Here is a 71,607-nt window from a genome sequence, read left to right on the forward strand (position 1 = left end):
ATATCTTTGAAAATAGGTTGTCACCAATTACTACAAAGGGGGAGATTGAAAACCCTAGTTTGAGTTTGGATAATTGATGAAACCTAGGACTAACCTTTAATCTATGTATGTGAATTAGAAAAAGGTGCTCCAATCCAAGTGATAGAGCAAGATGAGGTCCATGGTGATGGAGGTGGACTTGAAATGATAATGATCAAGCTCAACTTGGAAAAGAAGAAAGAGAAACAAAAACTAAGAAGATCAAGGCAAAGGTATTTGATAGGTTTTTGTTTTGCACTCAAAGACATCATAGAGGGTGTGAGTGACTTAGGATCGATAGCCGTACTATAAAGAGAAGAAATCTTTGGCTAAACAGTTTATCAAGTGTCACTAGGTGACATGATTCTTGCATATGCATTTAGGAACCTAGTGTGCTAACATTGACCCTAAAATGCTTTGAAAAATGGTAACACACGTGCACACAAGTTCTACACTTTGTGGTTAGCAAATTGGTAGCAAGGGAGAAGTAGTTGTGGACTTAGAAAAAGAAAAGGAGGAGAAGGTCCATGACCGGACGCTGGGCGCGGGGTGACCGGACTTACCCCGGGTGCATTCGGTCATTTATAAGCAGCACGGCACAACTGGCTGAGTGGGCTGAGGACGCTGCCACCTGCGCGTTAGGTCACTTGTTGGATGCTGGCGGTTGGCGGCGATCGAACGCGCTGGGCGCGCATTAGTTAGAAGCTGACGTATGCTGACGCCAGCGTCGTATCTGAGCCGTAGTGAGGACTGGACGCAAGGCGCGTCAGGTCATTGATGATTGGACACGTCCGGTCAATTGAAAACGGCTTAGGAACCTCTATAGAAACGACCGGGCGCTGAGGGCTCGTGCGTCAGGTGGCGCAAGCAGCGAGTCTGATCGGCACTTGACAAACCGCACTGACCATTTTCGACCGTTGGAGATCAACGAACGACATTCAAAGTAGGGACACGTGGACGCATCCCCACGACCAGACGTAGGGGGCCGAGTGTCCGGTTATCTTGATCGGTGCGTCCGGTCCCTGCGCAGTGAGCCCAATGCTGAGCCTAATGGCTCTATTCATTTGGGGATATCTATAAATAGTGTTTGGCCGGCTCCAAGACAATTCTCTTGGTACTTTGACATCCTTGTGAGCCTAAGCAATCACCTTCCACTCATCTCCATCATTGATTCATCATCATAGTAATATTGGGAGTGATTCCAAGTGCATTTGCTTGAGTGATTGCATCTAGTGGCACTTGGGGATCATTGTGGCTGCGGATTTCTTGTTTCTCTTGGTGGTTGCCGCCACCTAGACGGCTTAGTGTAGCGGAGGAGCTTCGGCACGTGTTGGTGATTGTTCGTGGCCAGCTCCGGTGATTGTGAGGGGTATTGCACCTTCTCCGACGAAGAGCCTCAAGGTAGCTCTAGTAAATTGCTCGTGTCATTGAGTTACCTCACTTGTGGGTAGGTTCTTGCGGTGCCTCTTATGGTGGGCTAGGTGTGTGATACCTATTAGCCACCAAACCATCAAGTGTTGGTCGACACAACGGGAACATGGCATGCCGGCAAGCACGTGAACCTTGGAAGAAAATTGGTTGTCTCTTGCCCTTTAGTATTCTCCTGGTGATTAAATTGGTATTCATCTTGTGATTGGTTCACTCCTCTATGCGGTGGTATAACCACCCTACTCACTCATTTATATTCCCGCAAATTAGTTGTATCTAGAATTGAGAGCTTGCTTTCTAGCTTAAGTTCATCTAGTGGAGCTCTTTAGTGTAGCAAGTTTGAGAGCTCTTAGTGAGTAGCAATATAGCCTCTTGTGTGCCTAGTAATTATAGCAACTAAAATTATTGGATATGTGGCTTGCTACCCTTATAGAGCTATAACAAGTTTGCATTTCGCTATTTGTCATACTAATCAAATTGCTCCAGTGATCTTATAGTTTTTAAATAGGCTATTCATCCCCTTCTAGCCATATTAGGACCTTTCATCCAGGCTTCGACCGTTGTTGGGTGCTGCGAATCCGCTAGTAGTTATTAGAGAGCAACAACTTCTCGCTTTACAGAACAAGCCAAAATATGAAAGAGGACAATTATTTTTATCGCTGAAATTGTCCAAAATAAACCATAGAACAATCAGCAATGCATTTTTAACAATCAAATATACCGTGCAATATAATATTTTTTTACCATTGGAAAACAATGACTTTCCACTACAATAATGATGCAAAATACTTCCTCCGTGTCAGAATGATAATGGCAAACGGAAAAAGGTCAACCTACACAAACTTTGACCAACTATTATTTAAATTATATGCAAGATTAGATCATGAAACTTGTATAAATGAATTTGCCGCCTGACCAAGTTGGTCAGTGCAGACTCAGTACCTCTCTCCTGGGATGGTTAGAGTTCGAGTCCTGGGGACTCACTCTCGTGGCTTCGGCCACAGCGACTAGGAGGGAAAAAAACTCTCTCGTCTATTCCATGTCCAAAGCACAGGTCTATGGTTAACTCATCTCACGGAGTTACGATGCCACTGTGCAATAGTGAGGCAGGGGTTCCGAGGTTTTCTCGATCTACGTGAGATCTTAAGCCGAAATACTAGGGGCTGTCTAGCCATCGCGGATCGAGTTTTTTATTTATTTAAAGTGCCTCGAGATTATATTGGATTTGTATTTAAAGTGCCTCTGAGATTATATTATTAGAAAATCTGTGTTCTTTGCAATCCAATTATGATTTTGTCTTTTTTATAACTTTGTAATTTTACCCTTGTTGTTTTAAAATAAACCTTCCATTGGTCGTACTTTGGATGTCTGTTAGATGAGGATGAAACAAATGAATTAAAAAATACAAAATCTATAAACACGAAAGGAGAAAGACTAAACTGCCCCTTATCAACCTCTCCCTCATCCGAGCAGAAGGAAAACGCACACGTGGGCTTTCTCGCGGGCGACAGCTACATCGGGACTCGGGAGCGCATCCGAGGCATCCACACCCCAATTGGCTCCTGGTGTAGACATTATGGTTCAGTTTATTTGAGGATGAAGTACTTTGAAATAATTGCAAATGGTGACAAACATATTTGATAAAATCTAACCATTTTCGTTAAAATACAATATAAATGTCTTATTTCAAATTAGGGGTAAAATTATAGATAACAATAAAAACTAGGAGGGCAAAATCACATGGACATATTTGTCCTTTTGTATAAAAGTTAATACCGTTAGGGGAGGATGACATAATAGAGACAAAGTGGTGCTTCTTTTGAAAATTCAGGGGTCACAAAGTTAAAAAAAAAAGGACAAAACCACAATTTCGACATAAAACAAGGGTATATATGCAAGAGCCCCTATTTTTTCTAGCAAATGATGATATATAGTAAGAGCTTTTAACAAGCATTTTTTCTAAATTTCTAAATTCAAAGTGCTCAATCCTTTTATGTTCCATCTAGCAATTCTGTATTTCTTTTTATGTTCATATCTTTGCCAAAAAAATGCTAGATGTATAATAATCTAGATTTTTAAGGATTGCTTTAGGAATTTTCAAAAACGAGATCAGGAACATTATTGGGAGGCTCAATAAAACCGAAGTTTGTGGCTTCAAAAACTTGTTCATTTATCCTCTCTGCACAACCATATCCCGTAGTTTGTGGCGTCAGAAAGATCAGAACAGATTTGATCGCATCAGTGATGAGCCTCTAAGTTCTTCATCTCTTTATTCACTCATGGGCATCACTTGATCTTTGCTGTAGGCTGGTCAAGGAATTCCAATCCCCCAAGTGCATCACAGCTGCAATAATATGCAAGTACTATATCATTTAAATCATTATAGACAGAGAAAAACCAATGAATCAGGGATCATCCTAGGGAGATATATGCATGTGCTGCAAATTGGACATTTGCCATGCCGTTAGTGCGTCATTTTATTTCTGACAAAAAGAAACAAGAGAATTACCTTGATTTTTTTTTCCTGGTAACCAGTTCAAGGTAGCTGTTGATATGCAGGCGTAACAAGCAACAACAATGGCGTTGGTACTTGGCAACATGTAGTTAGCATGTCCCTTACGAATGTATAACACCTCAATTCAAAATTCTCAGCAGTAATCAGTCCAATTGGAAATTGGATACCTGAACATTAACACACATCGTCACTTGACCTGGGAACCGTTTGCTGAGAATAAAAAATTATCATGAAATAGTTTATCCGGTGAATCTAAACGAGGAAAAAGAGTCTCTCTAGAGGTTAAAATAGTATAAGAAACTCACCTAATCACGCGCTAGCATGCTGAACAATTCTAGCAGGTGGCCCATACAAGGCAAGTAGGGGCTACATTACTTTCACCCTGTTCTCAACAACAAGCTCTAGCGAGTGTCTGTGAATGTAAGCCCCCTGCAGTCTTAGTTTGCGAGGGTAGCCTTGCCCCCGCCTGCTGCTGCGCCTGCTGCCTCGTAACTCATGACAAATTATCTCATATCTGAGTTGCCATCATATTTTGGTAAATTTTGAGGATAGTACCCTGGCAGCAGAAATGAGTAGAGTACAAGACTGGGGTAAGTTTAATTAGTTCATAAATAAACTAAATTACACTTAATATGGGCAACAAATCTATCCTCTTCTGAGAAGCGAAACTTACACAGATGCCCAGCTTCCTTGAAGGTTGCAGTGAATCAGCTGCCAGACGGTTGTGTGCTGTTGAACACCACCACATTCCTATGCTTCCAAAGCTGCCAGCATACAAAAGGTGCAGGAAGGCGTCAGAGTGTAGGTCATGTAGCTTCGCCGGGTTGTTCAAGGACCAGAGCATTCTGACCTGCACATTTGTCACATCGATGCCAATGTGAGTATTTTTTTTTCTTTGATTTGAAACAATAATCAAGAGCGTTGAATCATTTTTGTTTGAGAAGCAAGGCTTGTGAGTACATTTGACATGATGTAACCAATCCTTCTTGGCTACAAACTTCGTCAAACTTAGGGTTATTGGACTTTGGGCAGCTGAAAATCCCTATATTTTAGGGTGGATGGAGTACTAGCTAGTGCGTTTTCTTTCCTCCTATTCGAATACCACTTTTTGATATTTTCCTCTTTTTTAATTATTTCTATGTTTTCTCACCGCATGCTTTAATTTTGTTCAATAAATTGAGGTGCTATGAAATTCGGGCTGTCAAGGGATCTACTATCTTTCACTGTCACAAAATGTAAGGCTAAAGTTGGCTGCAGCAAGGTTGTCATCTCTATGACTATTATATATGGGAGATTTGATATGTCATGTCAGCTATAGACTTGAAGTTATATGAATGTCTAACAAATGGCAGCACAGATTGTTCAGAACTTTAAATATCAGTGGTTGGATCAGGCACATCATCGCTGTGATTTCGTTCGCACAGAGACCATGAGGGTTTGTTCGACAATTCTGGACCAATGAAATTAATGTGCCTTTAGTATGTATATATACTTTGATGCAGAGTTGAGCTGGTAGCGTGACATCTTCTCTTGTAGCATAATCTGTTCATATCACTCTGTGTTGTCACTCTGCGTTCAAATGCACATGCCTCAGCAAACTGTAAAAGCATAGCTGCAAGTGCGCATGGACCTGGAAGCACATGGTGAGCAGCTGTTGCAGTTGCAGAGATTGAAGTTCCCCTGCCCAGTCGTGCAGCATGAGTGTTGGGACACAGTTGTGAGTCACGAAGGTCAGGGACCGGAGCAGTGACGAGAGCTAACGGTTAACGAATTTTGTGGATGATGTACAGGGAAAGAGGACGCCGGCCTCCGCCTAATCGGCCAATCAGGGCGGAGGACCGGAGGCCACGGCAAAGGAGCCCGGAGGAGGTCCGAAGCGGAGGCTCTGGCGGCCAGAGCGAAGGCGCCCGGAGGCCGTCAACGGCTTTGGCGGCACTTGCGAAGGCTACGGAGAGCCGACGCGCAAGTACGAGCGAAGGCCGCCCCAGACGAAGGCTCAAAGGGTCGAGGAACTTCCTGAAGGGCGGCGGTGCTGGGCCGTGGGCCGCAGACGGACTCACGGGTGCGGCCCATCAAGAAAAGGCGGTCGAAGAAGAAGGCACCCAAATTACCCTTAACGGTTTGTGTTAGTGCAAGAATATTCCGAGGATGTAATGTAACCGTTAAGGTACAGAATTATAAAGAGTAACCTTAGCAAGCAATGCCCTATAAAAGAAGAGCACAAACTCTGTACAGGGGTAGCTGAATGCATTTATGAAATCCTAAGTTGGTCTAGACCCACCTTCCACCTGATACGCCTTCGCCTGAGGCACCTGTCCAGGCGAAGACTTCGGCACTCTCCTTCTAGTCCCACCTGCTCCGTTTTCCAACAATGAGAATAGCAGAGCAAGCGAACACAGTCAGAAGACCGGAGGCATGTGACATGTGAGGCTCCTCAAGCTCTCTGGCAGCACGGGTGGACTTCATCTCCAATGGCTCGGAGTGTTGTCATGTGTCTGCAGCAGCTCCCACCCACGTCCAAATCCTAACCCTGTCATCTCATCCCCCGTAGCCCAAGCTTGTTCATTCCGGTGACTGAAATTGGAGTAGGAAGAGGACGCCAGCAGGCTCGGCACAGGCATTGGCCTGGCAATTGCAGCAGTTGCTCGCTGCTCTCGGACGACTGCAGGTTCTCCAGTGACAAAGGCATGTGTGGCTTGACCTTCAACTTAGCACAGTCAAGTTGACAATGCTTCCTTAAGCCTTCGACGCTGAAGGAATACGCTGCTCTTTTGGATGACAAAACGGTGGCACATTTCGTCGAACGGGGTGGAGCGCACTGCTCCATCCACCGTTTGCCGCGATCGCCAGCAACGCCCAACTGTCGTCGCCGTTGCTTGCACGCTCCCGGTCCTACCCGCCACCCGCGCCACCTCCGGTGCCGCGTGGTTGCCAAGGACGCGCAGTCAGGCAAGCGCTTGGGCCGTGTCATGGCCTCATGACCAGGGAGGCAGCACTAAAATTAATCGATATGTTCATCACAACATTGTCTTATTGCGCTCTAAAGTGAACAAAACGAGACACTGAAAATATTAGTAATTTTAGTTAGTTGTAGATACTAAATACAAACTTCTAATACCTATATATGTCCTAAGATTTTAGGTTGTGCAGAAACATGGATTGATGAACTAGTTATAATAAATATTACAGTGTAGTATGGGATTTAGAATCTATATTTTAAAATACGAAAATACAGAAAAGATGTACATAAGCAATAGAGTTTCAACTTAATGCACTGAGAAAAAATGCACTAACTAATAGGATAAAATTAAGATTTCACAACACATGGGCTGTAACAAGTGTCAATAACCAAAATTAAAATTTCAACTAAACACCATACTAAAGATACATGGTGGTGTGGTGTAATGGAGTACTATGCATATATTTGGAAAAAGGCAAATAGAATAACTGCTAATCAAAGTTTATCATGACTCAGTAGAGATTACATGGTGTCTACATGGGTATTATGTTATAAAGTGATGAACATAGTTGATCAAAGTTTTGCATGGTGAATGCCAAGCACTTCCTCCTCACTTGCCAACGAAGCATCAATACCCATTAATATATATATACACGAGGGATGTGGGCAATGACGTGCCAGTCGACCTTATTTCTGTCGTATCGCCTCTTCAGATCAGGGCAGTTATAGATGCCCAATTGTTGTAATGCGGTGAGGCCTTGTATCTGCTCTGGCAAGGATGTGAGGAGCCGGCAGTATGAGATGGATAGCTCTTCCAGGGAGGAGAGGCGGCCCATGGATTGAGGAAGGCAGGTCAGGGCGTCCAAACCGGTAATCTCCAGTCTGCATAGAGACAGGAGCTCTCCCAGACATTCAGGCAACAGGCGTAGTTTAGTGCACCATGCTATTACCAGGCTCTTGAGGGAGATGATGTGGCCCAATGATTGGGGAAGGCTTTCCATGCTTCTGTAGCCACCGATGGTCAATTTTTGCAGAGAACAAAGTCGGTCAAACGATCGGGGAAGGCTGTTAACAGTAGGGCAGCGTTCGATGATCATCTCTTGCAGAGAACAGAGTTGATCAACTGATTGAGGAATGCTGCTCAGACTATCGCAGCTATCGATGATCATTTGTTGCAGAGAGAGGAGTTGGCCCATTGACTGTGGGAGGCTGGTCAAGCTATGGCAGTAGGTAATGCTTAATTTCTGCAAAGACTGGAGTTCTTGAAGCCATTCAGGCAGCATGCCGAGAGCAGAGCATGAGTAGATATTCAGAGACTGGAGGGACGTGAGGCTCCGCATGCTCTCTGGTAGCTCGGTTAGGCCATTGCACTTCGAAATCTCCAAAGACTCAAGTGCTGTCATTTGTTGCAGCAGTACCCACCCACACCCAGATTGCAATCCAAGGGGTGGTGGTGATCCTGATGATGATATCACCATCTTCCGTAGTGTAAGCTCCTTGAGGTGGCTAAAACTGAATGAAGACGGAAAACTAGAGGATGAAGAGGAGCCTTGGCCTTGGCCTGGCGATTGCAACAGTTGCTCGTTACTCCCTTCCAATAACAGGCGCTGCAGTGATGATGGGAAGTATGGCTTCACCAACAATTTAGTACATCCTATAATATGGATATCTGATAGGCAAGTACCAATTTGCATTTTGCCCTTCTCATTACCCAAGTTCATCTCTGTTACCATCCAAACTTCTTCCAATCTGGGCAGTCCGTCGGTAACTAACTTCATCAGAGAAGGAAATGGACCTCCATTTATGCTTTCAAGAGAAGTCAGTCGTGACAGTTCAAGATGTTCTAAACAAGGCAACTCCACAAGTCCCTCTAGATGCTTCATGTTTGGGAAATCTGATAGCTTCAACACGGTCAAAAATGGGAATTGATGCACACCTTCTCCCGCACCAACTTGCTTCAGCATCCATTGTGCGTATTTCCCATCTGCATATCCAGCAATATGTAGGTTTCTAATACCTGAGGGTGGTTCTAGACCATTTAGTACAGCGTGCTCCGTTTGAGCATTCACCTTATCCTCATCATTTGTCCTCCAATCAAGCTCTAGGGTCTGTAAGTTTGCCTTTTGTTTCAAGCATGTCCTGCACACCTCATCTGGGTCCATCACATTTGCAATACCTCTGATAATTAGGTTTTCACTCATCCTAACTATGTTTGTGAGCTCATAAATTTCTGAAGAGTTTTTCCCCTTTCCCACAACAAATGTGTTTAGATTTTGTAGTCGACTGAGCTGTCCAATACCTACCGGCATAGCTCTCAAATTATCACATCCTCTCGTGTTTAATACTTGAAGATTCTTCAAATTTCCGATGCCTTCAGGCAACTCTAGAATCTTACAACACCACCGAAGGTCCAAAAGCTCTAGATTTCCTAGAAAAACACGTGCTGTATATATGCCTAATATGTACGAAGATTACATATATGGCATGGAATTGAAGCATTCAAAGCACTTGTGCAGTGTCACAGTGGGATATCTCACTGCAGAAGGAGCCAACACCATATCTCAGGTTAAGTGTCTGAAATATCTTACTGTTTCAGAACTAAGTTGTAAAACACTTCCTGAGACTATCTCAAATGTTTGGAGCCTACAAGCACTTCGTGTAAATCACAGCTATTCACTTCGGGAGCTACCACAATCCATTGGTAAGCTGAAAAAGTTGAGAACACTAAGACTGTCACACTGTACAAACCTAAAGAGTTTACCAGAATCTATTGGTGATTGACAAATGATTTCAAGCATTGATCTTTGCAGTTGCAATGAGATTACAATGTTGCCAAACTCAATTGGCAAGCTACAGAGGTTAAGAACACTGAACCTATCCAGGTGCGAAGAGCTGAAAAGTTTACCGGATTCTATTGGTGATTGCCAAATGATCTCAAGCATTGATCTTTGCAATTGTGAGAAGCTTACAGTGTTGCCAGACTCTATTGGTAGAAATGAGAAGCTAAGAGTTTTGAGACTAATTTTTACCAAAATTGAGAGGCTTCCATCAATTATCACAACACTGAGAAATCTGGAGTGTTTAGACCTTCAGGGCTCTAGTGAGCTGGTAGATCTGCCTGAAGGCATCGGCAACTTGGAGAAGCTTCAAGTTCTGAACCTAAAAGATTGTAAAAAATTGGGAGGAATGCCTATTGGCATTGGACAGCTCAGTCGACTACAAAAGTTGGGCTTATTTGTTGTGGGTAAGGGAGAAAAGTTTGCAGGAATCTCAGAGCTTGCAAATGTATCTAGAATTGGTGAGGAACTAAGAATCAAAGGTATTTCACATGTGTTGGACCCGAATGATGCACACATGGCTTGCTTGAAAGTTGAAATAGAAAACAAACTTACAGAGGTTGGACCTAAGGTGGATGACTGATTTGGACCTAAGGTCGATGACTGATTTGGAAGATGTAAACACTGAGTTGGAGCAGGGTGTCCTTGATGGTCTGGAACTGCCACCTGGGATTAAAGAGCTGGAAATTCGTTGGTATTCAGGTAGGCAATATGCACGGTGGATGCAGAATCAAGTTGGTGGTGGAGTACGGGGCCCTGCTCCGTTCCCATTTTTTAGGGTGATGAGGCTATATAATTTCCCAAACTTGAAGAATGTACATGGGCTTGTAGAGTTGCCTTGTTTGGAGGAGCTTGAGCTATATCAGATGCCTTCTCTTGAGAGCATAAGTGGAGGCCCATTTCCTTCTCTGGTGAAGTTGGAGATGGATGACCTGCCTTGTTTGGGAGAGGTATGGATGGTATCAGAGGGGACCATGCCCGATGGAGAAGAGGGGGAAGGCTGCTGCAATTTCACACCTCAGTTGGGACAACTCCGAGTTGGTAATTGCCTAACAGAATTAGAGATTAGTGATTGTCCTATGTTGGAGGTCAAGCCGCACCTTCCTCTGTCGCTGCAGGACTTGCGGTTGTATAGGGTCGATGAGCAGCCGTTGCAGTCACTAGGCCAATGCAAGGGGTCCTCTTCGTCCCTCGGTTTTAGCCACCTGAAGAAGCTACAGGGCAAGGAAAACAATTTCGGCGAAATTTCGCCGAAAAACCCGAAATTTCGTATGTTTCGGTGGGTCCCGAAAAAATCCCATGCCGGTCAAAATTTTCAGCTGGATTCGGCCTCCCCGCCTAAATCGCGCGCAAAAAGGCCCAGAACGCCGATTCCCGCCGTCCAGCCCACCATATAGTCCCCCGAAACCCTAAATCCACTCATTTTACTCCCCAAATCGACATTTGCTCCCGAGTCCCGACCGACACAGACACCCGCGGCACCAGCGCGTTGCCGGCGCCCGCCCTCACGCCTGCGCCGCACGCCCGCCCTCACGCCTGTGCCGCGCGGGTGGCCTCTCCCCGGCTCCCCGCCCGTGCCGACGGTGGTGACGGGGCTGCCGACGGTGGTGACGGGGGCACGGGGTTGCCGACGGTGGAGGACCTAAATCACAAGCGGGGAAGGCGGAGGAGCTGCCGACGGCGCGTCACTCCGGTCGCTGCCACAAGCGCAGGTGCAGGCCACCGCCACTGCCACTGCCACCTCCAGCAGCAGATAGTGAGTACCACTCTCGTGCGCTTCAGTTCCTGCAGGTTACAAATTCCGTTTTCAGTCTGATTTAGTGCTACATTGACCTGATGTGTGACTGCAACTCTGCAAGTGGAAGGATTATTTAGAAGCTTCTGATTTTGTGATGTTCGATTGCTAGATCTGAGCTGTTGTTCTGTGGTTGCTAAGCAGAGGCTCCTCCTGGAAATGAGTGTTTTGTGATGCTGGGCTAAAATTTGGCTCATGATTTAGTTCTCATCATTTATCTGTGTTGTTGTGCACCATGATTTGTCTATGTAGCCAGTAATTGGCATCTACCCAGTGATTTGCTTCCTTCACAGGCTAGTTGCTGTGACATGTTAAAGTGAGCTTGAGAGTACCTTTTTGAGCTGAACAGTAGGTTAATGCTTTGAATGCATAGATTAGAACATCAGGAATTTTTCTGAGGTTACAGTTCTTTCTAATTTCTGCTTCTATATATAACAAGGTTGAATAAATTGGTTGGTTTATAAGTGCCATATGAATCTGTTGAAAACAATATAAATGCGGTTATAAGTGCCATATAAATTGGTTACAATTCTAATTTTGATTACCTCTTCCCTTTTCTCTCTTGCTGAAATGTTGCGTAAATTCATCAAAACCACATTACAGTTGCCTGTGTGATGAGCACCAAGTGCTAGCAACTAGTTAGTAGTACAGAAATCATGTCCGTATGTATACCAACATCAGTGTGCTTGGGAATCCAGGTTTATTTTCTTCCTCTTTCTCTGATGCAATGACACACAGCTCAATTTAGTTCCGTTTATGCAGCTTAGTTCCTGACGAAGCGCGACACCTGGGCCGGCAAGTCGCTCTCGCCACGCCAAGCACGGACTGCCCAGGTACGGGCTCAATATGCATATGCAATTATGGTTTATGCATGGGGTGGCCTGCAATAAGTGTTTAGTTTTTGTATTTGCTCAATAAGCTGTGCACTTAATAGATGAAATTTGTTGTTTCATTTATCTGGACTAAACTGTCCACCTAAAAGTCACGGAATATTTGTTATAATCTAGTATAAATAAGTGTTTATTGTCACCGAGTTTCAGTACAATCTAGGAAGAAGATAAGTCATGATGGAGTTAACTCTATGTTTCAGTTTGAGGTGCATGAAAAATAGATAAAAGCTTCAAATCATTTAATCTATATGTTTATTGTGTTCTATGGTTCAGGTGCTATCTAGTAGAAGTATCAATGGATTCCTGTTACTTGAATAATAAACTAATACAAAAATGATAAGTTCTCACATGGTATGATTAATTAGAAAACTTTCTTTTGATGTCAGTCTTTAGGTCCAAAACATCATCACAACGCCATGCTGAGGATAGAAGAACCAGATGCCAATGCCATTGGTGGGCAAGACAGAACGGCTGTGACGGAGCGGCAACGTTGCAGCAAGGTACTTGGTGGCTGGCGCGACAGCTACTCCGGTGGAGCCGGCGATATTGTGAGGAGTAAAACAGGTGAGCTTGCATATGATTTTGCAATGGAGGTGCACTGCAATGGTTTTGCACGACATTTGATCATTTTCTAGTGGTTTTACATTATCCAACACATAATTTTGTATTGTAATGAGCTTTGTCTATTTGTCTTGTGCATCATTGTATATATATTGCCATCCTTGCTACATGTGTTTTACACCATATCCTGATTTACTTTGTGCACAGCCCACACTTGTTTAGTGAGGTTCTAAATATTTTGTATGGTAATATGAGCTTTGTCTACGATTTCAGTTTGCTTAGATTTCTGTTAATACTCAGTTTGCTCATATTTCAGTTCAATATAAGTTAAATCACATTTTGGTACCAAGTTAATGTATTTTCTTTCTTTTGAACTGTAGGGACTGAGGTGCGTCTACGAGGACCAATTATGGAGGCTTGGAGCCATGGAGATAAGTGGAAAAGCAATGGTTTCAATTGTGCTTATTGTTCGATTAAAAGGGATAGTGGAGGTGTGACCCGTCTGAGGAATCATCTAGCTGGAATGGCGGGGGATGTGGTGTCATGCAAAAATGTACCAAAGTTTGTGAGGAATATAATGTTGGCAGAGAGTGCAAGAGGGAGAAAGAATAGGGCTGATGCTAAGGAACATCGTCTCTATGTGGAAAAGGCAATTATGGAGGAAGCTTATGGAGATGCTAGAAGGTCTAACATTCCTCGTGATGAAGATGGGCAGCTTGAATGGGCATTAAGGGAATCAATGAGGGATACAGGGAGGTCAGGTGTTAGCTATTCACCATTGTTTGGGGCAAGTAGGAGGAACCAGCCTGTACATGGTGAAAGATGCAATAGTAACACTCCACCTTTAGAGAGAGCAAGTGGCTCGGGGAATCAGACTACAATCAGTAGGTTCTACCGGAGTCCTAGTGTTTCTCAAGCTCCATTTGATTTAGATTTGGCACGCAGCAAGGCACCATCGCAGCCTAGGGTGGACATTATGCTGTAGGGGGATTCCAAAATTAGACTTGGAAAAATTTGGTCAAAGTGGTTCCAAGCTAATGATATTGCTGGAACGAAAGCTAACTGCCCATATTTTGCATCAGCCATTAAATTAACCCAACAGCTTGGAGAAAGAGTGGCTATTTCATCGGGAAGAGAGATAGATGGCCCTTTGCTAGATTTGAACTATGAAGACTTGCTAGCTCAAATGGAAGATCATAAGGAAAATTGGGCTCGATATCGAGTCACTGTGATGTGTGATTCATGGACAGGACCATACAAGATGTGCATCGTCAATTTCATGATATTTTGCAATGGCCGCATGTTTTTCCATAGTTCTGTGGATGCAACTGGTCATTCCCAAAAAGCTGCATTTATTTATGGGCATATTAGAAAGGTAGTTGAAGATGATGTTGGGGCAAAGAATATTGTTCAGATTGTGACTGATAATGGTTCCAACTACAAGACAGCTTGCAAGCAAGTTGTAGCTGAACATCCACATATCACTTGGCAGCCATGTGCAGCACATACTATCAACTTGATGTTGAAAGAAATATCATCTTTTGCTGAGGTTGATGAAGTAGTGCGAAGTGCACAACGGATATGCAAATTCTTCCACAGCCATAATAGGTAACTCTCCTATCTTTGACTTGTTTATGTTTAGATTAGAAGAAACAATCAATCATAGATTATTCTAGTTTAGCTTCTATCTATTGCACATGTAAAGTAAGGGCTGGTTATAGCTCCTAGCTGCTGAACATAGCTTCAACCTATTGCACATGCAAAGTAAGGGCTGATTATAGCTCGTAGCTGCTGAACATAGCTTCTACCTATTACATATGCAAAGTAAGGGCTGATTATAGCTCCCAGCTGCTGAACATGCATTTTCTCCATGTAGAAGTGCAGCTCACATGTCCTTATTTTTCCAGGCTTCATGCTACGATGAGAGAAAAGATAGGCGGAGAATTGACTCGATGGAATGCCACCAGATTTGGCACAGTTTTCTTATTCTTGCAGAGTTTTTGGGATAGAAAAAATAAATTTCAAGCATGGATGGTGTCCAATGATTGGGCAAATAGTGAATGGAAAGATGATCCAGACTATGAATTCACATATGATTGCTTGACAAGTAGGGTGTGGTGGGAAGATGTAGAGTTGGTGTTGAAAGCTGTCACACCACTGTATTGTGTGCTTCGATTTGCTGATCAACAGAAGAATGGGACAATATCTGGATTCATTCCAAGGATGTTAAAAGCTCAGAGAGAAATATTTGCTAAATTGAAGCATGATAAAAAAGCTACAAAGGATCTCCTAGATAGGATCAATGAAGTAATAAATCGAAGAACTCGATATCTTCTCAATGAAACTCTCATGCTTGCAGGTACAGAATTAAGAGCTGCACTGAAAATTCTATAACTTATGCCTTTTTCATGTATTTTTTTGTTGAACTTGCTCATAGAACTCGTAGACTTGTTGTAGACTGATCTATAGCGTTTTTCATGCATTTGTTGTGTTGTTCGTATCAATATTGGCAGCCATAAACATTACTTCAGTTGTATATGTCAACCATGCTTACTGCTGATTATTTTACATGAAAATATGTCAACATCTTACAATATTATTAGCTGCTGCATTCTATTTCAGTTGTTGGAGTTTTCTAACTAATACTTCTTTACCTATTCCCATTCCTAGCTGCTGCATTTGACCCTGAATCGCTGTATCACTAAAAAATTGCACAAAATCATTCTGCTATACTAGCTGTAGTTGTTGCACTCAAAAAGTTAGCAAGCTCACTAGAGGAGGCATCCAAAGCTATCGACCAGTTTACAAACATATTCAGTCAAAAGAAAATGTTATTTGGATCATTAGAGGCTCGGAGCTCAGCACTTCGTGGTCAAACCAGTCCAGGTATTATATTTTCTTGGCCAAATCAGTTTGCATATTTGTTTTTGTAAACTAAATGCTAAATTCAATCAATTCACTGTAGCTGATTGGTGGAATTCATATGGAGGTCAGTGCAAAGATTTATAGAAACTTGCGATACGCATTGTTTCACAATGCAATTCATCAAGTGGATGTGAGCGAAACTGGAGTACTTTTGCTTTGGTTCATACTAAATTGAGAAATAAGCTGAGTTATGTCAAGCTTATGAAGTTGGTCTATGTTCATTATAATCTGAAGCTGTACATCCAACAATTTGAAGCTGATTTCTAAAGCCTTAAAGAGAAGGAGACAGATCCATATAGCTTGATGATGGATGCTGCTTTTTTTTATGAAGACAACCCCATCATGGACTGGCTATGCCACTCTAGGTCTGAGTCTACACCGATATTGGATGAATATGACCTTGAGGCTGATGATTGGACCATGCCTGGAGGCTTTCTTATTGATGAGCTACAGATGGACATATCGGAAGTGGGTGCATTCAAGAGGAAACTTTGTTTCGGTCAAAAGGGTGGTAAGAAGAAAAGGAAGGTGCAATTGGAGGAAGATGAACCTGAAGATTTATTTGAAGATGACTCTGATTCAGATTCTCCACATGGTAGCCCAATATATGCTGAGTTACAGGACAGCAGCTCTGCTAGTTCTGACAATGAAGGTGATTGTGAGCTTTTTGTTCAAATAAACTATAGCAGTTGTGATTTCTAATTTACTGTGAATAACATGTGATTTTGTTGAAAATCTGTTTTGCTTCCTAGGTGATGATGATGTGGAGGGAGACAAAGCTGATGGTGGTACGTCCGGTGTAACCAAAGGAGATGGTGAGTTTCAGTTTGCTTTAGCTGTTTTGGTTATTTTCAACATTCAACTTCCTTTATGAAAATTATGATTGTGTAGGTGAAGGTGCTAGTGGTAGTAGAGTTCGTGGTAGTTCAAGTATTAGGATTGAGAAACCAGTTCATTTCCGTCCAAGGTCAACTAGGATGAAGAAACCAACTCTCAAGAGTGTCAAAGATCTCTAAAAGGTTAGATGAAGAATCTCCCCACTGACTTGGTTATGTATTTATTAGCTTTCAACTTAGTTCCTATAGTAACTTAGCTACATAGACCTTACATATGAAATTGTTGACTTACACTTTTGTAGCATATGGATGCTTTAATGGTCAATGGTGATGCAAACCGAAGCCCCAAAGGAGAAGATATGGAGCTGCAATATGGTGCAAGTTCCAGCATTTTGCATATATTTGGGATGTATTTAAACATGTAATATTGGGCACTTCATTAATTTGCAATGCCATGGACATGTAATATTGAGACTTTCCAAGTCTCCATTTAGGTGTAATATTTGGGACTGTTAAGACTACTATTTGGAACTGTTAGACTACTAATATTTAGGACTTTGCATTATCATGATGCACCATGCTATGGATATATCAATTGTGTGTTATAACTTGTGATATATTGCTATTTATTATATGCAAATGTGATGTGCAAGGATTAGAGATAGTTTTAGTTGAAGTTCTGTCATTTTTTTGAAAAAAATTAAATTTGTTTAAATTTGGTCCGAAATTTCCGAAATATCGCATTTATCGGAAAGTGACGAAATTTTTTTTCTACCGGTAAAAAAAAACCTTGCTACAGGCTACAGCTATGCAAAGTGACAAGATTAGGACCCAACCAGCGGGAGCTAGCTGCTACAACACATGACGGCACTCGAGTCATCGGAGATTAATCGCTTATCTGGAGTGCAAACCGAGCTGCCCGAGAGCTCGTGGTTTCTGGAAGCAGACGAAGAGATCCACGAGCTACCTGAGTCGCTGGGGGAACTCCGGTCTCTACAAGTGTTGACCATCGAATCCTGTCCTAGCCTGAGCAGCCTCCCCCAATCAATGGGTCAACTCACATCCCTCCAGAAGCTCGTAATAAGATCATGCAAAGCACTAAACCAGTTGCCCGATTGCCTCGGAGAACTCTGCTCTCTACGCGAACTCGCGATTACAGACTTGCCAGAGCTGAGTTGCCTTCCCCAATCCATCTGCCGCTTCACCACCTCTCTTCGATCAAGAGCTCCTGAGCTCGAAATCTCTGCATGTCCGGCCATCAAATCCTTGCCAGAGTGGATAAAGGGCCTCACCGATCTGGTGAGACGCTGTGAGGAAGGAACGGGGGAGGACTGGCATGGCACCTCATCTCCCACATCCCTGATGTCGTCATTGTTTAGACGGATGAACGGGGTGTGGCCGTGTGGGGGATTTAGCCAGCGACTGCATGCTACTGCTTAATCGGGTGAGTTTTCCTTGTGTAGTAGATTCATTCACTAGAGAGCCAATTTCCTAATTATTATTTTTTTATTAAAATGTGGTTTGATTTCTTGAATACTTTGGACGAGGATGTAGTTTTGACATTTATTTATGGATTTGCTTATTATTGCATGGCAGGCCCACTGCGCCTGGGAGCTGGGAGTCCTTGGCTTCAAATGATATGAATTCTCTACGTGCCTGTATAGTGTAAAGCTTTGATCTTCATCGCATAGGAGTATGGAATTACAGAATCAAGAAGAACAAACCTTTGTGCTCTGTTGTTCAGTTAACACGATGGGCCTGCTGGTCGTCTCGTCAGTCACAGTTCTTGGCAGCCAAAAGTTCAGGTACCGCGCAGCTAGTGAGGTGTAACTTATATACATTGTGACTTGCGAGTGAGGCTCGATGATGAGTTTTTCTGCTGTGGCACTATCAGTGCGAATGTGATGGAAATATGCTGATGCAACCTACAAATGTTTGTTGCAACTTAGAACTTACTGTAGGAGCTAGCACACCAGATGTGTATGCGCGAGTAAGTATTGGGTGGGCTAATTTGAACCCTGATTTCAGTCTGGTTTGTCCGTGTCGGAACCGGAGCAAACTACTACGCCCAGGGACGTACTTGCGCCCGATGCCGTCCATTGATGATCCAGCGGCAGGAATCCGTTTCTGATCCAGCACAAGGAAACAAGCAGGAAGCCACACACGCCTTGGCCCATGTACACGATGTGGCCCAAGTAGCAGCGTGAAGCACTTCTGTTCGAGGAAAGGGGAAAAACAGAGGCGCTCCAGATTCATTCGCCGGCTCGCCGCCGACGCGCTTGAAGAAGATGGCCGCCGGCCGAGTGTTTCCGCTCGCCGTCTCCCTCGGCCAGGTGAGTAGGCCCCTGAGACAGCATCCTCCGCCGACATCGCTGGCTCTCTCGTCATCATTCCTATTCCTCGGCCCCGCGAAGGGGACGTGCTTCAAGATGGCCGTCGGCCGATTGCTGCTGGTCATCGTCTCCCTCGTCGTAGCTGTGCTGGCGCAGGTGAGCAGCCCCTGAGAAAGCGAGGGGCAACGGAGGAAGAGTGGCCGCTACTGCCAAGCCTGCAGCACCATGGAACGAGGGGCACCACACACCACTCGGGAGGAGAGCAACAACGGCAGGTTGAGAAGCCAAAAGTTTAGAGTAGCAGTAGACAGATAGTTGAGTCAATTGAAAATGTAAAATGATGTGAATTGAGATTATAGCTCTGTATTGGTTGTGATGATGGAATGTTTGTCTATTTGAGTGCTTGGACCTTGTCATTTTGAAACTTCAGTGCTGTTTTGATAATTGTGTCGATTGAGAACTCTGAATGCAAAAGAGTTTCAGATTTTATACCCAAATACTGTCAATGATGCTTGCAGAATGGCAACAGAAAGCTGAACATATATGGCAGGTCACTTCTATGTGGCAAATATATGACTGTCAATTCAGCTAGTGCAAATATATACATAACTAGAGTTTTTTCAGAGTAGCACATAACTAATATGTGCCAAAAGGAAGTTGTATATACATCTTCATGCCCCCAAATGACTAATATATGGCAGGTCACTTATATGCTGCAAACAAAAGCTGAACATATATATACATCTTCATGCCCCCAACTAACTGATATATGGCATACAGTCCTCCGTGCCCTCAAATATTACTCCCTCTTCATAACAGGAATATTTCACCAAAATCTAGTTAGAAGATCATCCGTCATTGGTCCCTGCATTAAATAAATTAGTGTTTTTAAAAAAGATTATCATCTCTAGATTTGTAAATTAATTTATATGAGCATATTACCGTCAACATTTGAGTGAAGCTAACTTGTGCTCGTGTTCCACCTTGTGCTTGGGCTTGTGCACCACCTGAATTAGAGGGTTCAGGAAACAATGAGACCAAAACAACTTGTCCTTCTGCTTGTGCACCACCTGAAGTTGAGGCTTGAGGAAATAATGGACAGATTGCACCACCACTACTTGCCTCTTGTGCATGTGCAACATCATTCTTAGTCTCTTCTCCAAACTGTGATGTAGCTTTGTTTTGTCTCTTTTTTCTAGCCTTGTGCTTCTTGTCAAGCCAAGTTCTCTTTCGTTTTGAACTTTTTGTTTGGACATCTTTTTTCTTTAGACTAGCATTGATCAACAAATCATTTGGTGGACTAGCATTTGTGGAATCTACACACAGATCCTCAAAAGTGCTTGTACTTGCATTGATTTTTTCTCCAATTTGCTTACCAAGGATATCAAGTGTGCTGTCCACTAGCGCGGTACATTCAGGAAAGTTGGCTGCTTGATGTGCCAAATTAAGAAATTTACGGGACATATATCTGAAGCGAAGTACAGCATCTATATTTAGATTTTCTATTATGTTTCTCCCTTGGTTGTCCTGTACATTTCCAGCCCGCGCTTCCCGTGTCCAACGCTTTAACACATATTGTGGTGGTAGTGACTTGATATTCATCAAATCAAGAACCTTAAGTGCATGACCACGTAATATTCCGATTCTATCAAATTGCTTGCAGCTGCATAAAACCGTTTGCTTCAAAGGATCACCGACAACTTTATACTCCTCCTCGTATATACAATGTCCTACTAGATATGCATTATTTTCATCCAATGCCTTGGTGCAAGCTGCCAAGGATCTTTCATATTCACCTTGAAAAGCTTCAAATATAATAGGTGTATACAACTTGCTAGCTTGCAACAATATAGGCGGTGGTCTCCTCATACCTAGTTTAGGCAACTTTTTCCTTGAATCAAATTCTGAATTTAGTTCATTGTTCCTTTTTCCTTGCACCACCCTTTCAAAATGCTTAAAGAACCGGATGATATCAAAATCAGATTTGAAATGGATTTTCAAGTCATTGTTCAAACTCTCACTCAATTGTGTACTTCTCATTCCTAACGTGAAGACATCCTTCATGTAACATTCAGCCCATTTTTCTTTCAACTTGTATATACTATCCAACCAAGTTTGCTTGCTCACCTTTTGCCTCATGAGGTCAAATTTTTGTTCAAATTCTGTCATGTCTTCATACTCAAACATGCAGGCACTAAAATATGATAGAATACTTATGCTTTCATTTTTCTCCATTTCCTTCTCTGTTTTCTTCTTTTGTTTTTTCTTCCCCTTTTTCTTCTCTTCATCCTTATCTTCATGTAGATGTTTGATAGCATTTTGCATGATGTGGAAGGTGCATAATCCATGCCATGCTTCAGCGAACACTTCTGCAACTACCCTTCTCATTGTTGCATCCTGATCTGTGTAGCAAGTTTTTGGTTGTTGTCCATTATGAGCTTTTAGAAAGGTCTCAAAAAGCCACTTGAAGGATTCAAATGTCTCATCATACATGAGAGCAGCACCAAAAACTACAGTTTCTCTAAAGTGATTGAATCCAACAAATACACCAAAAGGTCTATTCTCCTTATTTGTTCCAAAAGTAGTGTCAAAACTAACAACATCACCAAAATGTGCATAATCCATTATCATTTTAGCATCAGCCCAGAATATGTTGGCTATTTGTTCTTCACAGTCCATTTGCAATGCATACTGGAACGATGGATTCTCAGCAATTTTATCTCGAAAATACTTAAGTATACTACATGCTTGTCCATATGCCATCTCTCTTTGGCGCTTGGTCCGCAATTAATTCTTGTGATCACGAAGGGTGTAGCTAAGATTAAGTGGACCACCAACTTGGCGAGTAGCCAACTCATGGGCAGCTTTTGGCCCAATGCCTGCAACATCTGCTGTTTCGATTTCAAAAGCTTGTAAATCTGAAATTTTCCTTTGTGACACCATTAAGTGTAAGGTTTCTGGCAGGTGTAGTGCATGATTATGTTCCAAAACAAGCTCAGACACTTTTAGATTTCCATTCTCTCAATCCATTTTCAGATTCACGTGGACTTGGCAATCGGTCCTAGTTTCGGCTCGAGGGCATTTTGTTAGATGATCTCTTTTGTCCGGCAATCGACGACCCTCATTTGCACAAACAAATTTGCATGATGTAACCTTGCCATTGGATGGTCTTTTGTTTGTATACCTTTTCCTGACATCAAAACCTTGCTGTCCACCATAGCTAAGCCAAAATGCCCAAGCTTCATTAGAACTTCCAAATTCCATGCCAAAGTGAGGTACCAAACCAGGTGGCATGTCTCTAGCAAAAAAAAAACATAACATGAGTAGGGGACTTGTGCAATTGCAAAGAAAAATCTTTTACTAATTTCAGATCTCATGCCAAATAGAGTAAGCAAAGAGTAGCTGTACATGGGATTGAAATAACAAAATCCATTTCATGTTAAATAACAAGTAATATAGAATACAGAGAGGTGTGTTACTCACTTGTTTGGATCACGGTTCACTTGATTAGCTTCTTTTCTGGTGCCCTCTTCCTCCATCTCCATGGAACATAATACAAGAGCAGAGCAACTCGTCCCTCTAGCGTTTCAGAATTGGTCTCTCCGTCGATGCAATAATCTGGCAATCACTCCGGCACCTCCATCTGTAAAGTCCTCTTGCAGATCGATCGCACTCCTTTTTTTCTCGGCCGTGCGGCCGTCTGCACAGTCCACCCGCGCTTTTTTTGCTCGGCTCGCACCCTTTTTCTCGTCGCTCTACTCGACTCGCGCCCTTTTCCTCGTCGTTCGTGCTGCTGGACTGGGCCACAGCAGGCTTATGGCCCAACATCTGTGCTTGTAGAACAGTTTGCTTCCTGCCGCTAGATCAGAAATGAAGGGCATCGGGCGCTAGTATGTCCCAGGACATAGTTCTTCATAAGTTAGAGGAGCTGGTTCCGTCTGTGTCTGTCTATGCAATTTCGTTGTGTAATAGTAGTTGTAGAGCAAGATGGCAATTCGTATGATATATACTGTGGACTGTGGTTTGCGAGTTGCACGCATTTTTTTCCTTGGATACGCATGAGTCATTGTATTAAGTAGGGAAAAAGTCTAAATCACCCTCTGAGGTATCATGTGTGGCTTACTTATGTTAGGGTCTTTAGATCATCTAGGTGTAGATCAGAGGGTGATATCTTTACCAATTGAATCAAATATACCTAGAGCTTGCTTTGGGAGAAGGAGATAGGGAGAGAGGGAGATGTAGGAGCATCTGACGGTCAGAGGGGTTGGAGGAGCTCCCTGCCATCGCTGGTTCGTCGGTGAAGCTCTACGCACGCGCAGTGACGGTCGGTATAGGTGACGAAAGGGTGTCGGTGAAGAGGTTGGTGGTGGCAAAGGCAGTGGCGCTTCCCGCCGCTGGTAGTGCCTCCCTCTCGATCGGACTAGGGTTAGACGGTGGGGTTGTGGCGGCGGCAGTGAACCTCGTATCGCGAGCCATTTGCCCCACCTCCTCTATATAGGCACTGTGCGATGGGGCCCCACCAGCCACTAGATGGCTGGGCGTCCCCGATCAGGACGCGGTCAAGGGGTCCGTCTCGACCGTTGAGTCAAGACGGATGAGATCAATTCTAACATTCTCCCCCTTGATCTCAACTCATACTTTAACTTTAAACTTTGACTTTAATCCCTTTCACTTTTATTTGTTCCATCACAGATTAGTGCATAGAGCATGCTTCATCGTCACGGTCAATCGTCGATAGACTTAATAGCTATAATACACGTCTCTGTTCTGAAACAGATTCTTTAACTTTGGTCCCTTTATTGTCCGAAAATCATAGGCTATACCATAAACCCATGTCGACTGTGTGTTCTCTAAACACACTAGGTGGTAAGCCTTTTGTACGCAGATCCGCAAGCACTTGCTTGTTACTTTTGTGTTCAATACTTTTAGTATGATTCCGGACTTTCTCCTTCACAACGTATAACTTTAACGTCAATGTGTTTGGCAGCACACTTGACCCGTTGTTATAGGAGCGAACTACTTAAATGGTTATTGCTGTTGTATACCATTATCAATTCCGGATGTAAGTTCTTTTAACCATTTCGCCTGTCCTTTAAGCCTCATGACAAGCTATACTATAGGTATGATCATTGATGACACCACAACTGTTTCTTTGGAGCTTTTCCACAATAAAACTCTAACTACGAGTGTTAGCTATTATGTGGGTTTCACTAAACATCTCGCCAAAATTTAACATTTGTACCCACAACTATTTGAGAGTACTTATTCTTTCTTACTCATCATGAGACCTATAAATCTTTGCACAATTGCAAAACATTCTCAATTCTATTCTAGTGATCTATATCTGGACTGGACTTCTGCCAAAACATCTCGGATGCATGAACTATGTCAAGGTAAGTTCTTACTTATAAGCATTCATTAAGCTTCCAACAGCTGAAGCATATAGGACGTCCTTTTGATCGATCTCATATTGGTTCTTGGAATACTAGAAGTTCCCAAAACTATTACCCTTTACTATAGGAATAGGCGCAAGTTTACTCACATGTATACTTTATTTCTTTAGAATCTTCTCTAAGTATATACTTGAGATAGTTCTAATACCCCTTTTCCTTTTGTCTCGGTAAGTTCCAATTTCTGGAACGAATGACACTTTACCAAGATCATTCTCATTGAAACTTGAGGACAAGAACTGTTTCTTCTCCAACAGTAGATTAACACAACTACTAGTGAGTAAGGTGCTACCCACATGCAGGATTAGGAAAATAAATTTCCCATGTTTAAACTTCGCATAAATGCAATTGTCCTCTACATTCTCTTTAAAACCTAAACTTTCTTATTGTACTGTCAAACTTCAAGTAACAATGTCTTGAAGCTTGCTTTAATCCATAAATGGATTTCTTCAGGCAACATCCCTTATATTCTTTTCCTTCCACGACAAAACCTTTTGAGTTATGCCATGTAAACTTTTCCACACAAATCCCCGTTGAGGAATGTGTCTTTACATCCTTCTAATATAACTCTAAATCGTAATATGCCACTAATGCCATTATGATTCTAAAAGAATCCTTATATTCTCATTATAATCTATTTCTTCTCTTTGTGTAAATCATTTTGCCACAAGTGGCGCTTTATAGCTTCACATATTTCCTTTGGAGTCATATTTGTCTTGCAGACCCATTACAGCCTACTGTTTTGGCTCCATTAGCAATTTCTTCTAAGTCCCAAACATCGTTGGTATTTATCGATTTCATTTCATCTTCCTTTGCTTCTTGCCATTTAGACGAGTGAACTCCTCTCATGGCTTTTTCCAATGAGGTGGAATCACTCTCTATTTGAATTTCTTTCTTAACTTTTACTTCTTAGTCACCAGAAATATCTGATTTTCTTATTCTTTAAGACCTATTGGGGCCTCGTGGCACTTCTTTCATATGGGGCTATTGTTGCTCTTCATTGCCAAAGGACAATTGTTCTATAGCCACCTGTATCACTAGATCCTTGTTTACTTATTCATCTTCTTTAAGAGCTAACATCAAGTGTTGTATATGTCATACAACATCAACATGCATTAAGCAATTTGTTGCTCTAAAACACTGTAGTGGATATGTAATCCCACTTCTATTCAAGCTTTAGGTATCTACATACCATGCTCCCCCAGATTACTCCATCTTCTGTAAAGATGGTGTATCTTCAAATTTCTTATTTTCGGTTTAATCTGCTAAAAACTCATATGGCGCGTTTAGCACCGCCTTGATAACTCTGAACTCGTCCAGTATAAATACTAGCTGACTATGCTATCTTCCTATCGGAACTGTAAAAGGTCCAGGAATTTAGCTATTTCTTTACTTTAGGGGTATCGTTATTATGACCGTCTTACTCCCTCAATGATCACATTCATCTTTTATAGATCACTTTTACCTTCAATGCATAGTATGCATTGCATTATCTGAAGTATGGGGAAGTATCTTTCTTAATTGTCTTTCTTAATTAATCTTACATTTCTCCCCCTCGAAATGTGGTATGAACTTTTCTACCACAATTTTGAAACATTCTGAACTCTTGTGAGTGAGGAAACTTTTATTACTTACTTCATCCACATGATTACATCATGCAAACAAAATTCGTATGGGAGTACATTTTCCTCATTTCACTTTAAAACTCAACATAGTCTATTATTTTCAATACTTTTGCAAGTCACGCTTGCATATCATTCTTATCTTTTGGTTCACATGTAACTTTCTTTTGTTCTTAAACCCATTGAGTACTTAATGACCATGACATAATCAGAGTGTATGGTCAATTCTAGGATAGCATAAGAGCTACCCCAAACTTCTCTCCATGTGCGGAATACACTTAGAGCACATGAGTCATCATATCCTTCTCCCGCCATGCGGAATAAGTACTATGCCAAACTCTCCCACCATGCAGGATTGATTAACATATGTACTATGCCAACTTTACCCCGCCATGTGGGTATTTTCTCAAACTTTTCCCGCCATGTGGGTACTATCACAAACTTTTCCCGTCATGCGAGATAATTCTCTTGAACGGACATAATTGCCAGGATTGGCTCATGTTCAATCATCAAATTCAGAAATAAATTTGAATATTCTTTTAACACACATGTTTAATCCAATGTTAGTCAAATTAAACATGTATATGACTTTTACAACTCTCATAAGTGAAACTAAAAATAAATTCTTCTTCACAGAGAGTACATAAAAGACATTTCTCAATGAAGACTCTCATTGATCTATCTCTTTTCTTGGATCAATATCCTAGAATTCTTTTCTTTTGAAGCCATTCTTTAAAGAGAACACAGTCCCTTAAGCAATGACATTCTTTCATACATAATTTGCTCTTAGGCATTTCATCATCTGAGTCACAAGTACCCAGCTCATTTCTCTTACTGCCTTCAAGAATGAAAGCATGGAAGTCTTTTGTCTGAAAAAATATTCAACAATAATGCTCATTAAACTTTGAAATCTTTATGTTCTATTCTATATCACCGTTGGGCAGAAATAGAATAAAACATCATTCTTCTACATTAATTCCACATCACTGTTGGGCAGAAATGGAATTAACGTATAGAAATTCAATAATCTTGAAAACATAGAACTGCTCCTTAAAATTAAATTCTCCCGTTGGTTCGAATTTAATTAGAAGACAATCAACTTCATTGCAGCGGAAACATGAAAATACATTTCTCTAGTTTAAGTGCATTCCTTGATCTTTATCTATTCTCTAAAAATTGGTCACTTTGATGCAAAATTCATCAGAGATTTAAACTTTAATCATAAAACTCATAAAATTATAATATTGTTATCACCAACCGTTGGTCAGAAAATAACAATACCATAATTTAACTTTAACTATCAACCGACTATTCCTCCAATTAATTTTTTTAGTTGGTTCCAATTTTAACTGGAGGATCAACTTTTCATCATTTACTGAATAACTATAACTGCTCTTCAAATTAAATTCTTCCGTTGGTTCGAATTTAATAAGAAGACAATCATCATTAACTTTGCAGCGGAAACGTAACAAAATTTCTTTATCTACTTTTCAGACGCATTTTACTGTACTTTTCTACTCTGTCAAAATTATTCCGTTGGTTCAAATTTTGATAGAGATGAAACATAAAAACATAGCAAAACATAAAAAAACTGCTTCTGAAAAATAAACTTTAAACTGTGAACAACTATGCATTTTGGCCCGGTCCAGCATTGTGTAGCCCGGAGCCCAGCAGTAGCAGTGCGCGCGGTGCGAGTGGCCCACAAGCAGCAGCAACGCACGGCCCACAAGCAACAGCAGCGTGCGGCCAACCACTATGCGCGCTCGCGGCCCAGCAAGTCCCCGCGCGCTCAGCAGCCCATGCTCAAGCCGCGCGGCCCAGCAGCACAGCGTGTAGCGCTCGCGGTGCCTCCCCCGCGCCCAGGCCGCAACCTGGGCCTGGGCCGGGATTCCTCTTGCCCGCCTGGGCTCTATTCGGCCCGGAGCAACGCTCGCCGTCAATCTGAATCCGACGGTCGAGCACCATTTTCGGGAGGCTAAAACCCCCACCTCAACCGCACCCCTCCAAACCCTAGGTCACGATTCTATTCTTTTCCTTCTCTCTCTCAGCGGCGCCGCGAGCAGTGATGGCCACCCACGGCGGCTGGAGAAAAAACGGTGGCGGTGCCGCCGCAGAGCTCCTCGCCGGCGCGCACGCTCGCCCGAGGCTGAGCACGCCGCCGTCGAGGGGCCTTGCGACGGTGCCCATGACCCCGAGCCCTAGGCGCAGCCCCACACGATGGCGTGGACTCGCCAGCCGGCGGCCCGGGTGGTTCTTCCCGCGCGACGGCGCGGTGGTGTTACTGACGGCGGTGACAGGTGAGCCCCCCTTGTCCGTCTTGTTCCTCTTCTTCCCCTTCTAGGGTTAGGGTTTGGTGAAATTTCGAATCGATTTGAATCACCTTCTTCTCTCTTTTTCTTTCTATTTCTTTCCCCGAGATCTGGTCGCGGGTTTAGGGTTCGGATCAAGCGGTCTTGAAGCCGAGCCCCTTCCGTCTTCACCCAGTTAGGGTTAGAGACTGTTCTTCTTGCCCACGCGCTTCTTCGTAGGGTTAGGGTTCGGCTGACCCCTTCTCTGTCTAAATCCGAACGGATCTAGTCTATCTTTTCTTTTCTAATCGATTTCTTGCCCCTGACAAGATCCACGCCTAGGGAAACCTCGCTCCGATACCATTGTTATGGTCTTTAGATCATCTAGTTGTAGATCAGAGGGTGATATCTTTACCAATTGAATCAAATATACCTCGAGCTTGCTTCGGGAGAAGGAGACAGAGAGAGAGGGAGATGTAGGAGCATCTGATCGTCGGAGGGGTTGGAGGAGCTCCCTGCCATCGCTGGTTCGTCGGTGAAGCTCTGCGCATGCGCAGCGACGGTCGGTGTAGGTGACGAAAGGGTGTCGGTGAAGAGGTTGGTGGTGGCAAAGGCAGTGGCGCTTCCCGCCGCTGGCAGTGCCTCCCTCTCGATCGGACTAGGGTTAGACGGTGGGGTTGTGGCGGCGGTAGTGATCCTCGTATCGCGAGCCGTTTGCCCCACCTCCTCTATATAGGCACTGTGCGACGGAGGCCCACCAGCCACTAGATGGCTAGGCGTCCCCGATCAGGACGCGGTCAAGGGGTCCGTCTCGACCGTTGGGTCAAGACGGATGAGATCAATTATAACAACTTAACCCCCTAAACTACAAAACTATGTATTCAACACATTAAACTTTGACAAACCGGTCATTTTACCCCGTAGCTGGTTTTGCTACCCGGTTTTGTGCACATGGACAACCACGGTGGCATTCTTGGCCACGCTCGCCTTGGGCCGCCGCTGGTAGCGTTCGCACGGCCCTGACCACCTCGCGTGTCTCCGTGGAGGCCATCCGCCTCGAGGGCGTCCACCACCTCGTGACCGACGACGATGCCGTGCTCGTGCTAGCTAAGATGGCCACCGCGTTCTGCAACCTCTCCCTCGCAGTCGCCCCACTGTTCTGCTTCGGCCTCTCCACTGCTCCGCCGCCGGGTGCATGCGCGCGCTCTGCTCCCCGTGCCTCCCATACGGCGGCCCGTGCAGGACGCCGCAGGCGCCGATGGCCTAGACGAGCGCGGCCTGGCGTACCGCGTCGAGCCGGGGTTCATCCGGTCCTCCCCGTGTGCTGCTGCAGCTCGTCTTCCACGCGCATGGGTAAGATTAATGAATATTTAGACATTTGTCGTTGTGCGTTGACTGACAGCATAGCAAAATACGCATGATTCAGCGCATCTTCCAACTTCACAACACAATCAAAGAATACCTTTCTTGATTACTCGAACTCGACGGATCCACAAACACAGCAAAGATGATGTGGGCCGCGTATTCTCACCATGGAAACTGAAACAGCCTGTGCTGCTGCTCGCGTGCGTGCCGGTGAACTCTCAGTGATGCAAGGGGGTGCGGGCCTCAAGCGAGCAGCATCTTCTTCTGGAGTCCGGACGCATGGCGGCTTGCACCCTGCTGGCCGCCTGGGCACCACACAGCTGCCGGCTCGCAGCCAGGGCGCTGGCCCGCCGCGGTGCACGCGCGTCCAGGATGCGGCCGGAAGACCACCGCCTCATCTCGGAGTAGCAGCGGCGGCGGGGCGGCGGCGGCATCCGCGGCTCGCACGCGCAGGACTTGAATCAGAGGAACCCCAACAAGAGGCACCGTCGTCCGGCGAGCTCCTCCAACTCCCCTGACCTTGAGCACAAGGACGGCGAGCATGAAGTAGTGGATCCAAGGACAGCGCTCGCTTTTGGGCAGCTCCTTCCTACGGCGACCCAGGCATCGGCGAGGGCGGCGTAGGCGAGGCAGCAGAGGAAGAGGAGGACGGGCGACCTGGACGCCGGCAGCCATGCGGCGTCCATGTGCTTGAGCTTGGTCAGCTCCTTCCTCCGCTTCCTTGCATCCGCCGCCATGGCCGCCTTATCCCTGTCGCTCTACGCTCCCCAGCCGCGGGCCCCGCGAGAAGATGCTGACGGGAGCGCTGCCCGCTGCTGCGCGTACGCGGACGCGGTCGACGGCAACCCGCGCGGGTCCACCATGACCGGGCAGTACCACGCGCAGGGCTGCAGGAAGAACGGCAGCAGGGCCCGGCGGGTTGCCGTGGTGCTCGTACACAAGGTTTTCATTATCGGAAATAAAAATTTATCGGAGGTCATGGATAAACAGGATAAGCAAGATATATCGGAAATATCGGACCAAATTTAAAAAAAATTCAAATTGTTTTAAAAAAATTTCGTAGAATTTGACTTGAAACTATTCCTAAGCTATTAAACATCACTTGTTCACCGATAAAAACAAGAATAAAACATTATAGTGTGGGACCGTCGCACGGCTGAATTTGGGTTGTCTGTGTGAGAGTAGGAAAGAAGGGAAAAATTTGGCCTATGTCAAATTTTATCGGACCCTGTGGATAGAAAGGAAATTTCGGAAATTTCGGTGAATATCGGCCGATAAAAAAAACCTTGCTCGTACATACCCGACGGCCAGGAGCCCTAAACGGCTAGACATAGGGCACTGTGTGCCAGGTTGGAGCGCCATGTAGGCGAAACCGGGTAGCAAGTGCCAAGTTGGAGCTCCACGTAGGCAAAACCGGGTAGCAAAACCAGCTAGGGGGTAAAATGACTGGTTTGGCAAAGTTTAATGCGTTGAATACATGGTTTTATAGTTTAGGGGGTTAAGTAAGGCACCTATGATACTTCAGGGGGTTATTTAGACCTTTTCTTTCAAATTTAGGGCTTGTTTGGAATGGAGGATTTTCAAAGGAAAAACAAAGGATTGAATTCCATAGGAAAATTTCCTCCACTTGGTGTTTGGAACAAAGGAATGTTACATTCCTTTTCAAAGGAAAGGCTAATCTTGCTTCACAAAACATAGGAAAAAAAGCATCCAAGAAAACACAAGGGGAAAATTCCTACAATTTTTTCTCATGCTTTTAACCATGAAAGCTTTGTTTCTTGGGCACATGTGACATTTTTGTTTTCCTGTGATCCAAACACCCCAAAGTTTTTATTCATGTGTTTTCAAATCCTATAGTTTTCGACTTTTTTCTCTACTCTATTCCTGCGTTTTTTTCTATTCCTTCGTTTTGTATTCATGCATTCCAAACAGGCCCTTACTGTTATGAACAACGTATAGTAATATGAAGTAAAGAATCAAGCCACAGAGGAGACACACGATTTAACGTGGAAAACCCCTCCGATGTGAAGGGGAAAAACCACGGGCACCAGCCAGCAACAATCTCACTATCTCAAGAGTTTTGGGTTACACGCCTATGGCGGCTTACAAGAGAATCAAGTCTCCACGAAACCCTAGCAAGGGTGTATATACCGTACCGTACCGCGGGGGGCTCCGCCCCCCGCACCCCCCGAGCACAGGGCGAGACCTACGCTCCGGCCTAAGCCTCCGGCGACGGGCCTCCGCTTCGCTCCGTCAGAAGCCTGGCCTATATCTTGGAGTGAATTTGAAACAACTCCAACACTTACAGAGTTTGCGGCCTGCGAGAATTAGACGCTACATTGCTGGGAAACAACTCGAAGCAATCATCACTGCCCCTAGGCTTGTGCTATGGCTGCCAAACCTTTCGCCCCGGCCTCGATCCACTGGTCGGCTTCGTCCTTGATGACCTGGAGCAGCTCGTTCATGGAAGATGGTGCTTGTGTCTGAAGCAACGGGCGTTGCGCTCTTTCCAGACCTGGCAGGAGACAGGTACGGTGCGAACAGGCTGTCCAGGCCATCCCGTCGGTCATCGTTCTAGAGCGCGCGTAGGCGTCGCCACCAGCGCCGGACTGTGGGCTGAGGTTGTGGCGTTTGTCGCCCGAGCGCTTGGACGATGCGATGCCAGAGTTCCTTGGTGAACGTACGGGCATGTGGCTATGATGTGGTCGATTGATTGGTCGCATAGGTAGCAGGAGTCCCTTGCGTCCTCTTCTTCGGTCGGCCGTCCAGTGTCTCCGGCGGAAAGCAAGCCACAGGAAGATCTTGACCCTTAGCGGAGCCCATGTTTTCCAGATGAGTCTGTGTCCCTGGAATTTGGTGGCTCCGGCGTGTAGTATGGCGTAGGCAGATTTGGCTGTGTACTTCCCATCCGGTGTCCATCGCCAAACTGTGCGATCAGCTTGATCATTCAGTTGAACGTGCTGCATCCGGTCCCAGAGCTCCAGGTATATATTCTGCGATGGCCGAGGCTGAGAGAGCTCCTGTGAGTCAAGGAGCTTCTGCTGGCACATGCTGTATCAGGTAGGGCGCATGGTGTGCTATGGCGTCCCCCTCTAGCCATCTGTCTTCCCAGAACAATGATTGTCTTCCGTCGCCGAGCGCCGTGAACATGGAGGCTTTGAAGAATGCTTGCACCTCCGGCGCCGTGCTGATTGGTAGCTGGCTCCGTGCCACCTGTCCTAATCAGAATACAGGTGTGTGTGTGTGTGACTCACCAGTCCCCACAAGGTAGAGACTAGAGAGATGCAGTGGTTTGCGAGTTTCATCGCCATGGCCGTTTGTACTGGGCGTAAGAAGGCAGATGCAGTGCACAGATGTGATGATTTCGAAATGTGCTTTTGTGACAGTTTGAAACCATAAAATTTCTTGTGCTGGAGGAAGCTTCTCAATTCTCATGATGATGTTGTGCAGTGCATCTTGCTTGCTGCTATGGTGGAGAATGCATGCATATATACTTTAATGCCAGCTTGTATTACAGATTTACAGGTTTGACACAGGCTACAGAAATCACATGAGTTGCGCCTGGGCCGGCCGGTACTTTCCTCTCCCCTGGTGCTTGAAGCTGGAATAGGAATTCCTGATTCCTTTTTTCTTCTTTAATTTTTTTTAGGAATTGAGTTGTCGGCAGCCTCATGATTCCTCACGTTTAACCTCCCTCTGATGTCCATCCACAGGGGCTGCCACCGCTTCTCTTCTTCTCGTCCCGTCCCCGTCGCAGGCACTCAAGCGAGGCAGGGTGCTTGTCCTCAGTGCAGAGAGCGCGGGGCTATGGTTGATCAACCCGTGCGATCTATGATGATAAGGCGTGCAAGAAGCGTTGTCCACTGGCTGCTTCTATCCCGGTTTCACTGAACCACCAGTTTAGTTCCTTCAACCAGTCTAAGTGTTTCACATTCAAACGTGTCATTATCTGATCAACACATTCTTTAGTTGCTGCCAAGATATCAGATAAATATTTACCCTTTTTTTAGATAATATTATTTTAATAAATAATTATAGATCTAGATGTTATATATTTATAAAATTACAAAACTAGCATCTTATCGGCTATCCAGAGGCCGATAGGTTCCCATCGGCTACTGGATGGCCGACAACCTACGGTCTAGTCGGCAATCAGTTAGCCGACTGAAGACTTGTCGGTAATCTAGCAGCTGAAAGGTGCCTGTGCTCCACCCTCGCCCTGCCGTTTGTGCGCGTGGATTGGGATTGGAAATTATTGGAGATGAGTATTTTTTAAATCCTGTTAAAAATCATAGATTGGGAGACCGTTTTGGTACTCTTGGAGATGCTCTAAGATCAAATGAATGAAATCCTAGGTGGGGGAACCTCTCCCCTCCCGTTGACATTCATAAAAAAAAGCGCATTGGTCATCACTTTCTAAGAGTACTTGTCCTAGGGGAACGACAACGTTATTACTAAATACTATTTTTCTAGTGTTAAATGAATATATGTCATTATAACTGTCAAGCTTGTAAGATATATCTTTATTATTCGTCATATTGTAACAACCATGCCATTATAATTTATGTACCTGAGATATGTCACTTTGCATATATACTTCCAACGACTGAGTTCATGAGCAGTCCACTATACACGCATAATACATCCTGTTTCACCCTTTGCTAAGCTTCCTCGTGTCTTTATGATGCTTCTTGTGCCTCCAATTTAGCTGAGCATGCAGGGTCGTATTGGGCCTTCGACGGTGTCCATGCGCTAAGTTGATATGAACGCTAGCGACTATCGGCTAGAACGATAAGTCAGCAGGTGTGGCCATAGAGCCGTGCACAAGGCAGGTTCGATAGATGGGAGGTGGAGCTTATATGTGGCTAGTCAACCTCCACGAGAGTGGGGTAGGGACGGGGGATAGCTGCCCGGCCTTGGAGGCCGCATCAGCCTGTGGATGGGCCTGTAGCTTGCGAGAGAGAGGGGGTTGTGGACCGGGGAGTCAATGAGATGATAAGCTAGAGTGATGAATGGTGTCACATAGGACCTACGTGTCAGTGAGCTAGTGGAGAGAGATGGGACTAGCAAGGGCATTTTCATCCATACAAAAATATAGTAGCCCAATAGTGAGTCAAACCGCATCCAAAACGTATAGCATGGCGGATCTTTGGTAGACAAAGAATTATAGTTGCATGGTTTTAAATAGACGAATAATAATGAAGTTTCTCTAAATCATGACATTTACAATCGCATATTCAATTAACTTTTTTTTATTACAAATGTGCCTCAAGAACTTTAACCTAGATAAATATAGATTTCACCAGAAGGAATATGACCAATTGAATTGCTCAGCTTGACTGACAATGTTAATGTATGATCTTATTATGTACTCAAGTTACCATTGTTATTTGATTATGCTCCTCTTTTTTTGCTGGAAAAAAATTGTCATGTGTACTCTACTCCATCCGTTCCCTTTCGTTCTCACCCCCGAAAAGTCAAACATACTCAACTTCGGTCAAATATGTACAAAAAACATTAATATTTATAGTATATAATTTGTATCATTATATATATCGCTGAGGGAATCTATTTTTATAGTAAACTTATTTGGGGATACAAATATTACTACTATTTTTACAAATCTAATTAAATTTAGCTTCTAACTTAAAAAGGGGTAGAGGAAGTTCCTAATGCGTGCACGCCTGTCTTTCCAAAATACGCTACATGACAGATGAAATGGTGATGATTGACAAGCTCCTAACTGGCAGCGCAGTTTAAATCTGGCACGGTAACTATACGTGTGATATACCCGCCTTTAATTGTCTTGTTTACTTGACCACTCAAATTTAAAAGCAATTTCACTTGGGTAAGCAATAGAAATAAAGGTGCAGCCCTGCTTTTATTTGCTGCTTTAATTCACACATCACAGACCAAAACCATGCATATACTTCCTCGGATCATAAATATCAGTCTATCTAGATTTATGATAAGTCATGATTTTTGACTGATAAGCGATGTTTATAGAAACAAAAGTTACTCCCTCCGTTCTCTTTTATACATCACATTAGGTTTCTCCCATGTCAAACATTATTATATTTTACCATCCATTTTGAAAAAAAAAATCCTTACATTTTTAGAACCTGCATGAATTATATATTATGAAAGTGGTTTTTATAGTGAATCTAACAAAAGATCTTATGTCATGAACCATTTTTTCAATTGATGGTCAAAGATACAAATGTTTGACATAGTACAAACCTAATATGACATGTAAATAAAAGCAAAGGCAGTATATATTATGAAGTCATTCTCATAATAAATCTAGTGAGGTCAGTCATGTTTTCAAAACCTATTGATGGGCAAATTTAACAAAGTTTTGACTTGGAAGAGCCAATGGGCTTCTAAAATTTATTTATTTATTATACAAAAGAAAAGATAATAAGGAAGAGCCAATGGGCATGTAAGTTGCAGCCAACTTTGCCTCCACAGTCCACACCACACATGCTGAATTCCAACTCCTCATTACTCTGTTGCAATATGATGTGTGCATGCCGGCATGCCTGCCCCCTTATGATGCAACCCCAAATAATAAAAGGGAGGAAATTGCTGATGAGACACAGGGCGCGAGTTGGTGCACATTCAGCTCAGCTATATAAAGCCCTGGTCCACAAGCATTGCCTTGCTCCGGCACCAGCGGCCATCTCCTTGTCAGGCTCCAGCTTGCATTATAATAGAGGGGCAAGGAGGAGGAGGAGAAGATGAGTGCCCCAGCGGGCGCCGGTGAGCGGCCGATGAGCATCTGCGGCATGTTCCGGTTCACGGACCGGGTGGACGTCCTGCTCATGGCCCTGGGCACGCTGGGGGCCATCGGCGACGGGTCCTCCACCAACCTACCACTCATCTCACTAGTGCAGGACCGGGCTACAATCCAGGTTGGGAAACCCCTTTAGTCCCGATTTTTCAACCGGGATTACGAATCCGGGACTAAAGGCCCCCTTTAGTCCTGGCCTGCCAACCGGGATTGATTGGGGGACTTTAGTCCCGGTTCCTTATACCAACCGGGACTAGGGGGGGGGGGGGGGGGGGGGGGGGGGGGGGGGGGGGGGGGCAGGCCGAGCTCGCGGGCAACCACCTTCAGTCCCGGTTGGTATAACCAACCAGGACTAAATATCCCGTGTTCTGTTTTTTTCTTTTTCTTTTCTTTTATAGTTTCGTACCATTCAATTTGTTTTCGTTTCAAATAGTTTTCGTACATGTATTATATTAGATATGCTATACTATTGTACGTCATCCATAAATAAGAACAGAACTAATGAAGAGCTTAGATATATATTACAATGATCATCCTCGTTCACCAAGTTCATACAATTAAACCATCACAATTTAAAACAAGTCATTACAAACTAGATGCATGTCCAAGGCTCCAAATACACCCTAAAGTTCAACTACACGCCAAGTTCATGCAAGCACAAGTTGACTACATTGAATTATGAAGTTGACTACGTCGTATCATGAACTCGGTGAAGTGTAGATCGCCGATTTTGTATCCACAAATTTCATTGATGAAATCCAAGGTATTTAACAAGACACTCTCCCTTGCTTCAAAGGTACGAACATAAGGTCTACTCACGACGATTAGCGGCAGTGGGTCAGATGATGATCCCCTCTTAGTCACATACAGCTTCGCCTGAAATCCTTTCGTAGTGAGTGTTGGCCAATCATTGGCATATTTCCATTCATAACCCAATGCATACATTGTTTGGTTAAGAATGGCTGCAAAGTTGCAACCTGCATAGGTTGAGTCATACTCCTGAACCTGTAATTAAGTGTTGGCAGAAAAAAGGATATGAGAACCAAGCTTTCCAATAATAACAAATCTGGATACTACCAATGTTGGACTTCGACTTACCACATCATTCCGGTTATGTTGAGCCAACCTTGCACAAAAGCCCTTAAGATCATGATAAATAGATTGTATCGTCAAGGAGGAATAAGTAGGCAGGTTGTACGCAATAGTCGCAAGCTTATTTACACATGCTAGGACACCATATTTTTCTGCAATAGCCTTATCAGGTGCCTTAGTTTCCACTTCTGAGATTTGTACAACGCGGCCTCTACCCCTCCTATCGGTGATGAAAAAGCTAACTTGACATTGCTTCAATCGACCATTGTCTACCTCAAAGCATTCAACATTCACTGGCTGAACCCCGAAATGTATGAGTGTCTCTTCAAGCCAAATGATTAGGTCAATTACCTATGGTACATTTAAGAAACACATATATATACATAATAAATCAGAAAATATATTTATACAAGCATATTAGACACATTAATTTATAGAAGAGTTGCTTACTATGCTTGGATGAGTAGACCGTACATTCGGCGGCACCACTGGATCAAATCCCTGCCACTTTACATAGACGCTGAAACCTAGCACTTCCGGCGAAGGGAGACGACGTCCAACCATCTCTTCTCACAAAAGTCAATATATCAAAAATTGTATCAACACATGACTATTCAGAAATGTATATCTGAAGTTATAGACATCCAATAATAATGATTCTTAACTTTCTAGAAATCTTATTAAGTTATCTATAACTTTATTATTACCATCTCAAGATGATTCCACAGTTAACTAGGCCCAACATTACAAAGAAGCATTAATGTCCAGATTTGGGTAGATTCTGGCATCCAACTTTTAACATCTATAACTCCTAAACCAGCAGGCCTAAAATCATGAAATTTTAAGACAACCAAGGTATAGAAGTTATCTACAACTTTTGTATTCATCGCGTTTACAGAAAACATAATTTGCATCAAGAAATTATCACTACAATATAAACTACACATGCAGCCATTTCAGCACACATGTGTAACCAAGTTCTTCACTTGGTTCATTACCAAACATCTCATTTTAAGCCGAGATTTTTATGGATGATAGGTGATGACAAAACATGACTGCTGTAGAAAGATTATATGCTCTGGTTTTATAATTTAATTATCACAAAGAAAACAAATTTTAAATACAAATAAGCATGTGAGAGCATAATAAATTTAGAGATCCACATTTTTTGTAAATACATGATCATATTAAGTGTTCTTATGGTACAACAACATCATGCAAAGACAGTGGAACAACATTTCCTATTTTTACACACTTATATTATTTATAAACCATTTAACAAGCACTAGACAAGTTAAATCAATAACTTAGTCATATATGCACCAATAAATCTACAATTTTTATCACAGCACAAGCATCACATGATGAGCATACCATAAAAAATTCACATCAAAAGAAGCAATAAAACTACAGATATGAATTTAACCCTAAAAAGCATGGATGTACATCTATAGCAAAAATTTTGCACTAACATATGCCATATTATGCTTCTACTACATAGATCTACTCACAACGATTCCAAAACATTTTCATTTGCTATTTTATGATTTTTCTACAATTTACTTTGTATTTTCAAATATTCTACCGGTTATATGCTTGAAGAAAAGATTAAACAGAAAACAGAGAACAAATTTGCATCAGGAAACCTGGGCCTGGCCGCGCTGTTCCGTTGGGAGGGTCGGTGGCCTCGCCGCGCCGCCACGTGGAGGGGGTCGGTGGCCTCGCCGCGCCGCCGCATGGGGAGCAGAGGAGCCTTGCCACCGCGGTGGAGGCGATGTCGAGGCATAATTCTAATCAATGAGGCATTGAGCTTGATTTGGCCCAAAATATTAGTAAAATTAATTACTTGCTAGCTAAGATATGAAATAATTTAGATACTTGGCCTCCGATTGGATCTCTTGAGGAACCTGCATTATAAAATCAATAACTTCTCTTAGAGGCATTAAATCAATGTCTAAGTAAAGTACATGGAAAAAACAAATAAGTATATCACGCATGGCTCAAATAGGCACATAATGCATTCGAAACGTGCAATATTGCTCCTGCTCTCACATTGGTTTCAATTAAAGAACAATAATTGACATACTTCGGAAAGCAAAACATATTTGGCGCCCTCCTTATTTGCACAGAGAGAGTAAATCAGAAGAGAGAGCCCTCGTTGATGATAATGTGATGAAAACTTGTGAACTAATAGCAGTGGATAATAAAATTAACTACATATATAAGTAGAGAAACATAGAATATATCTAAGCAACACATACATGGTCATTCCTTAGTTTGCAGAATTCTTTGTCATGCCAGGGACATCGAATCATTTGATCTTGCAATGGGCGAGCTGGAGAAGCTGTTAGCAAGTTTAAAGAGGCTAGGATGGTGAGGTGACACAACATGGAGGAATGGAGAGCAATTCTGTTGCAAAAGAAGTTGGACAACCAAGAGAATTACAAAATGGATGGCTGAGGTAGAAGCAAACAGCTCTTGGAGTTTCAACATCAGTTAGTGAAGATTGCTTTCTTGTCTGGATCCTATAAATGTAAAAAATTGTTTGACATGAAATAACAAGGAATCTAAGCTTAAGGTACATATATTTGTCATTGAGTAATTCTAAGCAACAATTCCTACTTATCTGCAGATGCTTTAAGCCAAAAATATTACCAACTGTAATGTGACATGTTTTAGATGGATACCAAGAGCACCGAAACCTAGCCCAAGCTATAAAATATAGGCAGCAGGAAACATGAATTATTCCATTAGTATTTTCAGATGTCGAGAAATATCTGTCCTATTTTCATCCCTAATACATATAGGTCTTTGTATGAATTGGAAAAAAAAATATTGCCAAGACTGATGTTGGTGCTTAAGTTAATTTAAAATGTGTCCCATGAGTTGCTTCACATAAATCTAACTGAAAGAGGTGTATTATCTATAATAAGATGAACTTAAATCGTATCTAAATCCTCTAGAATGGTGACCGGATGCCAGTACTCCTAGTTTATAGAGTAGTTATTATAGAGTACAAAAAAGTAAGAAAAACTGAGGGGAGGTTTTAATATTTCTGCACTAAAAAATCTCCATTGGAATCTCTATTTGTGACTTATCAGTAGTTGCTTTTTATCTTCCCATGGCTCTGATATGAGGACGTCCCTGAAACGAATGATGCATACTCTATTTTATTTGAAATCGATGTCATTCTAGCAGATCAATCTCTATAGAACATTTAAATAACTGGAGGATGGAATAAGACACTTTGTACCTTAAATATGCTGCCGTATCTAGGAGGGTCATTTAATCGAGTGCCTTGCCCGCATATTCTGATAGAGGAAGTTGGAAAAGCACAGATCGAAGGAGAACGCACAAACATGTGACTTGGAATGAAATTTTGGGGTTGAAAACTGAATGGGGATTGATCCAAATAAACTCCTAAGACCAAAAGTATTCGTTAATGAAATTCTATTCCAAATCTCTAGGGCGTACCCAGTGCAGAGAGCTCCCGCTCTATGCGGGGTCTGGGGAAGGGTGTCAGTGGCAAGCCTTACCCTCGCATGTGCAATGCGAGGAGACCGCGACTCGAACCCGGGATCTTCCGGTCACAGGCGGTAAGACTCTACCGCTTGCACCAGGCCCGCCCTTCTATTCCAAATCTCTAGCTAGCTAAAAATTAGCTCATGGTATCCAAACATGCCCTAAACACTGATGTCAGGGAATTTAGTTCGTATGGTGTTAGGCTATCAGAAGCATACCCGAGCAGGAGCCAGTGAAGATACCCAATCTGATGGATTTGTTGGAAGAAGGCCCAATGTATTAAACTGCAGAGGCAGTCATATCAGAACTTCGAATGCTTAGAGAATTACAAGATAATTATGGGTGTGCATTTTAGTTTTGACGAATAAGACGATGTTTTATGCTTGTAACCCTTGTACAGTTTGTAAATTATACACAACACTAATCATTCCTAAAAGGCTAAATTGAGTTCCTGTGAATTATTTTATTTACTAGTTCTGTAACATATATACTATTGCAAATGTGCAATTCAGACAAGAATGTGTGTGCCAGAAGCAAGTCATAAGGGTACCTTTTATGCTGCTGCTCATAACTAGCATCACTGTGAACTTGGTGAATGAATAGCATAAAACACAGACAAATCATGGGATGGCTAAAATTTTCGTGGTCGGCTTGCTTCTTTTCTCTAGTAATACACTCGAGGACATCATCGTGTTCTCTTCAGTCTTCCGTTGGTGCCTGCGCGACTTCCCAAGCTTTCTGTTCACATCAGGGAGCACACACAGTTAGACAGCAATTCCAAAGCCTAGAACTACTTAGACGCTAGCTCTAGATAATCACTGAGGACGGCAAGATTATCAAGATCTGAGCCTCTCGCAAAACTGAAAGATATGGTTATCCTATCGTAGCGGGTAGGTCGCGCTGCGCGGCCTGGATCTACTAGACCAAGCACAAATCTGGCACCGAACGAACGAACCTGCGCCTTCCATGCAGTCTCGGAGTCCTTGCGCTGGCGCGCACCCGCGGCGTCGTCCTGCGAGCCAGAGCAAGCACGTGAATTGCGGGATACAGAGCCAAACCAGTGAAAAGGACGAACGGGGAGGAGTAGGGGTTGCCGCGTCGGGCGCGGATCTGGTGAAGCCGGGCGGGTCGGGGACGGTGGGGGAGGAGGAGGAGGCGTCGGGGAGCTCCACCGCCCAGCGGCGAGCTAGGCCCTTTCCCTTCTCCATCGCCGGCGGGCCGATGATCGGAGATCGACGACCTGGTGCTTCGCCGCTGGCGTTTTTGCGGCCGGCTGCGTCTGGGATCGAGACGGGGACGGGCGCACGACGCGGAAGCCCAAGCGGAAGTGACCATTGGGAAGGATGTGGACATTGGACACCATGGAGGGGGAGAGCAGCGGCCGGCGGCGATACGCAGGCAAGAGGCAAGGGCGAGGGGAACGGGCAAAGGTCGGCCAGTGATTTCGGTGAAGTTCGAGGGTTTTTTTTTAAAAAAAACCTGAGAGGAGGCCTAGACTGTGGGTTGATTCAACTAAAGTTTGAGGGTTTTTTTGCAAAAAAAAAAACCACGCCTCGCATGCTCTAGGCCGTCCGCGCGCCAGATCCGACGGCCGGGAACGGCCGGTGACGTGGCCACTCTCGCCGGCCAGCTTTTGGACCCAGGATTCATACGTAAAGATTCCCCCAGTAATGAGGGAAGGGTACAACTGCACATTGCCACATGTAGCATTTGCTAGCCACAAATTAGTATACCTCCAAAAGTCTCAAAGAATGGGCACATCAAATCACGGTAGACATCAGAACGAGAACGTTTTAAAATTGCAAATGGCAAGGATGAACAAGTTACACAATGTCAAGAAAGTATGATAGGATGTGCTTCACCATCAAACCAAGAGCACAGAAAATCATTAGTCCAAAACAACAACGATGACAACAAAATAAAGCCATTAAAATCCTAAACCCCAATATAGATTATACCCATTAACAGCAGCACGACAGTATACAAGCATAAAACTAAGTTTTTGGTTACGAACACAGAAGTAGGGGCTATCAGCACATAAAGGACCATCAGACAATTATCAGCACACAAAGGACTATCAGCACACAACAGTTTTTACTACATTCCTAGATATGACTATGTAAAGACTTACAATTTGGAACATTGGAAGTAAACAGCAAACAAACAAGTACAATTCAACAGAGCACTCTCTAGCGCTAGAGCTATTGGGGATATCAGCCTGTTCGCTTGCTCGTAAACGATCGTAAATTTCTAGCCAGGAACAGTGTTTTTCTCTCACACCAAACCAGCCAGCAGTAAATAATCCACGATCGCTTACGGCCTCCCGAACAGGCTGTTTATTGGGCCTGTTGCAAACAAGCTCCCTCTTTAAATCAAACAATCACCTGTCCAATCTACACCACAATACTACTATGGCAAGTGGCAGTATTTTTCTCTCCAAACACTGTATTAGGAATATGAATAACGTCCCTTAAAACAAGATGCTCCATATACTAACAATAGAGCCATTCCAATCACAACTATAACAGCAGCTCCTACTTACAAATAATCATAGCAGAGGTACCACAGGGGGAGAGGGTAGCCAAAGTGTTGATAAAAAGGAACTACACTAATCATGAAAACAAGCAACTCAAGTTGATTGGAAGGAGCATATTGGCAGATTCACTATACTAGATGGGTTAATCAATAAATAAAATTGGCTAGATAAAAATGAGGATTTGCCACTCCATTGTCACACTAACTTGTGTACATGGCCAACATTTGAAACATCTCTAAAATTACAGTGAATAGATGACAAATCATCCAAAATTGATAGAATGCATTTGTAGTTCACTTCAGTGTGTAGGATATAGAAAACACATGCACAATTTATTCCCTAGTGCGTTTGAGCATCTGCTAGTTAATTAAGATCACTGACCTACAAAGATACTAAAATCCCATGTGCCAGTATCTAACATGTGCCAGTATCTAACAGCACTAATGCAATCACTACTTTCATAGTCAGGGCTCAAATTAGCCCACCCAACCAAATACTTACTCGCACATACACATCTCGTGTGTGGCATCAGGTTCAAATTAGCCCACCCAACCAAATACTTAGGTCTCTTTTCTTTCCAAGAATTAATTGAGTTCTAAACTCCCAAAAATGCATCCCAGGAATTTATAACTGAGTTCTAAACTACCAAAAATGCATTCCAGCTTGTTAGGCACGAGTGGAAACTTGGGACTCTTTTTTCCCAGAAATTAATTGAGTTCTAAACTCCCAAAAATACATCACAGAAATAAATTGAGTTCTAAACTCCAGGAAATGCATTCCAGCATGTTACGCAATTTATGATGGCACAAAATACACCTATCCAGCCAAGCCCAAAAAGCATGCAAACTTGTCACCACAACGAACTCCAATCAATCAAAAGGCAGAGACAGAGCAACATCAAAACTGTTCTTGCCCCTCCCCTCCCCCCCAAATCAACTTCTGATTTGAGGCATCAGTTGCAGAAACTGACTTCCCATCCTGCTGCCCTTGCTACCCAAAATGCAGCACCAACAGACTCTCGACGCTGTGCTTCACCTGCGAAGACATGTTAACACGGAGCAAATCAAACATAAATGCATAGGCTATTGCATACTTAAGTAATGAAGCATCCCTAACACTAAGGCTCTTTCGAAACTACATCGGGTTTGCCAATTGAAATAAGAATAACTCACTAGAGAGGATGAAGACTACTAAATACAGCACCCCCTGAAATTGTCTTACCTATGGAAGAAGATCAACTGGTATCCTTATGTCCAGTGTACTAAGCGCATCTCTGTCCATTGCAATGTCATGTAGAGTTTGAAGACGCTGAACAAGCGCAGACATAAAATTTACTTCGTAAATGAGCCGACCATTCCGTCGATAGTGTACTACTGCCCATTCATCAATTGTGCTAAAAAAGAAAAATAGTTAGAACAAAAACAAATAAAATAAAAATAATACAAAACAAGCTGAATTAGATCTACACCTCACCTGCAACGGTACACCCTCATAGTCCAATCATCATCTGAAATGAATAGGGCACTCCAAATCCTTGGGTCATGAAAGTTGTTATTCACCTAATAATTTCAAATAGAGGTTCCATGTTCCAAAAAAATAACTTAGAAACACATTGTATTATGATAGATTACACAAAATCGATTCTGTACAGAAATTTATTGCACTAGTGGGTAACCCCGCGCGAAGCGCGGGTAGCCGGGCACATGTAGTTGGGCACATGCTGTCTATGGTAGATAACCACAAAGACATAGTTACGGAATTTCTAATTTTTTGTTCAATCAAACGCAACAGATGAGCCTAAGGGAAAAACCAAATGCAACATCAATCAGAGGGATGAAATTCAATTGTGTCCACAACATATGAAGGAGTGTGCATATTAGGCTCCAGGAATTAACAGGGAACAAACGCAACAGATTAGATGAGGAATAAATTGAGTTCTTACCCTTCTTCTTTGAGAAAGACTGTCATATAGCCAAGCATGATTGTCAGGAAGACTAAGAAAAACCTGAGCCCATTTTTCATCTTCTTGTAAAGCATCTGGATCCATCTCAACCATGGTTTTAAATTGCCCGCTATGGCTTCGTTATAGCTTCGCTATAGCTTTTCAGACTATCTACCGCTACGCTGTTGCTAATTATTTCGCTATTTCCGCTAATGACATTTTAGCTCCACTAAACACCACTATTTGGTTTCGTCGCGATATATATTTAACACCGTTAATACTGATCGAGATAGATATTAATTCTTTAGTCTAGACTAAAGGACTATAATCTATGCCCCTCTCTCTCCTTTATGTTCTTTACTCATTAAATGATGTAATAAGCCACTAAATAATTATTGAATTGTTGAATGTCGAGTGGTGATCACAATAGTACGTTGATCCATATGATAAATGTTCAGTAATGTGTTGGAAGAGAGAGAGATGGAGGAGGGAGGGAGGGAGGTGGGAGCTCGGCGGTGGAGAGGGGACACACTAGGATTTGGAACAAGTGGAAATGAGTGAGTGGGAGGTGAAGCCCCTTGCCCTTATGCCCTTGGGCACTTATATAGGTAATGGCTATTTACATGTGGCCCCTTTGGTGGGGTTGGATTTCAAATGACACTACTCTAGCTACTAGTTGGACCTCTTCTAGGGGATATTTAGCCCACATACCTCATGGGCTCCCCCAATAGTAGCCCCTCAGCTAATAGGTTATTGTTGGTACAACATGACCTAATAGATGGCCATAGTAGAAGAGACGCAAATAGAACTCAAACCCTGGTCGTGGGGATCTCCCTTTGCAACCTATGCGTGTGCACCTCACTAAAAACATCATCCCAAAACCTTGTGGGAAATGGGCATGGAGAAAAGATCATGTACATGACTCTAGCCTATACAAGTGCTAACTTAGGAAGCTACTGACTCCAAGTGCTTCTATGTCAATCTCTGAGGTATCTTCATATACGAGCTTCGGCTTCCTCGACCGCTTCTGTGACATGGATTGTTAGGTTCGCTTGATGCATAGGTCTTTACCTTCGTGACCTTCTTGACGTGCAGATCTTTGCCTTTAGGACCTTCTCAATGCATGGATCTTCATCTCTAGGACCTTCTTGGCATGCAGATCTTCACCTTCGAGACCTTCTTGTCGAAGGCTTTGCATGGAGACACGTCTTTTCTTTACAAATGGTTGTTGTCATAGTAGTCATAGCTAAAGGTTTCCGTGAAGCCTCCAAATCATCTCTCATAAGCGTTGGGCAAAAGACTTCACCCTACGGATTGTAGGGTCCTCTAGTATACTCCCCTAGCTCTTGAGCCATTATAGCAGCCAAAGATAATAGTGAATCCCCTCCTACCAAAGTGTTGGTGAAGACGAGCCGTCATAGTTACTAAAGATGTTGGTGAAGCCCCTTATGCCAAAGTTTTGGTGGAGCCTATTTGTGGTGGATGTCGAAGATGTTGGTAAAAGCCCTCCTGCCAAAAGTGTTGACGAAGGCAATGTTGGTGTAGATCCTGAAGATGTCAGGGAAGCCCCTCGTGCCGAAGTTTTGGTAGAGGCAAGTTGTTGTAGTCGCTGAAGATATTGACTATGATATATTGTTAGTGCTAACGTTGAAGATTTTGGAGAAGACCCTCTACCTGTTAGAGTCAAAGGTTAGTCATTGTGGTGGCTGAAGATGATATTGAGACCCCTCACGCCGAAGCATTGGTGTGAGTGAGTTATTGTATAAGCTAAAGTGTTGGTGAAGCCTCTCCCACCAAAGTGTTTGATGGGGCAATGTTGGGGGAGCCCTTGATGTATATGGGCCAAGTCTCCCCTAGAAGAGGCCCAACTAGTAGGCAGAGTAGTGTCATGTGAAATCCAACCCCTCCAAGGGGCCACATGTAAATAGCCACTGCCTATATAAGTGCCCCAAGGGCATGAAGGCAAGGGAACTCACCTCCCACTCATTTCCACTTGTTGAAAATCCCAGTGTGTTCCCTCTCCAAAGCCGAGCTCTCTCCACCCTTTCTCAACTGTTCGGAACAACTAGTTCCAATATAATAGACTTAAAAACATATTTTCCTAGATATTCTACATGTGCCGCTGGTTCCAATATAATGGATTTAAAACATATACTCCTAGATATTTAACATGTATTTTAGTATTTGTGTTCATAAAATTTTTATCTAGTTAAATATTTCCGTGCATAGTTCATTAAGAATGTTTTCTATAATATCGCTAAATGAATAGCTTCTGCTATATCCCGCTATAGCTTTTTATAGCTTTTGGAGAAGTTCACCGCTAAATATGATAGCCCGCTATTTAAAACATTGATCTCAACTGGGAAAAGGAAGACGCCCTCTGCAAAAAGCATCCAAGCTGATTATTTAAGATTTGCACACACTCTCACACAAATAGTTATGAAAAAAGTAAAACGGACAGAGAGCAGCATACCTCGGAGGCCATCATTATCTGGAAGTTGGTCAAAATAATCAGGGTTTGCAATAATGCAAAAGATCTGCCTAGCATTCAGGTCTTGTGTAACGCCCTTAAATCGCACCGTGTAACGATCGAAGTCTATAAGCAAAAAAACAAATTGCATTAAAATATGCCGAACTTTGTTAAGATGTTTTCCAAGACAACAAGATCAAACAGACATACTGTTAGCGACAAGCCCATGGAAGGCTCCACCATTGTAACCCCCACCACCCCCACCCGCACCGGCACCGGCACCACCCCCACCCCCACCGACACCCCCACCCCCACTGGCACCACCCCCACCAGCACCCCAGCACCTCCTCTAGCACCACCCCCACCCCCATCGGCACCGGCACCGGCACCCCCACCAGCACCACCGGCACAACCTCCATCGGCATCGGCACTGCCCCCACCAGCACCACCCCCACCGGCACTGGCACCCCTAGCACCCCCAGCCCCAGCACCCCCAGCCCCACCCCCACCGGCACCCCCAGCACCCCCTCCGGCACCACCCCTACCCCCATCGGCACCGGCACCACCTCCACCGGCATCGGCACCGCCCCCACCAGCACCACCCCCACCAGCACCGTCACCCCCACCACCCCCACCGGCACCGGCACCCCCAGCACCCCCTCCGACACCACCCCCACCCCCACCGGCACTGGCATCCCCCACCAGCACCACCGGCACCACCCCCACCCCCACCGCCACCACCACCGCCACTTGGAAGCCTTGTTATTTTCGTTGCCTGCTTTTAAATGTAATATAATCGCATTGCTAACTTGTTGTATTTTATACATAAAGGGATTGGATGCAGCAGGGAGCATGCCACAGAGGTGGCCCATGCAAGGTATGTGGAAAAGAAGTTACATGAGCATAGAACGCGAGCTGGTCGCAGCGTTCTATCTCGGATTGTGTTGGACAATGAGGGGGATGAGGATGAGAACGACACTGCCAGATTGAGCGATCTCATCGTTCTAGTGGAGGCAGGCTTGCAGGTGGAGAAGGATGAGGATGACACTGGTAGACTGAGTGAGCTCATCGCTCTAGCAGAGGCAGTCTTACAGGCGGAGGAGGATGAGGATGCGTTCTTCTCTCAAGCCATAGAGGCCACAGATAAAGCGGAGGCCGCTTACTATAGGCAACAGGCAGATCGAGGGCAATGCAAGTGAGCCTAGCCACATGAATGAGGCAGAGGAGAACATGTTCTTGTCTTAGGCCACAGATGAAGCGGAGGCCGCTTACTACAGATGACAGGCAAATCAGAGCAATACAGGTGAGCCTAGCCACAGCAACGAGGTTCTGGTAGAGGATTGGTACTCAGACGACGAGTTGCTTACTCAGTATGTTTCTGACTGAATATTTGTGATTGCGCCATGTGGTAGTTCCATGATTCAGATTTGTTAGTTCCATGCTTTATTAATGAACAATGTTATTATGTACTAGAACTTTCATTGTGTTGTCTTGTGTTACATTTGAACTATTGATGTATTCGAACTTTCAATGTGTAGCCTAAGTGCTTTCGAAGTGGACAAGAAGAAGAGTCTTTCATTTGAACTATTGATGTATTTTACTCATGTATCAAACATTGTTTCCATGTACTCGGAGTACCTATGTTCGATCCTAAGTAAGTATCTTCATCCCATCCGTTTGTCACCCTCTGATCCATCCAACTATAACCCAAGTTTTTTTAATAATAACGTATATGAGTACCTTAGATGTGGGTTGGAGAGGTTATTTATTTTTTATTTCTATAATAGCATGAAACTTATTTAATCCAATATTGCTTGCAAGATGTGCGAGAAACTCATTTGGATCATCACCATATAAGCCATTTCCTGTGCTTAGTCTGCCCAGCTTCTGTCGTGCCACCACCAGAGGCGCGGTAAGCCTAATGCGCTAGGGGCAATGGCGCGACAGCCTGGCGCGCTAGGGCAAACGGGGCGGCAAGGCCTGGATGCTGTTTCAAGCAGAACAAAGGCGAGCAGCAGCCTCCACGGCGTGTCAATACCACCACTGATGCAGGCTAGACGCACAAGATAACAAATTGCACAAATTGAACAAAGTCGATCAAGTGCACAAAGTTTATAGATTTCTACACAAGACTTCATTCGTTTGACATAAGTTCGACACGACTAGTTGCTACATAAGACTTGAAGCAAATTAAGTTCATGACAACATAAGTTTGACACTACATGATTCGTACAACATGAAGCAAATAAGTCAACCAAGTGCACAAGTTGGTATGGAGGTCTTGAACCACAAGTGCACAAGTTGATGGACGTTTTCCTAACATGATCCTTCACGGTCTTCAACATTTGAAGGCCTTGTTGAATGTGTACCTACATTATCATCACAACGGTTAGTAAGGAGGCAATACATCAAGTTTTGTAATTGAGGAAACTTGAAAAAAAACATGGACTATGCTTGCCTAGACCCTATGTCCTAGGAGTGTAAGGGTCCCTCGGATGCCTCTATCTCTTCGGATTTGTAAGCAACACATTAAGAGTGTACCCAACATCGGTGCGGTCGTGATGGCAGGGCTGACGGCCATACTATTGCATACGGCTCGTACCCTACAAGTATAAGATAGGCAAGATTAGTTACAATCTTTATCATTGCTAGTTCATACAGGCTAGGTATTTTAAAAAAGTACCTTTGTTAGTACATGTTCGTCTCCTTGGGTACCAAGCAGGGCACCACTTAGCTGAGACATGCCAATCTCATCCTGCTGCCAAGGGTCCCACTGGTGGTGGTGTATGTGGAAGCCTAGGGCCTCCTCGTTGTCCTCGTCATCCTCATCTATAGGGCCCTTCCCAGCGCTATAGTATGGTGGTGTACGCATAGTGGAAGTCACACCTGTCACCGGCTCAGAAGAGCCGGCTGGTGTCCTCAAAGAGGCTGAAACCATGCCATCTGACCGCGCTAGATACTCGGGTTCCTCCCATGGAGTGTCCATGCAGCTCAACTTCTGAGCTAGCTTCCTATAGCTCTTCTTCAGTTTCTACATGAACAGATGTTAAAGATAATGCATTGAGACTAAAAGACCATTTTCATAATGGACAAGTTTATGTGTACCTCCACAAAGGCCTATAGAACACCTGGGCCCTGCCCTCTAGACTTGTGAAGTCAAAACACTACTTTGTTGGACAACCTTGACAATTGTGTGGCCTGGGGACATAAACACGTTTGGACCATTTTAGTACACTTACTAAATGCCAAATGGATAACAAATTATAACATTCAAGTATCTTACCACGTATCTCTGAAGCGGGGCTCTCTGTGGTTGTGTCTCCTCCCTAGTGGCAGTGTCGTACACATCTTCAATGACATCTTCCTTTGAGTCCTCGTCAATTGCATCCTCAGTGTAGGGGGGCTTGATATGTGTCCTCGTAGACCTATGAAGCCACCACAGGTACTCGTTGAAGGTGTGCTGGTGGTGTGGTGGACCCGCATCGACCGGTTGCCACTCCCTGTTCTGCCACAATTGGATGTACTTGTTGTGCTTCATGTGCCAATCCTTGTCCTTCTACCCCTTCCTGTGGTCATACCTGCAACAAAATGATACTCCCTCCGTTCCTTAATATAAGCCATATAGTTTTTAGCACCAATATTAACGCACGGCTTGGGGAAGGATGTGAGACCGAGGAAAAAAAGGAAAATCAGGCCATCTTCTCTCTCCCAATCAGATTGTTTCCTAAATCTAAGGGATTGGTTGGGGCATGTGCTATGTACAGTGGAAAGGTTTCCTAACTAATCAGCGTGGGAGCTAATACATACCTATATTTTGGATTTTTCTTTAGAAATCTATATGGCCTATATTAAGGAACAGAGGGAGTAGTTAGTTCTACCACACACACCTTACAATTGTAGCTTTGTTATGAATCGATAATGTACCCGTGCAATTCTTGGTTGGTGGAGTAAAGCGGTGGTGGGTAGCCTGTAATTCTTTTGAACTGCCTGCAAACCCTGATGGGCAATTGGATCTCGACCACGTGGAAGAAAATAAGAGGGACGTTGTAGCGATACTCATCGGACTCTTGCCTAGTGGCAGGACTCAGATAGTCCTAGAGCTCTGGAGCATCCTAAGGACACCAAGTCACCTAAACATTTCGTAATTGAGTTAGCTTGTGACATAGTGAACATCCAACAAGAACACACATGTAGGTAACCAAAGAGAACATAACCTGGTGCTGTGTCAGTATGTTGAGGCAGTCCATGTACTCCCTATACTTGCATAGCGCATTCCCTCTAACTAACTCTACTTCCTTCTAGATATACAAAGCAGTAGGTAGTGTATCCTAGCCGTTCCAATGCTGCATTGAACACGATAATGAATTAGCCTATCACAATTTCATCATACATAATAGCTTCAAAGTAAAGTAGTGAACCGAAGTACTTACAGGCGAACCATTAAGAAGGGGCCTCCCAACAGGCCATCTTTCCCAACACCAAACCTAGAGTAGGTAGGAGCAACCACCAAGTGACGCAAACCCTAAGGTGCGATGGCAGGCAACGCATAGTTGTCGATACATCCATGCCACGGATCACACTGTCTTAGCTGTATGTCACTATGTTCTCCCACGACTTGCGTAGTATGTCAAGGAAAATCCAGCTGATGGTGTTGCCTGACGCGTCGGGGAATAGGAAAGCGCCAAGGAAGTGCCACAGCTAGACTCTAGCTAACCTCTCAATCTCAACCTCATCAGCTTGTGGGTGCAAGTTCTCGAAGCGCTCTGTGATCCACAATGATGAAACATCAGAAGTTTTCCTAAAATTCACAAAAGACAATGAGACGCAATGGATTCAGGAAAGCAATGCAACTATTAAATAGGGTTCAATTGCTTACTTATTTTTTTAGCATCCTCATCATCCTCTGGAAGGAAACCACAGAACTAAGCCACTAGCTCTCTCCATCGATCATTGTCAACTATACCTGTCACTGGAAGTCCCCCCAACTGAAGGCCAAAGATAGCCTTCACGTCCTGCATGGTGATGGTCATCTCGCCGCAAGGTAGGTGGAATGTGTGGGTCTCAGGCCTCCACCTATGAGGTTGCATTATGAAAATAGAACAACTGTTAGTTACCTCAATTTCGTTATAGAATGTTTATGGAGAATGAAGGGACTCGCACCTGTCTATAGCTGTAGTAAGAAGTGCAGGGTCAAGGGTCGGAAGACTGTAGTTGACAACCTGGACAAGCTCGAGGAAGCCAACACGCCGTATGTATGGCGCGTAACGCTCGTCCCACTAGTACACCCTATTGTGTGTGCGTGGCCTCAACGGAGGCAAGGCCACCTCTGTGTCGGTGTCGATCAACATGTGAGCTCAGTGCTTGTCGTCATACTCCACCTCAAGAATAACATACAGTGAATGCTACGTGGGATGGGCCATCCTGGTTCAAATTGATAAACAAAGGGTTAGAACAAACATTATGAATAATACAATATTCAAATTAACATTAAGTACCATTGCAAAATTTCAACTACATGCCATGCAACATGGAAAAAATATGAAAGAACATGTACATATTGAAAGTAACATTAATAAACATATGAATGAACTTTACTAGGGAAAAAACAAGTTCTATGTATGGACCTGCTGCCCTCATCTTCTATGCCTGCTAGCCTTGTGACCAGGTTCTTTGCAAAGATTCCTGCCACGGGTCTCGTCGAAGTCTCCCCCTCTATACATATCTTCGTCGTATCCTCTCATAGCGTCCATGTCCCCCTTGAGTCGCTTCTTCTTCCTCCTACCCATCCCTACCTTCATTAGGTCCGTATGGGGGTATTAACCCCTATACCCTTATGGCTAGGCCTGGGCCGGCCCGGATTAGGGGGTCCGGTCCACTAGAAGACGACGCGCGGCCCGACCAACCTGTTCGGAATCCCACGCAAGGAATCAAGGCAGATTTGGAGATCAAGCAAGATCCTGGTCGGTTAGAATAGGAATCCTTATCCGGCCACCTATGGCAATTGTAACTGGCTAGGATTAGTTTCTAGATTTGTAACCCTGCCCCCTAGACTATATAAGGCGGGCAGGGGACCCCTCTAAAAAACATCTCTCATTGACATATAGCAATACAATCAGACGTAGGACGTAGGTATTACGCCTTTACGACGGCCGAACCTGGATAAAACCTTGTGTCTGTCTTGCGTAACCATCTTGTTTGTTGCTTGCACATCTGTCTGTCGATAATCTACTACCTTGGGCATACCCCTAGGTAGACTGCCGACCATATTTCGTTGACAGTGGCGCGCCAGGTAGGGGGTGTGCGTACTGCTCTCCAAGCGAACAAGATGGTCATCATCTCCGGCTCTGTGGCTACGCCGAACGGCCTCACGTTCACCGTCGGCCAGATCACCTGGACCACTAGCTCCGACGACTTCATCTCCATGATCACAGAGGAGGTGTGGATTTAATCCGCGTCGACCGCTGCTTCGCCTGCATCGGCTACGGCTCCGACCACGGTGGATCTAGCTTCGACCACGTGGATCTGGCTCCGACCACGGTGGATCTAGCTCCGACCACGTCCGCATCGCCTTCAGCCACGCTGACAACCCGTCGTCCACTTCCTCGCTACAAAGGGAAGTAGATCGACAACACCGACCTGCTCGACTCCATCGATCGGGTCGGCACCAAACTTGCTAAAACCCTAGCTCTGGTAAGTTCAATTCAAAGTCAACCTAATGAGCAGGTAATCGCAACCCACAACAGATCTACCCAACCAGCTCGGGCTAGTCGTCCTGCACGACTCGGTACAGATCTCGTGGTCACATCTACTCTTGAAGGGCGCTCCGCTCATCGCCGGCCAGCCTCCGTGACGGGTCTCTGGCTCTCTAAGTACGAAGCCTCGACAGAGAACTACCAGGCCTAGCCCTATGGCCTGCGAAACACTACCTCCAACTACACGTACAATATACAACGCTGCTCGGATCTGTGTTTTATACATCGACCTCGGCCAAAGCCACGCAACTTCGTCAACATAGTCCGGATTGAGGATTATCAAGAAGGATCAGTCCACACAGTTCAAGAGGGTGGCTCAAGCTCTTCGTCCGGTATCGCATCTAATGCCTTCATTCGCATCGAGCTCCAGCATCATGACAATGAAGGCGTTGAATACAATCTAGATATCCTAGACCACGCCCTGGGGTTCCCACAATTCCTGTCTTTCCCACCAAGGCGAGGGGACTTGATCAATGTTGTCAGTAATGACGAACCACCGGCAGTTGGCGAAACAGAACAAGAAAGGCTTGCATGCGAAGCATGCAATATTGACCGGTTTAATCGCCGACAAATCGAAGCCGAGGCAGAAGAGGAGGCCCGACGCATAAGGGTCCAGCCACACGATCTTAACAATGCCTTTGATAGGGTGGGGGACAAGCAGGTCTTCAGGACTCCAAGCACCAACGTAGCCGTTGCTATGGCGACAATGCAACGACTACCCAATACCCCGGAAACTCAGGCAGTTCGTGATGATTTACAAGCTTACCTGACGGCTGCTATGGCCCAGACCACAGAAATTGTAAATCAAGCCCGGGCTCCATCCGTATCAATCGAATCAAGCCACAACCGCTAGTACTCAAGTCGCTCACAACCACCCAACCAACGTGGCTCCCACAACAACGACCCATCAGACAACCATCAAGGTAGAAACAGTGGCCATGATGGTGGTTGGGATGACAACCGCCGTCAGGATGACAACCATCGCGACTTTCGAGATGACAACCGTCGTGACTTCCAGGATGACAACCGCCGAGACAACCGCAATAATCGTCGTGATAACCACGGTTGTAGGGTTAATCAGGGTGGCAACCGAGATCACCGTGATGGCAATAACGATCTCTGCCATTACCTCGGAGAACATGATCTGCACGATCGCATCAACCAAAGAGCTAACGATCGTGCATCCCATGAAAGCTATCGCCGTATGGAATATGATACTGCCCATGGCCCTCCGGGTTTGAAGCAGTTTACTCCGCATCTTCGCCAAGTCATATGGCCCAAGAACTTCAAGCTCAAAAAACTTCAGATGTACGACGGCAAGGAGAACCCCGAATTATGGGTCATGCTCTACGAAACCGCATGCAGGTCAGCCATGGCTGATGAGCATGTCATGTCTAACTACTTCCCAGTCGCTGTTGGTCATGCAGGTCACCAATGGCTGGTCAGCTTGCCGGTGAACTACTTCGATTCTTGGCAAGAGCTCAAGCAAGCTTTCATCGACAACTTCATTGCCACTTGTGAGCAACCTGGCAACAAATATGATCTGCAGCGGATTCGAGACCAGAAAGATGAGCCACAACGTGAGTACGTCCGATGTTTCTCGGAGATGCACATCAAGGTCCCATCAATCTCCGACAACGAGGCAATCGAGGCTTTCATCACTGGTCTCCACTTCCATGATGCCCTACGGGACAAGCTCCTCTGCAAGAGACCCAAATCAGTCACAGCGCTCCTGGCCACTGCCAAGAAATATGCGGATGCCGACGATGCTAAAAAGATAATCATCGAAGAAGCAGCAAGGGTTCCATGCTCCGACCACCCCCACACCACGATGACTACCGCAGCAACCGTGGTCGGAACGACAATTTTGATCGCCGCAACCAGCACAACGACCCCCGCGACCACCGCGACCAGCGTAATCAGCAGCATAATCGCTGTGATGATTACAGGGGCAAGCGTGCTCGGGAAGACGATGGCGAGGTCAACACCATTAAGAAAGGTGGCGGATGTCACAACTATGAAGAAGACTACGCCAAAGCGTTGAAAGGACCCTGCCAGCTCCACCCCAAGTCAAACCATACCATGGAGAATTGCCATGTTCTCAAGTCTATCTACACGCGTCAACAGGCTCAGGATACGTCCGATAAGCCTAACGACACAGGGGAATAGCGCAACAAGGACAATGATGATGAAGACGTAGATCCCTGTCACAAGTACGTTAAGCCAACCGATCGCGTCCACACGATCATTGGAGGCAAAGTGTCCATCGAGACCAAATGAGAACGCAAGCTGCTCGCTCACGCCTGTTTGAACGTGGCCAACACCGACAACCTCATCGCCGATCCATGGCTCCCTCCTTGGTCTCACCATGAGATCTCCTTCAGCAGAAAGGATCAATGGGCCGCAATACCTGAGCCAGGACGTTTTCCTCTGGTCCTTGATCCTTGTATCAATAGGGTCTAGTTCGACAGAGTGCTGATTGATGGCGACAGCTCCATTGATATACTATTTAAGAATAGTTTGCCAGCTCTGAAGATAACCCCGGCTGATCTCAAGCCATACGAGGCACAGTTCTAGGGTGTTCTCCCCGGACAGAGCTCTACTCCTCTCGGGCAGATCATGCTACTTGTGCAATTTGGTACCCTAGACCACTTCCGCACTGACTACGTCAACTTTGTGGTCGCCGACTTCGAAGGCACCTACCATGCTATCCTTGGTCAACTAGCGCTCACCAAGTTCATGGCCATACCTCACTACAAGTATTTGGTGCTCAAGATGCCTACTGAGAAGGGGGGTCTAACTCTCAAGGGCAACATGTACGTAGCTTACACCTGCGAGGATGACAGCTTCAAAATAGTAGAGGCTCACGACCTCTCTATTCGCATGGCCGAGACCACGCTCAACGCTAAGAATACCCTAGCCGACCACCTAGAGATCCCAGAGCTCGAGGCCCCACACAAGAACGTCAAGTCCAAAGAGCACAAAATGATCTAGCTAGTCGACGGTGATCCCAGCAAAACGGCCCTTATTGGGGCCAACCTGGATCCTAAATAGGAAGACACGCTCGTCAGGTTCTTGAGGAGCAATGTGAGTGTATTCGCATGGAAACCTACTGACATGCCCGGTGTACCTCGGAACTTGATCGAGCACTCCTTAAATGTCGATGGCAAGGCCAAACCTATCAAGCAGAAGCTACGATGGTTCACTCGCGACAAAAAGGAGGCAATTAGGGTAGAAGTTACACGGCTTTTAGCAGCTAGATTTATTAAAGAAGTGTATCATCCAGAGTGGTTAGCCAACCCGGTTCTTGTACGCAAAAAGAATATTGAATGGAGAATGTGCGTTGATTACACTGATCTCAACAAACACTACCCTAAAGACCCCTTCGACTTACCTCGCATAGACGAGGTCGTCGATTCAACCGCCGGTTGCGAGCTACTTTCCTTTCTCGATTGCTACTCTGGTTATCACCAGATCGCTCTAAAAAGGATGACCAGATCAAGACATCTTTCATCATGCCTTTCGGCGCCTACTACTACATGACCATGTCATTTAGGCTCAAGAACACCGGGGCTACCTATCAATGTGCCATACAGGCCTGCCTCAAAGACGAGATAAAAGATGACCTCATCGAGGCTTATGTTGATGATGTAGTTGTCAAGACCAAGGAAGCACATACCCTTGTTGACGACCTGGCACGCACCTTTGCAGCCCTTAATACATTCCAATGGAAGTTAAACCCAAAGAAGTGCATCTTTGGTGTTCCTTCTGGCATACTACTTGGCAACGTCGTTAGTCACGACAGCATACGCCCTAACCTAGAGAAAGTCAAAACTGTCTTGGACATGAAGCCACCCAAAAAGGTGAAGGATGTTTAGAAGCTTACCGGATGCATGGCCGCTCTTAGTCGTTTCATATCAAGATTAGGCAAAAAAGTATTACCGTTCTTTAAACTGCTCAAATCATCCGAGAAGTTTGAGTGGTCGGAGGAGGCAGACGCTGCCTTCACACAGCTCAAACAATACCTTACGTCACCTTCGGTCCTCTCTGCTCCTAGAGAAGATGAAACTCTCCTACTTTACATTGCAGCAACTAATCGGGTGGTCTCCACTACCATGGTGGTCGAGCGCGATGGGCCTGGCCACACCTACAAGGTACAGTGACCAATCTATTTCATCAGTGAGGTACTCAATGAATCTAAGACTAGGTACCCACAGATTCAGAAATTGATCTACGCCATTCTGATAACATCCCGAAAGTTGAAACATTACTTCGATAGATATCGTGTGGTGGTCATGACCAAGTACCCTCTGGGAGACATCATTCGCAACAAGGATGCGAACGGGCGCATTGTCAAATGGGCAATGGAGCTATGCCCTTTCTCCTTGGAATTTGCAAGCCGTACTACAATCAAGTCTTAGGCACTCGTTGATTTCATTGTCGAGTGGACAGACTTAAGCACACCTACCTCTTAGGGGCCCGATGAGTATTGGAAGATGTACTTCGACGGCTCTCTCAACATCGATGGCGTAGGAGCAGGAGTCCTTTTTGTGTCACCATCCAAGGAGCAGCTCCGGTACGTCCTCAGGATTTATTTCCCAGCATCGAATAATGCCACCGAGTACGAAGCATGCCTACATGGTTTGCGCATTGCGGTCGAGCTCGGTGTCAAACGTCTCTATGTTTACGGAGACTCGGCTTTGGTCATCAACCAACTCAACAAGGACTAGGACACGACTAGCGAAAAGATGGGTGCATACTGCAAATCAATCAGAAAGCTAGAAGGTAAGTTCTATGGCATTGAGTACACACATGTGGTCCGGGACAAAAATCAAGCAGCAGATGCGCTGTCAAAGTTAGGATCATCCCGAGCTAAAGTCCCACATGGCGTATTTGTTCAAGACTTGCTCACGCCTTCCATCGAAGAGAAAGATCCCATGGTCGACAAGCCTCTAGACCAGCTTTTGGTGGCTATGGTTCTTGCGTCAAACACCATCGAACCACCTCCGACCACTAAGAAGCCTGACTAGAGAGTACCTTTCATCAAGTACCTAACAGATGGTAGCGGTTACACCGATCGGATAGAAAACGAATGCCTGATGCATCGCAGTAAGCAGTATCTACTCGTCGATGGCAAATTGTGGCGCAAGAACGTAAAGGATGAAATCTTGATGAAGTGTATAACCCAGGAGGATGGCGAACATCTCCTAGACCAAATCCACTCTGGCTCCTGTGGCAACCACGCGGCCTCAAGAACGCTGGTTGGCAAGGCTTTTCGAGCAGGGTTCTATTGGCCGTTAGCTGTAGCCGATGCAGAAAAGCTAGTTCGCCATTATGAGGGTTGTTAGTTCTTCGCCAAGAGAATCCACGTAATAGCACATGAGATTCAGACAATACTAGCCTCTTGGCCTTTCGCATGCTGGGGACTGGATATGATCGGGCCCTTCAAGCCAGCTCCTGGGAAATTTACATGTGTCTTTGTGCTGATCGACAAATTTTCTAAGTGGATAGAGTACATGCCTCTGGTACAGGCATCTTTAGAAAAAGCCGTCACGTTCATCGACCAGGTCATCCACTGCTTCGGCATACCCAACAGCATCATCACTGATCTGGGTACTCAGTTTACCAGGAACGCTTTTTGGGACTTCTACGATGAAAGGAGCATAGTGGTAAAATATATCTCGGTGGCGCACCCTAGAGGTAATGGACAGGTCGAGTGGGCAAATGGTATGATCTTGGACGCACTTAAGAAGTGGATGTATAGAGAAAACAACAAAGCTCCCGGAAGATGGCTCAAAGAGTTACCAGCCATGGTCTGGGGCCTCAGAACCTAGCCCAGTCGCAATACCGGCGTATCACCATACTTTATGGTTTACGGTGCTGAGGCAGTGCTCCTAGCAGATATAGCCTTTAGATCAGCATGGGTAGAGAACTTCGACGAAGACAAGGCCAATGAAGCGAGGGAGCTAGAAGCGAATAGTGCAGAAGAGAAGCGGCTCGATTCTTGCGTACGTACAGCCAAATACCTTGCTATTTTGTGCAGGTACTACAACAAGAACGTTAAGGAGCGGTCTTTCATGGTCGGGGACCTAGTCCTGAAGTGGAAGATGAATCAGGCTGGTGTCCACAAACTCGCAACTCCATGAGAAGGCCCCTTCATGATTAAGGAGGTTACATGACCAACGTCTTACAAGTTAGCTCATCTGGACGGTACAGACGTACCCAATTCATGGCACATCGATAAGCTTAGGTGTTTCTATGCTTAACTGTTAAGCTGTGTACTCCTCTTGTACTTTCAATTTAATTCAATAAAGCTATTATGATTTCTTCGACCACTCTAATGTGTCACTTCGAAGTCTACTGTTATTCTAACTTAACCAATCAAAATCGACCACCATTCCTTCCTGGGTTTTCGGAGCAGGCCCTGTCTTCGGTTTCTCTCAACATGTGCATGGGATCTGCTCTCTATGCTATGGGTGATCGATAGGTCCCCTCTGGTTTGACTTGTCTGCGTCTACGTGTGCACAGGCTATGCACCTCACACTCCGACCACAGGACAAACCAGGGCCATACAAACCTATCAGGATGACGTGTCGACTAAACTGGTACAACTAAACAGAACGCTAACATGTTCTCACTTAGTTACACCAACACGAGTTCCAAGCTTAAATACATTTTATACAAAACAAACAAGCTTATGATGATATACAGTTACGTTATTACAAGCTTGCCTAAAAAGGTCCAAGTTTACAATAACACAACTACATCTTCTTCTACAGCTACAGCCTATACTATTGGCTGGTCGGGTCATGCGGCACCTGCTGCTCGCTGAGCCTGGCATCGTGCTCGAGTCCCGGGGACTCTTGTACTGGTCGAGCTGAAGAAGATGGCCCCGCCGATGCCTGGCTAGTTGAGACCGCAGGCTTCGCCGATTGGCCTAAAATTGATTGCGATTCTAGCTGACTTGTTGATGGCGTACCCTATACAGGTGCTATCCCGCCTCCACACAGGTTAATGTCACCAATTATTTTTGCTGACAAGTCTAGCTGGGTCATCCAAAGCTCCTCAGCCTTGTGTAGATCTGCCTCCTTCGGGTACCTAGCCTCCTAGCGCTTGAGATTGATCAGGGGGTAGTGAGCACGCACTATGCTTAGCACATGTGCGCCTGTGTACTCACCCGCCTCCTTCACGAACTCCTAGAACCATCCCCATGCCTTTTGGCATCTATCGACCAGTCCGAGCTACGGTGTCCTTGGCACGTCCTCTGTAAGCACTAGATCGATAAGGTTGAGCACCGGCAAAATGCCCGTTGCCACTTCCTGGCACCGGTTTTTCCATGTGTCCTGATCCTTGGTGATCTCTTGGCACTGCGCCTTCCAGCCATCGCAATCTTTTATCACGGCCTCTAGATGATTCTTGGCATTAACTTTCACAACTACAAACCGCACAAGCTATTACAACATCATACCACGACAAGATAAGGCGGGCAACAGAAGTGAGCAAGGGGGTCTGGAACACTTACTTTTCAGCTCCTCCTTCATCTTGGTCTTGTGGTCCTGGAGTTGCGACTGGTCATGTGCCAGTTTCTTGTTGTCCTCCTTCAGGCGATCACACTCTATGACCACACGGCTATTCTCCTCTCGGAGACAGACTACTTCGGCTTCTAAGCCTGCACTACAGCTGTTACTACTAACAACGCAACAACACTTGTCATGCACTTGTTGTGATAAAGTGACTACTTACTTATTTTTTCCTACTCTTTGTCATTGAGCTGGACGACCAGGTTTTGGTTCTAGGACTCTTTCTCCCTCCTCTCATGATTGGCGGCTTCAAGTTGGTGGCGCAAGCGTTCCACCTCCGCCGTCAGCTCTTTATTGCTTGCAGTGATCCCCTCGATCTGGTCGAAGCACTTCTTATGGTACCTTGCAGTCTTCATTAAGTCCTATGTGCAAAACGCTAAGTAAGAAAGTTTGACTACACAGTAAGATCAGGTGATGAAGCAAAACATACCTAGACCTCCGTCACCAGTCGTTTTGCCGCTCGTTCAACCTTCTTGGTCTCTTCGACCTCGGGGATTTCCTCATGAACAACCCATTGGTCGTTCCGCCAGCGCAACACATATACATGTTGTCGCTGGTCTTGTGGATGGCCTAGCACCTCCTCTATTTCATCCTCTTCGGTCTCTTCTTCAGGTACCGGTGCTAGTCCGGGGTTAGCAGCTTCTGCGATAACTATGGCCTTCCCACGGGCTACAGCATCGACAAGCATGTTCTGTGCTCTCGACTCCGGCCGCTGCTCCTCGGTTTGACCCATTATCCCTGGTGCTGAGGTGTCGCCCTCCACAGGGTTGGTGCTTGAAGCACTTATGCTTGGCTCGGCTCTCCCCTCGACCACCTGCTTGGGGACTGTTGTCTGGCCGCTTGTCTGCTGAGGCTCCGGTGGACTTTCTGCTATGGGTTCCTCCGTGGCCGGCTGCTGGGCAGTCTTCTCTAACAATGACGGTGGAGCCATGCCGCTCCCTGCTAGTTGGTCTGGATTCTCGGTGGATGCCAACCTAATATGTCTGAGATAAGTTTAGAAGGCAACCGTAATCAATATAAATTGTAAGCTTACATTAAGGTTACAAATACTTACATGTTGGAAGCACAGAATGATGTGGCGAAGGCGCGTCTCTTCGGCCGTGTTTGCTCCACATGCTCTGCGGGTGACACCTAGTCTCCCTCTAAGACCAGCACCGACGCTGGGGCTTGGTGCTCGACCCCTCCGCCGCTTGTCCTCGGTGCTGCAGTGGTATGCGATGTGAGTCCCACCGGCATGAAGGAGCCACCTTGCTCTGTCGACTCCAGTTGCCTCCTCCTCTTTCGAGGGATGAGTTGAAAGATGTCTACATCCTCTGTGTCATTGTCCGACAAAGTCAAGATCGCTTGACGACGCTTGCTGGTCACCAGCTGCTTACCAGCAGCTCTGCCCGCTGCCTCCTCTCCAACTTCGAGCATGGCCCAGTCCACGTCCTCGCCCCTGATGCTGGTCTAGGTGGTAGGGTCAGCAACTTGCGGCCAATCTACACCAGGGGGTGGTGACACAAACACTGTCGCTCTATCCCAACCATTAACCTAGGAAACAAATAGGTGATCACATAGTAAGTTTCTACTACAATATGAGACTACGGGTACAAGGCAAGATGAGTTACCTTTGGGGGAGGTCGGGCGAGCTTGAAAGCATGCTCGATGGCGCTCAATCTAACATAATTTGGATCAGCTAAGTTGAATAGCTCTCCAATTCTGGCTCTAATTTCGATCTTGTCAAGCACCTCCTGCCTCGTCCTTGTTGGATCTACGCTACCTTGGTACTCATAGCCGGGATGTACCCTCCTCTAGCAGGGCTGGATCCTTCGGCTGATGAAGTTCCCGACCACGCTCGGACCATCCAGTTTCTTCCACGGCATCATTCCAAGTAGTTCTAGGATCTGTTCTAGGTGCTCGGGCTTCTCCGACCAGCTAGTTTTCTTCTCCGGAATGAACCCCATGTCGCACAGTGTGATCGTGTTTAGCTCTTCGTGGATGTAGAACCACTTCTTGTACTAGTCGTCAAGTGACGTGTTCCAAGGGCAATGTAGGTACTGGGCCTTCATCCCATCACAAAGGTTGAGGTACACACCTCCAGCTATCTTCGAGCCGCCGCTTCCTTTCTTCCGCAGATAGAAAAGATGGCGAAAGAAGTCGAAATGGGGCTAGAAGCCACCATACGCTTCGCAAAGATGAATGAAGGTGGAGACAAGAAGAATCAAGTTGGGATGCAGGTTGCAAATCCCAATCTCGTAATACAGATAGAGCCCCTGAAGGAAAGGGTGCACTGGAACCCCAAAACCCCACTTGAAGAAATCTTCGAAAACCACAATCTCGCCTGGTTGTGGATCGGGGTACCCCTCGCCCTCTGGCGCACGCCATCCTGCGAGTTCCTTGTTGTGGAGTACTCCCATGATGACGAGGTCTTCGATGGTCTGCTCGTTGCTTCTTGACTTCCACCACTCCTTCGCCATGACTCCGGCTTTCTTCTGGGTGTCACTTTTCGCCATGAATCCAGCCTTGCTGATGAAAGTGGATACGGTAGAGGAGTGATTGGTGATGATTTTGGAGGTATTAGGGTTGGCAAGAGGAAGAAGAAGGCTGTGGCGGCGAATGGTAATGGGGTTCGGTGAAAAGTAACTTACCAATTCTATACTATATTTAACCAAGAGTTCCACCGCTTCATCTGCCCGAGATTCTTGGGAGATGTGCGCACGCGCCGCAGACGGTTGTTTTCACAACCTCGAGATCTATACCAATATATGCGCCTCTTCGTTATCAGTGTATGTGCCTCTTCATTACCAGTGTGAGAGGGCCCACACTGACGTACCTCCTTACAGGTGTCAAGTGACTGTTTGATTGAAAGGATAAGAAGGTAGTATGACATGTTATACCCGTCTACTTTTTTGACCAGACGTGTCAGATTGGACTGGACAGAGTAAGAAGATAAATAAATATACCAAATAATAGTACAAGTGGCATTTGGTTTTTCGCCGCACATCTCGTGCTCAGGGATGGTCCAGACCACTACCGTGCTCGGGGACTGCCCAGACCACTACCATGCTCGGGGACTGTCTAGACCACTACCGTGCTCGGGGACTACCCAGACCACTACCGTGCTCGAGGACTGTCTAGACCACTACCGTGCTCGGGGATTGCTTCGACCACTACCGTGCTTGGGGATTGTTCCGACCATTGCTCGGAGACCGCTCTCCTCGGCTACATGTGATTTGTACTTACATACAGTTGAGAGGCATTTATTTGGACCTTGCTACAAGGCTTATACTTCACCTTCCAGCAAGCTTGGGGACTACATTGGTACGATGCACCTGCCGGTGCATCTCGTATTGCTTGTATGACGATTGGATTCTTAACTTCAGTGGAAATTCTTTTTAGACCCTGGCACCACGTGCCTACGTCACCTACTACTAGGCTCGGGGACTAAGTGGGCACACTTCACCTTGCGGTGAATGTGTTTATCTTATCGACCCCTACGCTTTGACTGATTGCCAGAATTACTATTGTCCGCGGGTCACTTACATTTCTTATTAGAAATACAAGTGGGCACACTTGATAAGGAAAGAAATCTTTTTCTTTTTTCTTTAAGAGCACCATGCATTTTTTGGACAACCGAAATCTTCGGCTATTATCGTGGTCTACTGCTCTCTGTTCTAACCAGAATGCTGGCATATTCGATTGGTAAATGTTTCAATCAGTTGGAGATGACATGAAGACGGATTGCATTAGTCGAAGGAGATCGAACGGCGTGTCGCAGCATAATACATGGTGCTCAGGGACTAGCTGTGGGGGTATTAACCCCTATACCCTTATGGCTGGGCGTGGGCCAGCCCAGATCAGGGGGTCTGGTCCACTAGAAGACGACGCGCGGCCCGGCCAACCTATTTAGAATCCCGCGCAAGGAATCAAGGCAGATTTGGAGATCAAGCAAGATCCTGGTCGGTTAGAATAGGAATCCTTATCAGGCCACCTATGGCAATTGTAACTGGCTAGGATTAGTTTCCAGATCTGTAACCCTGCCCCCCAGACTATATAAGGTGGGCAGGGGGCCCCTATAAAAAACATCTCTCATTGACATACAACAATACAATCAGACGCAGGACATAGGTATTATGCCTTTACAGCGGCCGAACCTAGATAAAACCTTGTGTCTGTCTTGCGTAACCATCTTGTTTGTTGCTTGCGCATCTGTCTACCGATAATCTACTACCTTGGGCATACCCCTAGGTAGACTGCCGACCATATTTCATCGACAGTCCGTATTCAGCATGTAGTCATAACCATGATAAGGTGGCCACTATGTTGGGTCAAGGTATGGCTTGAAGCTCCTCTCCCAAATACTAAGGGTGTTTGAATGGAGATACAAGGATGACATATATGGTAGACCCTCGAAGTCATATCCGCGGACCCTGCAGGCCATGATCATGTGAGAGCAAGGGGCATGCATGATCAGAGGAACGTTGCAACTGCACTCTACTTTGTCACGATCAACTCGGTAGTTTCGTCCACCATAGCGTTCTGTAACACCCTAAAATTAGCCTATTTTGAAATAGAGCCAAAATGATTTATTTATGAATTTTTGTGCACATGAAATATAGGAAAATAAAAATTTTCATTAAAATACATCATAAGGTAGCAACATGTTTGAGCATACATGACATTGCATTTAATTTTATTGGTTGAGTGGTTTTAATTGAAAAGTCAAAATGGTTAAAATGCTTTTGAAATGAAATTAAAATTGGCTTTGAAATAAAAGAAAAGAAAATTTGAAAATAAGAGGATTTAAAAAATGGTAAAATTTATTTTTGGAAACTTACCAAAATTGCTCATTTATATTTGAGATGAAAAGTATATTGAAAACATATTCGGATTTGATATGATTTACATAGAATTTGGCTTGGATTTGGAAAAAAATAAAAATGAAGAAAACCTCCTCTATCTCGTTTTGGCCCGAAGGCCCACGTTTCCTCTCGCCGGCCCGCTTCTTTCCTTCCTCCCACACTAGCCTGCTCTGCTCCCCTTCTCGGTCGACTTGCTGGCGGCCCAGTCCCATGCGTCTCCTCCTCCTCCCGCGCACTAGCCCACTCGGCGGCCCACCCTGCTCCCTTCCTTCCTCCTGCGCGTGTCTGCTGCTCGCCCAAGGCCCAGCTTGGCGGCTCGCACAGCTCGGCGTTGCAGCCGCTTCGGCCTTCAGCGCCCACGCCCGCACGCTGCCCCCTTCTCCCTCACTACCCCATGGGTCCCGCTCGTCAGTGCCCCACGCTCCCCTTTCCTTTCTTCCCCGGCGCGCTTCTTTCCTTCCCAGCCGCTGACGATGGCGCTGCAAGTATGGCAGGCCATCGGTCCACCGCACCCACATGGCAAGCAACCAAATCACCACAAGCCCCACTTACCTACCATCTACAGCACCCTGTCCCTCCTATAAAGCACCGAGCCGAGCCCCCTTCTTCTCCCTTTTCCCCTCAGCGCTTGAGCTCGCCACCGCCCTGGCGATTCACCGTACCAGCGCCCCACTTCTCGACGCTGACGCCACCCGGAGATCCGTCGTGCTTCCCTGTGCCTTTAGGTACCTCCAATTTCATGATTTGGTCATGGATTGCTCAGATTTCTCACTCACCCACACCCCTTTCTCTCTCTCCAGCCACCGCCGTCGACGACCCACCCCCTCGGAGCCTCCCCGGACGCCGCGCTCCGTTCCAATCGATTCGTGGTGAGCTTCTTCACCTCCCTATGCCTCCATTATATTGAACGATGCTCTAGAATGCCGTATCAGCAAGCATCAGAGCTGCCGGCAATGGCGCTACCACCGGACACCGCCCCGACGTGCTCCCCATCCCTGTTGCGGTACCCTAGCGAGTTCGTGAGCGCATGTAGTTCACTTTAGTGTGTTTGGTTTCGATCGGGATGGCTGGAATCGCCGTACCGACGTCCGCCGCCGAGCTCGGCTCGCCGTCGGCCATGGCGGGCTCGCTGGAGGCGCAGAGCAGCGGCGGGGAACTTCCCGTTCACTTCGCGCTGTTGGATTCGCACGGATGGCCATGATTAGATCGCACCGTTTCGTTGTGTAACCGGTCCACCGTGGGCCGTGGACTAGGTCCATAGTGCCACGTCAGCGCGCGCCCACGCACGCGTGGTGCACCGCGCCACTCACACACCGCCACGTGTCTGCCCAGTCAGCAACACGCAGTCAACACGTGGTCTGCCGCACCCGTTTTGCAGTTTAGCCCCTGAATTTTCATGTAATCAACCCGCAGTCCATATTAGTTCAAAATAATTAAAAATTAGCCCTACTTTTATTCGTTTAGGACCCTGTAGTTTCCAGAAATAGTACCCATAGTCCAGCAGCCGTGTAATTTCATATTTTTTTAATTGTTTTAATTCAAAAATAAGTTTAGTTTATTTATAGAAATGCCATTGCACCTTATTTCATGCGTAACTTTTGCGTTTTAAGTCCGATTTGACCTGTTCGAATTGCGTTAGGACCGTATTTATGTTTTCTACGTGTTTATACTATTGTTAGGCATGTTTTCAATATTTGAAATTCATGGGTAGATTTAATCTATTATTTAACTATAGGAAAACTTGTTTAAATCATAACTTATTCGTTTTAACTCTGAAATAGTCCGTTCAAGTTGCGTTAGATTCGTAGCAACGAGATCTACGTTTTAGTAATAGTGTTTACTATATTGTTATTTCTGAAATAACATGGTTTAAATCATATCTTGATTAATGATTATGCAACTGGATTTTATAAATAAAATATTATTTGTTTTATTAAGTTTATAATTCAAATCTAAAAATGACTTAATTCAATCTATATTATTTATAAAATATCTTATATGGATTTATACAGTTAAAATAAATGAAGCCTATAGTTTTCTTTTCCACGTATAAAGCAAAACTCTCGGTAGTTGTATCTTTTTAACCGTAGCTCCGATTAGCGTGCCTCTCGCGACTGTTTGTTCGTAGCAATGCGTAGAATCGTATTCCAAACTCTTTACTTATTTTTTTTATGATTGGTGTACTATTCTGATATAGATGCAATTGTATGCTATGTATGTATGTGTATAGATGTTTGTGTGGTGTTCTATGATTACGTCCAGTCGGTGAGATATACGTGGTGATCAAGAAGAAGAAGAAGAAGAAGGACGTTGAAGATTAAAGCTTACTGAAGGATCGATGTGTAAGGCAAGTATAGCATGGGACCATCCTTGTTACCTATTCACCTTTAATCACTTAATTCATATTGCATGTGTCTACCTTGTTGCCAATAAGGTTATCCTAGATATTTGATATCTTGTACCTTGAAACCTTTGGGTTATTGCATTGGGTAGTTTTTGCTAATGCTTAATCAAAATCATGATCTTGTAACTTGACTAATGGTATATGCAATAAATATTAAAACATGACTTTTTAGTAACATGGAAATAGGGGGCTGGAGTGTTTAGCTACTTTCTAAATGCTTCAGATTTCTCTCCCTAAGGACTTATCTGTATACGATCATCCGAGACTTATAGTACAGCTGTGAGGGCTATATGACTCTGGCTTTAGCTCAGTATGAGGACCTTTTCTTGCTTGTTAGTGGTTACCTTTATGGCGCATGAGGGTATGTTTCCTTTCCTGCTAGGATGTGTGTACCGTGCTACGTGCCCATGCATGCCACTCCTGGAGAAGGGCCACATACGCCTAGCGACCCTAACTTGTTAGATGAACCTTTGAAAGGCTTCATAGTGAACCTTGCTGACCTTCCTTGGAAGTGGGTCAAGAGATTAGTTACCTCGGGTGAAAGCTTAAATCATGACTCATAGTAAAAGTGTACAACCTCTGCAGAGTGTAAAACTATTATAACAGCCATGCTCACAGTCATGAGCGGCCTTAGACCCTTATGGAATAGATGATCCATTAATGGCTAATGATGATGCTAATAATCAATTGTTTATGCTATTCATTAATCATGTTTACCTGGTCATGTGTTTATGGGCATATGGACAAACTTGTTGCCAACCAATTGCTAAAATTATGATAATCAAAAGCTAATCGCCGTAAACCAGTGTCAGCCTTTTGAGCCTCATGAACCCCATGTTATGTTGTTAAGTACGACATGTACTTACGCTTGCTTTACTTTTCTATACTTTGGATAAAAATCCCGAATGGGTACTAGATTGCTAGTTTGGAGGAGTTAGGCTTGTGGTCAACCAGTCAGTCATCCCTATGGATTTGGAGTCTTCGCCTAAAGATCGGAGTTGTCATTCCGCTGTCTATACTCTAAGGTTATATTCCTTTTACTAATATGTTATGTAATAAGTATTATCTCTTGATATTACCCTTATTTGTGGCTGTATGTGAGATTTGACTTCCTAGGCTCACATATAGTGTTTATCTGGTTTTGTCTTTAAAACCGGGTGCTACACGTTCACTGCCCAATCTTGTGCCACCCTTCCCTCATACACTAAAGATATGCCGATGAGGTCCATACAACTCGGCGATATGCTGCTTGGCCAATTCCTCAGCCTCCTTCAAATGTTCTGCTTTGGCCTTTACAAATCGCCCAAGCTCAGCTATATTCCTCTACGCAAGTTCTCATCTCTTGACAAAATATTCGTTGCACTTATGAAAGGAGAACTCAACAATTCCAGACACAGGCAACGATTGAACTCTGGTGAATACATGGTTGAAAGACACTGATGAGTTGGTGGTCATGATGTCGTACCTAAAACCACCCTCGTCATATGCTAATGCCCACTTAGCCTTCTATTCCATCTGTGTCTCTAACCAGACCTTGTCTGCTTCTTTTAGCATCTTGTCTAGTTCTCTCTTTATCTCCTTGAACTGGTGCTCTGTACATATACAACATAGAGCCTTTACCTTGTCACAAACCTCCTTCTTCCTCTAACGTGCTAGAAATTAGTGGCAAAATGTTACATGCACCATCTGTGCACTAGAGGTAGGAACCCATCTATATGTTCACCTATAGCATTAAGAATCCCTAGGTGACGGTCTGAGATCAAACATATAGTGCCAGATGGGCCAAGCACTTGTACACGTAGAAGCCGTATAAACCATGACCATGACTCATTGTTCTCTTCCTCTGCTAA

At 44.8% G+C, this 71,607-nt stretch overlaps 4 protein-coding genes, 1 long non-coding RNA gene and 1 pseudogene across 9 annotated transcripts; 3 read left to right on the forward strand and 3 right to left on the reverse strand.

The window, feature by feature from the left end:
* Nucleotides 1-7,558: 7,558 nt before the first annotated feature.
* LOC136479138 (disease resistance protein RPV1-like) lies at nt 7,559-9,229 on the reverse strand. Its single transcript, XM_066477100.1, has one exon. The coding sequence runs from the start codon at nt 9,227-9,229 to the stop codon at nt 7,559-7,561; it is 1,671 nt and encodes a 556-aa protein (XP_066333197.1).
* Nucleotides 9,230-9,380: 151 nt separating this feature from the next.
* LOC136479139 (disease resistance protein TAO1-like) lies at nt 9,381-10,340 on the forward strand. Its single transcript, XM_066477101.1, has 2 exons — nt 9,381-9,634; nt 9,731-10,340. The coding sequence occupies exons 1-2, from the start codon at nt 9,381-9,383 to the stop codon at nt 10,338-10,340; spliced, it is 864 nt and encodes a 287-aa protein (XP_066333198.1).
* A 4,158-nt stretch (nt 10,341-14,498) lies between these two features.
* LOC136479141 (uncharacterized) lies at nt 14,499-17,195 on the forward strand (annotated as a pseudogene).
* Nucleotides 17,196-20,041: 2,846 nt separating this feature from the next.
* On the reverse strand, nt 20,042-21,860 carry LOC136479142 (protein FAR1-RELATED SEQUENCE 5-like). The gene is made up of 2 exons (XM_066477102.1): nt 20,220-21,860; nt 20,042-20,104 (listed from the first exon to the last, which is right to left on the reverse strand). The coding sequence occupies exons 1-2, from the start codon at nt 21,858-21,860 to the stop codon at nt 20,042-20,044; spliced, it is 1,704 nt and encodes a 567-aa protein (XP_066333199.1).
* A 7,579-nt stretch (nt 21,861-29,439) lies between these two features.
* LOC136481239 (uncharacterized) lies at nt 29,440-34,011 on the forward strand. Its single transcript, XR_010764654.1, has 3 exons — nt 29,440-29,810; nt 33,340-33,395; nt 33,536-34,011. It is a non-coding gene; the product is annotated as an uncharacterized lncRNA (long non-coding RNA).
* A 3,105-nt stretch (nt 34,012-37,116) lies between these two features.
* LOC136483344 (uncharacterized) lies at nt 37,117-42,667 on the reverse strand. 5 transcript variants are annotated; one of them, XR_010765422.1, is made up of 10 exons: nt 42,185-42,667; nt 41,780-41,967; nt 41,448-41,513; nt 40,961-41,018; nt 40,153-40,232; nt 39,969-40,051; nt 39,354-39,614; nt 38,158-38,273; nt 37,714-38,058; nt 37,117-37,620 (listed from the first exon to the last, which is right to left on the reverse strand). XR_010765422.1 is itself a non-coding variant. In XM_066480369.1 (9 exons), the coding sequence occupies exons 2-6, from the start codon at nt 41,851-41,853 to the stop codon at nt 39,561-39,563; spliced, it is 357 nt and encodes a 118-aa protein (XP_066336466.1). In that variant the 5' UTR covers nt 41,854-41,967; nt 42,185-42,667; the 3' UTR covers nt 37,117-37,620; nt 37,714-38,058; nt 38,158-38,273; nt 39,354-39,560. The 5 variants fall into 5 exon arrangements, 1 of the variants encoding a protein (XP_066336466.1); XR_010765424.1 differs by having other exon boundaries at nt 39,969-40,072; XR_010765423.1 differs by having other exon boundaries at nt 40,961-41,127.
* Between the last annotated feature and the right edge of the window lie 28,940 nt (nt 42,668-71,607).

Source organism: Miscanthus floridulus, chromosome 9 (genome assembly GCF_019320115.1).
Source record: "Miscanthus floridulus cultivar M001 chromosome 9, ASM1932011v1, whole genome shotgun sequence".
Lineage (NCBI taxonomy): Eukaryota > Viridiplantae > Streptophyta > Magnoliopsida > Poales > Poaceae > Miscanthus > Miscanthus floridulus.

What these genes read in the sequence shown, in the direction of transcription:
- LOC136479138 (XM_066477100.1), bottom strand. Translation starts at nt 9,229, where the DNA reads ATGCCGGTAGGTATTGGACAGCTCAGTCGACTACAAAATCTAAACACA.
- LOC136479139 (XM_066477101.1), top strand. Translation starts at nt 9,381, where the DNA reads ATGTACGAAGATTACATATATGGCATGGAATTGAAGCATTCAAAGCAC. An exon ending in TCCATTGGTAAGCTGAAAAA is followed by an intron (nt 9,635 to 9,730) that starts GTTGAGAACACT and finishes TGATCTTTGCAG; the next exon opens with TTGCAATGAGATTACAATGT.
- LOC136479142 (XM_066477102.1), bottom strand. Translation starts at nt 21,860, where the DNA reads ATGGCATATGGACAAGCATGTAGTATACTTAAGTATTTTCGAGATAAA. An exon ending in ATGTTGCACATGCACAAGAG is followed by an intron (nt 20,105 to 20,219) that starts GCAAGTAGTGGT and finishes CCTCTAATTCAG; the next exon opens with GTGGTGCACAAGCCCAAGCA.
- LOC136483344 (XM_066480369.1), bottom strand. Translation starts at nt 41,853, where the DNA reads ATGATTTGTCTGTGTTTTATGCTATTCATTCACCAAGTTCACAGTGAT. An exon ending in TATGAGCAGCAGCATAAAAG is followed by an intron (nt 41,514 to 41,779) that starts GTACCCTTATGA and finishes CTGCCTCTGCAG; the next exon opens with TTTAATACATTGGGCCTTCT. An exon ending in CTACCTCAGCCATCCATTTT is followed by an intron (nt 40,052 to 40,152) that starts GTAATTCTCTTG and finishes ACTTGCTAACAG; the next exon opens with CTTCTCCAGCTCGCCCATTG.